The sequence below is a fragment of the Cupressus sempervirens genome, chromosome 6 (assembly GCF_028749045.1).
Source record: "Cupressus sempervirens isolate cs-2001-9-10 chromosome 6, ASM2874904v1, whole genome shotgun sequence".
NCBI lineage: Eukaryota > Viridiplantae > Streptophyta > Pinopsida > Cupressales > Cupressaceae > Cupressus > Cupressus sempervirens.
Window position 1 is genome coordinate 649377328 of NC_143123.1, and position 72089 is coordinate 649449416.

Genomic DNA, 72089 nt, shown 5'->3' on the forward strand with positions numbered 1-72089 from the left:
TTTGACTAGTTCTAAATATGTTGCTATAGTGCCTATTCAACCTTGTCTGTGTATACTAATTTTTTGTAGTGTAAAGTATATAATCAACATCTTTTTGCAGTTCAAATGTTTAGATAGGTTGGGAAATACTCTATCCACATGCATATTCCATAGCAGACTACCTTTTCTCATCTTCAGTAACCTTGGTTTCTTGAGCTTTTTGCTCTGGTCATGATCCTTCAAACTGTTTGGTTATAAAAATATCTTGTGCCAAGATAAGTATTGCAAATCTAAAGGTAGTTTCACAATAACTCATAGCCATTGTTTTTTAATAGGATCATTTGATTTTGATTTTAACTAAATAAATAACCATTTCTAACAGTATTGGTCTAAAGCATGCTAACGGTTGTTTCTTTTCTATCCTATATTTTCAATTTAGAAATGCTTGTTGGTCCTGATGGTGAGCTCCTGATAAGCTGCGTAACTTGGAACCACATTTGATAGAGCATGTTAGCAATGAGATAATGGACCAGGATCCCAATGTTTGGTGGGATGATATTGGTAAATTTAATATGGCTAAACGAATTGATGATAATATTATTCATGTTTATTTCTATGTACCCATTAACATTAATATTTATTTTTCCAAAATTATACTGAAGCTGGGCTAGAGCATGCTGTCCTACGGCCTCTATTGTGACCTGACATCTTTCAAGGTTGTTGCTCTCCAGGCAAAGGGCTCCTCTTATTTGGCCCTCTTGTAAGTCAGTCTGATTTATTCTCTGTTCTTTATATGTTGGAAATTCTTTTTTGTTTACAATAAAGTACATTTAATTTGCTTTTAGGGTACTGGGAAAATGATGATTGGATAAGCTATAGCAGGAGAAGCCAAAGCTACTTTCTTTTATATTTCTACCAATTCATTGATGAGTAAGTGGCTAAGTTCCTAATAAAATCATGCTTTCAAGTTCTTTTATTGTTTTCATTCTTGAATGCAAAAATCCTTGTATAATTTTTTTTCTAGGGAAGCACTTATGCTTAACGGAAGTCTTACATAATAAAGATAACATCAAAAAATATAACAAATGGTTTCTATTTGTGAGAAATTAGACACATATAAGGATTGTATGTGCAGGTGCAATTTCTAAAGCATATACCATGGCAGGAGTTAATGACCAACAAATTTCAATAACAAAAAAAACATTTTCCTATGATTGATTGCTGGAATTAAATATTGATTTAAGGGAAGAGCGCAAATTGAAAGAGGGTATTGGGAATCTATTATCATTTACTTTTTTGTTTTGGGTGACAATACAATACTGCTAGATTAGGGTATTGGGCATCTATTATCATCATATTAGAACATGGCAAATGGTGTGAAATTGCACTTTCCTTAGTCATGGTTGCATACCTACTGCACTCTTTCGTTTGAAAAATGAATAGAAATACCATATCTAGTAGCTTCTCTATGTTGTATTCATTTATTGGTAATGATTCAATGTCATGCCATTTGATGGTAGCTTCTAGAGTTTCATTTAGTTGTAAGGTGTGTCTTACCTTTTCAAGTTTGTATACTCCATTTAGTAGTTTGGTATTAATTGATGATGTCTGGGATCTTCTACCTTCACTGTAGTCTTCATCATCATCCAACTTGTTGTTTGGTATTTTCCATGTTATCCTTTATTTCCATGGTCTTCAGAATGGTTGTGTATTTTATCTATCTAGTTCAAAGACTTTATGCACCTAAGATGGAAGCCATTTAGAACTAATAGTTGGAGAGATCATGTTTCCCCCCGTAAAACTAGAAAATGTCATGAGTTTAAGGTCAAGAAGGAAGAAGTCGTAACATTTTGAGTAGCAAAATATGCTTAAAGCTACATATTTAGTTGTTTCTTTGGTGAAGTTTCTTATTTCAATTCAATTGATTTTGGTTGTCAACCAAATTCCTAACTCCAATGTATATTGTATTTCAGTGCTACATTTTCATAGGGATCTAAGTAAAATGACAGTTGACTACTTTAGTTTTATTGATGTAGCTGAACTACGAGTGCCTTTTGTGTTCTTGACAAATCGTGGGCTTTCAACTTTTGTGAAGCCATTACGGATGCAAATGAACAACTGGTGAGGTGTCAATTTTAAGGCAATTTTTTGTTTCTATAACATACAGTTCAATTGCTAGAAATATTTCATCTAGATTGTTAATTGATAGATTGTTAACTTTTCATGTCATTTACCAATTTGGTTGGGTAGTTCTCCTTGCATTTGTAAATTGTAAATCTTGTTGCAGTCTTTAGCCTAATGACAGTTTGGTATTACATCCAAGGCGATAACATAGTTGACTTAAAACTTTGCATTAAAGAAAACATCAAGGGATAATATTTGAATTGTGGATATTTGTAAATTATGCTGGTTTTAGACATAGTTATAGTTATAGTTATGTATGCGCTCTTATAATGATGTGATTGGGACTGTAAATTTTTTTGTCATATTTATTTGTTTGAAAAATAGATGAAATTATTGGCTTTCATTCCTAATAAATAATTCTTTCCTAATTTTATTCTTCCCTACAAGAACCAAAGTTTAGGCGCACTGTGCCAATTATTGCAAGGGCTTTGCTCTCATAGGAGCCTTTTAAACTACAAAAAACTTGAGTTGTAAAGCATAATTGCTCAGTGGAGACTCAGGATATCATGCACATTTCTTCCTCCTTCCCATTATTTTATATGAAATAAATCATGTGACGAATGAAACAATGGTGTGGAGGTAGAAATGTGCACGATACCCTGACTCTCATGCACCGAGCAATTACGTTTTAGAATCAAGTTTTGTGCAATTTAGAAGGCTCCTATGAGAGAAAAGCTTTTACAATAATTGGGATAGCTCATCAAAATTTCTACATATCTTGGTTTCAATTTCAACGCAAATGCGTAGAAAGGTAAGGTGTTTTGGTCACAATTTCGACACCAAACTAGTCGCCTTTGATGTCGCGTGTATGGCACCAACTTAGAAAAGTAAGGGGTTTTTGTCACAATTTAGACACCAAATTGGTGTAGGTTTACGTCAAAATTTTGACCAGCGGTACCCACAAATGAGGAAATAACAGTTCAAGTTGGACTAGGGAAATCGACGAAATTCGCGTCGGTAAGTCCACCTTTATGAAGTTGAAATTTTGATGCAAAATGTATGTGGCAAAAAATCGACCAAAAAAGACTGACAGCAAGCTTGGTCGCCTTATTGACCTACTCTTGTCAAAATTTCAACCTTTTCGTGTTGAAATTTAGGCCTAAATTTACTAGTGTTGGGACGTGAGACTATCTCCTCAGTGCGGTGGGAGTGGACCATTTAGGTTCCACGCAGTCGGGTGGTAGTGCTTTTTAATCTTACCATTGAGATCCATCCGTAGTCACCATGGTTGGAGCTTCTTGGGATGCTATTTATCATGTTTAGATGATGTTGTTTACTTATGCTTTGTTCTAGTATGTTAGATTTCTTTATGCATATGTTGTAGCATGTTTAGGTGTGACATCCCTATTATGATAGTACCGATGATCTCTTTGGTGGCTTGGGATGTTACACGTGGGGGATGGCTAAGGCCCACAATGGTCTAATGATGCTATTAATGGTTGGGAGGAACCACACATTTAGTTATGTAATGCCCCGCCAAGGGATCCAAAAGAATTAACCTAAAGTTTCACTAAGTTTGCTAAACATTTTTTTTTTTAAAGTAAGAAAGTATGACATACACATCAAACAAATAGTAGCGGAAGCAATAACATGTAATTATTGACAAACATACATTGCAAGTTACATTTCTTAAAGATCCCAAGACGTTGAGTCACGTTTAAATTTAATTAATTCTAAGTCTAACAACTATCACATACATATAAAAGAATAATCAGAAACTCTAATGTCCATAATATACATTTGTTCCGAATGCTCCTTGGCAAATTAATTCGGAATCATCCACTGTACATGTCACAGGGTATGAAAGGCTTAAAAGAATATACATATGTAAAGATCAAGATACAACATCCTCAAATCCATGATACAAAGTACAGTAAAAATATATGAAACTATTCACCATACATGATACATCCATACATCCATAATGATAAAACATCTATCATAAAATCTAACCATCCATCATACTAATCCAAGAACATAGTGTAGGTAAATGCCAATCACGAAATCTCCAACCACGGTGACCACGGAACGGATCTCAATGGTAAGAGTAAAAGCACTACCACCCGACCGCGTGGAACCTAAATGGTCCACTCCCACCACGCTGAGGAGATAGTCTCAGGTCCCAAATAGGATAACAAAAAAAAACTATAATCAAAATACTCTCTAAGTCCAGGAAATCCTATAAGTATGCTAACTCAAGGGTTCCTAAAAAGATCGACATCTAAATCCCAGAGGTACCACAAGACACGTAGGAAACCTAATATGCAAGCGGGAAAGTGTCATCGCAAAAGTCACGTAGAAGTTACCCGAGCAATCCCTTAGGAATCCCAGGTCCCTACTGATCCTACGGCCACTAGTATCCTCTCGTACTGACGAGGCATACTATGGAATGCAAGGTCGTAACCAAGCGTTCTCTCTACCCCATCCTAGTCTGTACTAGCACTCATGGCATGGGAGAGAACATACAATTATCTTATTAGGTTCATTTTCTCTCATTTAGTGTAAATGTTTTCACTTATTAACAACAACTTACAATGGGTTTCTCAAGGTAGCCTCTTAGGGCTCCGACCCCCATTGCAAGCCACTCCCCGACTCTACACATAGATAACCTACCCTAGCTCATGAACTCGTAAATCAAAGAATCATAATAAAACCATCTCAGTCCTATACAAGCAACTGAAAAAACATCATAAAAAAGATAATCCACAAAATTACATCAGTTCTTCATGAGCAACGGATAACATCAAATAGTAATCATGTAATCACGACAGTCCTCTATCAGTAACTGAAGGCATCAATGATAAGTCACAAAATCCAATGGTTCTCTAATGAGCAACCAGAAAGTAATACAAGTATAACTGATCGAGACTCAGAAATGGTTATCAAATATAACTGATCGAGACTCAAAAATGGTTAAGTTAGGTATTCTCAAATACATACACCTCAGCTTCACACAAGGAAACTGGAAAGCAATAACAAACAGTAACCACAATCATGTCATAGAGCATTTCATCACATTACCATGGTCAGGTTAAGAAAGATCGAGACCAATTCATCATGACATCACATTCACAACCCCGAGCCTCTGGTAACAACCTGAATTGGTCAACGCTAAACCAACCCCAAAACATTCAAAGTACAAAGACAACATCAAAGTCTCAGAGATTGGATCTGAAAGTATATTATTTAAGTTAAGGTAAGGTTTATGTTTTAGTTTAATGTCGAATTCAAGTAACAAAGTTTTCACAACTACCCTTTTACGAATAACCCATTTCTATAATAACTTTCATTAAATCAATATCCAAATTTATAATTTAGTCAAATAAAATTCATTATTAATTAACTTAATTAAACTAATTTTAATTAAATTAATCAATATTCATTTGATCTAATTACTAATTTTAATCTAACTAATAATTGTTAATTTATTAATATTTAAGAAAAATTATTAATAAATTAAAATTTACAACTATATCTATGCATTTAATATTTATTTATTAAATATTAAAAAAAAAGTTTAATCTATTATAAAATTGAATATATTATAATTTTATTATTTAAAAATTTTAAATAAATAAAATTTGTTTTAAATAATTTTTAAAAAAATTATAAAAAAAAATAAAATAAAAACGAAAACCAAGTTTTATCTTTTATTTTCTTATTACACACGTTTATAGCCCATCGGCTTTGGCCGCAGGGCCTGCGGCGGCAGGTACTCTGTACCTGCCATCGTAGTACCTGCGACGCAGGTACTGTCGGCCTCCGACAGTGGGGGGCGGGTACGGGGTGATTCCCTCCCCCCCCACTATAATATAAATATATATATTTATATATATATATATATTTATATATATATATATATTTATATATATATATATATATTTATATATATATATATATATTTTTTAGTTTTATTTTATTTAATTTTAATATAAATAAAATAAATCAAGTTTTATTTTTAAAAATTAATTTTGTTTAATTTTCAATAAAAAAATTTCTCCCAAAGGATAAATATATAATATATATATTTTTATTTATTTATTTTTATCTAAAACTTTTCAATTTCAAAAAAAAATCAAAACCCATACTAAATTAAATGTTAATTTCTAAATCGAGAAAATAAGGGTTCTAAAAATTCATCCAGTCTCCATGGATACAGAAATTATTGAAGAGCAATTAATAAAATTCACAATATTGAACAGTTAAAACTTTCATCACAGCGAATTTAGATCTACAAACCCCAGACACGAAGAAGATAGGAAGGGATAATTGCATATTTAATGGATAGTCAAAACACAAGACCCTACCTGATCCTGATGCTATTATGCAATCTCTAGGAACTGTATGCGAATTCGCTCCTATCAATAACCTTCCCCTCCAAGACTTTCTTCGTATCAGCCTTCTGAAATTTGCTTCCAAAAATTGTCTCCCAAAAATTCCCGTCCAAATTCCTCTGTTCCCAAAAATGAACCCCCAAAGTTGTGATAAGCAATTTCTCCTCAAGTCGGGGCACTAATTGTGCGTTTACCCGAGAAGACTCTTTGCACAACTCAGTTAACTCCAAATTAACTTTTATTATCTTTTCTAATTCTTTTGCATTCAACTTTCATGCACATTAAGTTGAATGATTAAATAACTTTATTTAAAATTTCACTTGACTTCTATTCTTAATTAATTTATTACTTTAAATCTTATGTGCACTTTTAAGAAATTAAAATAACATTATTAATTAAATTTTTTTATAATTTAATCTTTTAATTTAATTCTTATATTTAACTCATGTTTAGATCATGCGATCTAGAATTCTTAATAAATTAATATCTTTCAACTTTTTAATTTATTTTAGAACTTAATTGATAACATATTTAATTAATTTAAATAACAATAATATTTAGCATTTATTTAAAAATGAACTCCAAATATATATTATTATTAAATTAAATTAATATTATCCTGTTCTAAATTTATCTTTGAACTTTAATCTCCAACTTTAATTCTTTTATTAAATTAATTAATTAATTAAATATAAAGATATCATAATAATTCTTTATTAAATTAAATCATTAATTAATCTTTTTTTAATTAGACTTAATTAATAGAAAATACACCAAGGACTCATAAAGCAATATACGAAAACCCATCATAGAAAAATACATACCAAATCAAACAAAAGGGTTATAATCACGAAATTACATCATTTGATGCATTCGGAGGGCACTTAACTCAGATACTTGTCCTAATTATCAATTAGGACAATTGGCTAAAGGGTTTAGGATTTGGACTTAAGAGTTTATCTCCCCTCTCTTACCATTGAGACAGTGCGATAGGGTACGCTCATCCTGACAATTCAGGGAAGTCGATACCCGGTACCTGCAACCTGCATAAAATCCACGCATGTACAAACACAATATTCTAAGCTAAACAGGCAATGGCAGGAAGTGGTGCATCGTGTAGATCCCGACTAGCAGGTGACTATGACTCCCTTCCTTAACCATATCAGAAACACCATACATAAATAAAACAACACGCACACCATACACATGCAGTATGGGGTAAGTATCCATAAGAGGCACATGAAATAATAAGCCATCTAACTAATCATCATCGATAACTAAAACCATTGAATAATCATCATACATGCACGAAATATAGAGTACCAAGTAATATCGTCATATAATAAACTGAGTGTAAACATCCTCTGATAATCTCTAAAATAATAATACTACTCATCAAACATAAATTGGCCTAAAAGAGTTTGGCAATCATATCATAAATGTAGCTCGAAAAATGTAAACTAGGGGCAGGCACTACATCCACCCCCCCAAGACTTAGGCTTACTCCTGGGAGCCTATAAAGAAATAGGGATATAAATCCCATAACCTAGATGCATCCTCCCATGTCGCTGAAGAGTCATCAGTAGGGTCCCATTGGACCCTTACCTGCTCTATGGTTCGACCCCTGAGGGTCAACTCCCGCTGCTCCAGAATACGTATTGGCTCCAAAGCCAGCTGCCCGTCCTCTACTTGTAATGCATTCCAATCAAGAATATGTACAACATCAGGAATATACTGTCTAAGTACTGAAACATGAAAAACATCGTGAATGCGAGCAAGGTTGGGCGGTAAAGCAAGACGATAGGCAACTGGACCAATCCTCTCAAGAATATCGAATGGTCCCACAAAGCGAGGTGCTAGCTTCGAGCCCTTTCCATAACGGATCGGACTCTTCCGCGGACGCACTCTCAAGAAAACCTTCTCTCCCACAGCAAACTGCTTATCTAACCTATGTGCATCATCATACTTCTTCTGCCTATCCTGTGCCATTGTCAAGTGCTCTCGGATACACACCACCTATTGCTCCATGTCACGAAGCATCTCTGGGCCCAACAGGATGCGATCCTCAAGGCTATCCCAACTCAAAGGTGTACGACAAGGGCATCCATATAAGGCTTGGAAAGGTGCCATGCCAATAGAACTATGATACCTGTTGTTGTAAGCAAACTCCACAAGGTAGAGATAGTCCTCCCAATGAGTCTGCCTATCCATCACGTACATCCTCAACATATCTTCGAGAACCTGATTCACTCTCTCCGTCTGCCCATCTGTCTCTGGGTGATATGCTGAACTGAAATTCAACTGCGCTCCAAGATCATGCTGTAGTGATGTCCAAAATGCGGAAGTGAAAACATGATCCCTATCAGAAATGATCTTTTGGGGAATACCATGTAGTCTCACAATGTCATGCATGAAGACATTTGCTACTGAAGCTGCAGTGTAGGAAGACCTGATTGGTGCAAAATGTGCCACCTTGGTCAACCGGTCAACAGTGACCATGATAGCATCATGACGACGAAGAGTCATAGGTAATCCTACTATGAAATCCATAGAGATGATGTCCCACTTCCATGAAGGAACGAGATTCGGTTGCAAAAGTCCTGCCAGATGCTGGTGTTGTGCCTTGACTCTCTGACACTCAAGACATCTAGCCACAAAATCAGCAATGTCGCGCTTCATCCCGGACCAATAGAATAAACGTCGCAAATCTGCATGCATCTTCTTGACACTTGGATGTGCCGAGTAAGGTGCACGATGGGCCTCTGATAGGATCAATATGCGAAGCTCATCCAGTAGCGGCACATAGATCCTTCCTGAATGTCTCAAAAGGCCATCTGACTCTAGGACATAGCCTGAAAACTTACTCTCCAAGGATCTCCCTGAATTGATCTCACTGCACACCTCCAAATACCATGAATCAGTGGGGAGTGCCTGAAGTATCTGACATCTCAAATCGACACTAAGAGTCATAGATGATATCACATGTTTCCTGCGACTCAAAGCATCAGCTACAACATTCTCCTTCCCCTGGATATACTTCACCTCAAAGTCATACTCGCACAAAAACTCCATCCAACGCCTTTGCCTAGCATTCAGATTAGGCTGCGTGAATATGTACTGAAGACTACGATGATCGCTATGTAGTTCAAATCTGTGTCCCAACAAGAAATGTCTCCATCTCACTAAAGCATGAACTACTGCTACTAACTCAAGGCCATGTGTAGGATAATTCAACTCATGATCCTTGAGTTTGCGTGACTCATATGTAATCACTCGACCATTCTGCATTAGAACTGCTCCAATACTCTCAAGGGAAGCATCTGTACACACCATGAAATCACCTTCTGGATCAGGTACTGCTAAGATCGGTGCACTGGTCAAAAGCTCTTTGAGTTTCTGAAATGCTTCTACACACTTTTCTGTCCAAAGAAACTTCTTTCCTTTCCTCTGAAGGGAGGTAATAGGGTGTGCTATTCTGGAGAAGTTTTGAACAAATTTGCGATAATACCCAGCTAGACCCATGAAACTACGAATCTCCGACACAGTAGTGGGTGTAGGCCAATCTACTATTGCCTGGATCTTCGCAGGGTCTACAGAGATACCTTCACCTGAAATAACGTGTCCCAAATACTGTATCTCTGATTGAAATAAATCACACTTTGCCGCATTGGCATAAAGTTGATTATCTCTCAAGCACTGCAAAACTAAATTCAAATGTTCCTCATGTTCCTTTTGGGACTTAGAATATATCAGAATATCATCGAGGAACACAAGAACAAATCTATCAAGATAGGAATGGAACACCCCATTCATTAAGCACATGAAAACTGATGGAGCGTTCGTAAGCCCAAAGGGTACCACTGTGAACTCATAATGCCCGTAGCGAGTTCGGAAGGCGGTCTTATGAATATCAGCCTCCTTGATGCGAAGTTGATGGTATCCTGACTTAAGATCAATCTTAGAGAACACTGTAGCCTCCTTGATTTGATCAAATAAATCATCAATCCTTGGTAAAGGATACCTGTTCTTTATTGTCACCTTATTCAGCTGTCTGTAATCAATGCAAAGGCGCAAAGAACCATCCTTCTTCTTCACAAAGAGCACTAGAGCTCCCCATGGTGATACACTAGGTCGAATACTACCCTTGGCCAAAAGTTCCTCTAACTGCAAACGCAACTCGCTTAGCTCTTGAGTGGTCATACGGTAAGGAGCTCTAGAGATAGGTTCCGCTCCTGGAGTGAGCTCGATGCTAAAATCAATGTCTCTCTTCGGAGGCATGCCTGGAATCTCACTCGGAAAGACATCAACATACTCCTGTAAAATAGGGTGATCTAGGGTCTTCCTCGTAGATTCTTCCCCATCTAGCTCATTTACCGTAACGGCAAATACTTGAAATCCCTTACGAAAGCTTCGCTTTAATTGCATAGTAGAGATCATCCGTAGGGATATAGGCCTCGGTATCCCCACAATCTCAACATCCTTCCCTTGGTCATCCTGACACACAATGGTCTTCTTCCTGCAGTCAATACTAGCCCTATGAGAGCCAAGCCAATCCATACCTAAGACCACATCGTAGGAGCCAAGAGGCATAACTCGAAAATCGACTGAAGTCTCAAACCCTCCTATGCTAAGTCCACACTTATGAACTACAAAATCTGTGGAAACTTTAGCGCCTGAGGCTAGTTCCACTTGCCAACCATGATCTTGCTTAACCGACTCCAGCTTACACTTATCAACTAGAGATGGAGAAATGAAAGAATCTGTAGCACCTGAATCAAATAATACAGAGAGAGGTGTACCTCGAATAGCTCCTGTAGTCTCAACTACTGTCCCCTAATGGTCTGCCTGACGATGATCCACCGCTGCAAATACTCTATGAGAACCACCTGCATTTCTGACTGTAGGCTCAGATGCTGCTGGCCTGGGTCCTAAATACTGAGATGCTCGTTGTGGGCAGTATGTTGCAATATGACCAATCTGTCCACACGAATAACATCCCGTGCCTCTGCCAGATCCTCTCCCTATAGGTGGTGCATTCGACCGCTGGTGGCTACCTAATTTGAAAAAGAAAAAGAAATGACTTAACATATACCTAATTTGAAGGGCTTTTCCTCACCCATATACTATATTGTTTATGACAAGATCATTGAATCATCAAATATATGAATTTTTATCACATAATTTAAAATGAATGTAGCAATGAGGGATGTTTGCACAAAAACCTTGAGATGGATTGATGTTGAAAACTGGAAAGAAATCTAATTTTTTTACCGAGTTCTACTTGTTATTAGTAAGTGCTCCAACTTCTCACAAATTCAAAAACTGGTGACTTTGTTATCACATTTGACTAAGTTTTCTGTTAGAACATTGTGCCTTACATTTTATAGAAATTTTGCACAAATTTACAACATGGTCAACATGTACAGAGGCCATTGTAATATGAGTTTTCCATAGTTTACTTAGTTTCATAGATTTTGGGTATGATATTGAATTTAATCATTGCAACAACGTTGCTCATTTATGAATTCAAATAACATATGCAGTTCTGTCTTACCCCAAAAAAAGAATGAATTATGAGCAATAGTGAACCTAAGCCAATGGTCATTTAGGTAGGTGGCCATCTTTAACCCCCATTGTTCTAAGGCAATACTTTTGCATAGCCCACATACACCAAGCTTTTAATAAGCATCTTAAAGCAAGCATTATTCTTGAATGTGTTTTCTGGGACAATGATGCACTGCAAACTGATCCAATTCACAAATCTACATATTATTCTATCATTCTTTACGAACGTTGATTAGAGGCTCTCAACTTTTCCATATTTCATTAAAGACAATAATAATGATGCCAATCTTAACACCATAATGACATCAATCTACATCTGCGACTCCGTGATCACCATTCAATATATAACAATTCAAGATATGTTATGATACCAAATTCCATTCTTTACTTTCAATTACACACTGTACTCCATAACACGAACCCAACCATAAACAAATAATAACATCAACCTCCTATTATCAGGTTCTTCCATAACTATTTACTATTCATTTCCACCACCTTTTCTCATGTTAATCCTTGCTTGAGAGGGCATAAGGAAAGTCACCACCTTTTCATTATCCATAACCCCCAAAACATGTTGATGTTGCCTTTACCTCTCCTCCACGACTACGTCCTCCTTCGCTATCAGGTTTCATCTCTCCAACCCTGAGTCTCTCCTTGTTGTGTTTGACTTCCTCCCATAAACCCAAGCTTCCTTCTTCTTCTCTCTGGGATTGCTACTCTTCTATCACCTTGCCTCAATAACAATCAAGTTCTTCTAACCATGCTTGCAGAATAATGGGTTCCCCTCTTCAAACTTGAGCCCTATGTTGAGTATCTCGTACCTTTCTGCCAGCACGGGCCTGCATACAAGTGACAATAAAATCTGCCACCTTTTACCATCTCCTCTTCTAACATGTCACTTCTCTTCCCTTCACAAAACCTGTACTCTTCTTCTTACATGCATGCCATCGCTTTCTTCTCATAATCGAATACAATCCTAGCCATTGAATCAACTCTCCAAATCTTGGAACCCATAACAAATGACGTCCATGTTCTTTTATCAAAGAATCTAAACTAACTGCATAGTTGAGCTAACAAAATTGATAGTGATGTTTACAACTCAAATACCATTAAATATACATATATACTTCCATTAACAAATCATTTGTAGATTACAAAAGTGTGGCTCTTTGGCTGCCTTTAGAGAACCATTTGGAAAACCTATCTATTCACTCTCTTCTCTACTATTATAGTCCTATCAACTACTATATCTCCTATTACAATATGTGATGTCTATATAAAGACCATCTTAATGGTTATAAACCATTCAGCTACTCGAGTTCCTTTTTGTTCTTATTTGGAATCTTGATTACAAGTATCATGTAATATCTTTTTGAATACAATATAATATGGATTAATAATTCCATCGCAATCCCACGATCTTTTAAATGACTTAATGAATAACACAAGACTAAAATTATATCAAATTCTATGGTGGAGGTGGTGCTCCTACACCATACTATCTAACTTAAAATGTTTCAATGTCCCATGGAAATGTGCTAGTGAGAATCTACAAACAAATTTTTGCCTCTACTGGATCAATGCCTTCGCTACTTCGTCTCTTTCATTGTCAACTGACTCCCATCCATGGAGTTATGTAGTTGCGTGCTTTTCCCATTCAAAGTTCACTCTTCCATTACTCCTTCCAAACTGACTTTTGTCCCTCACTTAGGAGTCCTCTCTTGCCTCTCTCCCCAAGACTCTTGGCGACACACAAGACCATCTCATGGCCTTTGGTAGACCTTCCTATCCACCCACTCATAGTAGAGCAAACCGCACCAAATCTGCAATCACAAACTACATAACAAGAACCAAAACAAAAACCATGCAACACTACCTGGTGTAGATCTCATCTACACGCTCATAATCTTCTAAGCTCTGATACCACTTATGATGTAATGCAAACTGATCCAATCCACAAATTTGCATATTCTTCTATCGTTCTTTATGAACTTTCATTAGAGGCTCTCAACTTTTTCACGTTCCACTGAAGTCAATAATAATGATGCCAATCTTAACACTACAATGACATCAATCTACATCTGTGACTCCATGATCACCATTGAATAAGACTCATCATTCAATATATAACAATTTAAGATACGTTATGATACCAAATTCCATTCTTTATTTTCAATTGCACACCGTAATCCATGACACGAACCCAACCATGAATAAATAATAACATCAACATCATATTATCGGGGTCTTCCATAACTCTTTACAATTCATTTCCACCACCTTTTCTCACATTAATCCTTGCTCAAGAGGGCATAAGGAAAGTCACCACCTTTTCATTATCCATAATCCCCAAAATATGTCATTGTTTCCTTTACCTCTCCTCCACAACTACATCCTCCTTCGTTGTCAGGTTTCATCTCTTCAACCCTGAGTCTCTCCTTGCCGTGTTTAACTTCTTCCCATAAACCTGAGCTTCCTTCTTCTTTGCAGGCTTGCTACCCATTTGTTACCTTGCCTCAATAATAATAGGGTTGTTTTAACCATGATTGTAGCACAGTGGGTTCCCCTCTTCAATCCAAGCCCCATGCTGACTATCTCGTACCTTACTACTAGCATAGACCTGCACACAAGTGACTACAAAATCCACCACCTTTGCTTCTAACATGTCACTTCTCTTCCCTTCACAAAACCCATACCCTTCTTCTTACTCACATGTCATCTCTTTCTTCTCACAACCAAATATAGTCCTAGCCACTCAATCAACTCTCCAGATCTTGGAACTCGTAACAAATGACTTCCATGTTCTTTTATCAAAGAATCTAAATCGACTGCATAGGTGAACTAACAAAATCCATAGGGATGTTTACAACTAAAATACCATTAAATATACATATATACTTCCATTAACAAATCATCTGCATATTACAAAAGTGTGGCTCTCTGGCTATCGCTAGAGAACCATTTGGAAAACCTATCTATTCACTCTCTTCTCTACTATTCTATCCCTATTGACTACTATATCTCCTATTACAATATGCGATGTCTATATAAAGACCATCTTAATAGTTATAAACTGTTCAACTACTTGAGTCCCTTTGTGTTCCTTGTTTGGAATCTTGATGACAAATATCATGTAATATCTTTCTGAATACAATATAACGTAGATTAATAATTCCATCACGATCCCATGATCTTTAAAATGACTTAATGAATAACCCAAGACTTAAATTATATTGAATTCTATGGTGGAGGTGGTGCTTCTACACCAGACAGAGGGAAATTTAGGTTTGGTGGAGCTTAAATATAATAGCAACTAGAAGCTTTCAATTTTGTATATCCTAGTGAATTAGGCCATAAATAATCATATAGAAAATCATTAAGCTTCATGCTTTAGTGTATAATTAATGGTAGAAGTAGACAATATCAAGATTTTTTCCTCAGGATAGGAATGTGAACATACAAATTTGGTTTGTTAGGCACAAGATGCATATAGTTGGACAACACTACACATCAATTAATGGAGCATCCAACTTCTATTTTGTTTAAAGTGGACACAATTCTTGCAGTGATTGTCCTTCCTATCCACATGGAATATCTTCACCATGGGCTTATAGACTGATTTATGGGGGTGATGACCTAAAATAAAGCTGGCTTCTTTAGAACACCTGCAAATTGTTTATGTGAAGAGAATAAAGCACAAGGGTGAAACAATAGTGAGTAAGTTATCGAGGCTTGCACTACACAATTACTACTTGAGAAGGTCTTAAAACATTAAGAACTCTTTGGAAATACCCTTGTTCATTTTTAAAAGGGCACCTCCACGATGACTTGGAATGCTTTGGCATATCTAACAATTCTTTAGATATGCTTGGTAAATTTAGCTAATTTGAGTTTTTGGAATAAAGTTGATCACATGATTTTATAGGTCCGTTATTTGTTGGGTTATTACTGTCACTGTGGATATAACATCTTTATGCACAAACCTTGCTTAGTTCCATTATTTTTTATATTTTGAAAAATGGAAGTACGGTAATGTTGCTTTTAGAATTCAACACATAACACATATAATTGTAATGATACTTACAAATTTAAGAAGACATAGCATGAAAAAGTCACGAAGTAAAATTTATAAAACAATGGCAAGAAATGGTCTTATTGTTCAAGAATGAGATATTTAAGTCCAACACAAGGTGATAGTTGTTAGTCAACAATTTTTACAAAGAAATGAAATTTAAATTTCTCTCACTATCAGTTCTATCAACAACGAATATGCTTATAGGAACAAATCAATGCAAAAATTTGAGGCTGCATAATTGAACATGTGAGTTGAATCTACACATGAGAAACTTTTATCTCATAAGTAGGAGATAATTTCCACAGTAAGTCAAATTGTGATATTGTTGTTAGGATTTAACTATGTGATTTTGAGTCAAACTCATGAGCTTAAGGGGCTTTCTAATGAATGGTTCATAAGGCACAACACTTGGTGAAGGTTTTGCAAATGGGGTTGCAAGTTTTGGGTTTAACAATGGAGGAAACTTTGTAGTTAAGTGTGCTTAGGTTGGAGTAGTACTAAGATGGGTGACCTCCCGAGAAGTCTTGATGCTTCACCCTTGTGAGCATCACCTAGATCTAATGAGTGCTAAGTGTTCCATTTATTCTCATGAGAGATGGATTCATGTTGAGTCACTACTCATGAAACATGGGTCAATGAGTTACACTCAAAATCAAACAATTAAATCTTGTTAGCAATATCACAAGCTTTTATCTACTGAGGAGTACAAGCAATAGAATAGAAATGCAACCTTGCAAAGATAAGATTAGTTGTGTTAGAAAGAAATGTGGAAGTGCATAAACAACACGAACATACATACAGGACGATGGAAGCATGCACAAGTGGATCAAGAAAGCAAAGTAAAGGAGATAAAGAACACCAAAATATTTGGGACATAAAGGAAATAAAAATTACCCCAACAAGGATTTATTAAAATCATTACTTGTACAAGCCATTTCACCAGAAATCTAGTGTTCGCCTTGACACAATAAGAATGCCAAAATCAAAGCCCTTTTGGTGTCGAGTACTACAAGAAGCAAAACAAATCACAAATTCAAGATGAAAAATATGAACAATTGGTCTTAATTTGAAGGGAAAGATAGAAAACTCAAACCTAAGTATAAAACAATGATGCATAGTCCATGAAAAAACAAGGGCCTTTCAAAAATACACTGCTTAGAAGGGCAAGATAAAGCATAGAACAACTTTAGTAATTACGTTGATCTTTAAAGATCTTATACCACAAATAATAAATCTAAATTAAATCACATACCACCAACTATCAACATTTTTAATTTAATGCTAAAATTAAAGTTTTAAAATTTAATTTTCCTCATTACTTTTTTTGACGTAGCTAATAGAAATACAAATAAAAAATACTAGTAGTTGCATGCTTTTGTACATGCAACAATTAAGCCGATAGAAGAATTGTAAGTGTCTCTAATTAAAAAAAAAGAAAAAAAGAAGAAGTTATATTTAGCTCCACAAAATATTTTACTTAGATCTATAGCCAATACCCCATACTTCTAAGTGTAGTCAACCAAATTCTCCATTTCCTAAGCCCAAGATGAAAAAGAGAGGGTGTGTGGCTAAGAAAAATCTCTTATTATTGTATTGTACTTGTTGTAATATATTTATTTAATCTTTTATGTGGATCTACCTTGTCATAATTCAAATCATTCCATTAAACACAAATAAGTCCAAAATAAATAATACATACAAATTATGCATTTTCCCATTCAATTAACCAGACACTAAATCTATTTAAAACTCTATTTAGGCCCATTACAATTATTATTATATGTTTCTTCTAGAACCAACATGCAAAAACTCAAGCTAGGAGTAAAAATTAGAGATTTAAATAAAAGTCAAATTTATGTAACTAAATATTTTATTTTTTAATTTAAATAAAATTTGCACTTAATCACTGTGTATGCAATTTTTTGTCAAAAACAATAGAATTTCAATTTTGCACATTCAAAAATACTCCTCCAAATGTTATTTAATATCTTACATATTAACAAATCTCTTCTTATTAATCCTTATACAAATATAGATTTATTTTTTTGATCCGTAATAGAGATAATTTTATTAATAATATATAAAAAGTATACATCGATTTCTAGGTCCTTCTTCACTGGACCGTCATTTCAAAAAAACATGGATATAAAACATTATGGCATCCATGAGCCTCTTTGTAGGCTAATTACATTCATTTTCATAACAAGAAAATAGCAGATTTAAAGCTTTCATCACAAAATTTAAAGCTTTCATTCATAAATTGTCCTTCGACTGTCATTCAACTAGGCTTTCACAACCATCTCCGGCATCCGACAAGCATCTCCTCCAGTTTGAGACTGTTTCACGCAGCTACATCAGTTTAGCTTCCCAAAACTTGCATGGACCTTGTGCTCGGGTTTTGCATCTTCACAAACAGACAGACCGCATCCAACCTCCTGCAGACTGTGACAACCATCTCAAAATCGGCTCCCCTTCACTTGAGCTTATCGTCACAAAACAACTTCAAAAAAGTAAACTTACTCCATCAAAACTTCCTCTTGCTCCTCACTGAGCATTTTCTTTTAGGGAAATTTCTTGGCACTTCCTTCCTCTGCAGCTCCTCCTTGAAATCCAGAATGGCGCATTTTAAAGCGTTCCACACCTGGCGCCTCTCATTCGTGTAGCCCTCCTAGTCTTTAAAACCTATTGGCCAATTTACGAAAGGCACAATTCCTTTTTTTATGCCCTCCTCTCCCAACTCATAACCTTCACTAAAATCGAATGCCCACCCTAGGTGAGCCCATTCTAGCAGGGATTCCACATTCAAAATTAAATCTTTATCAAAAAGCTCCCGCATCACCCACCCCACCACTTGCTCATGATCCCCAGTCTGTAACCCCCAAGCCATTACCATGGCTGCTATATCCACTTGAAGTTTCCATTTGTGTTTGGCATTTTGAAAAAGCGGCCCCAGCGTTTCTTGGATAGCTTGAATAACTGCTTCAGTTGGACATTTTACCATCTTTTTTATCTTGAAATCTGCAACATATCCGAACAATGCTTTTTGTTGTTTTAAGGTTCGGAAGGTGAAAGAAGGCTCCATCTTGCCTGCTCGCACCTTGAACTTCCCCTAAAACCATAAACAAAAAACTACCTACGCTTCACACTAATAGAAAAAACAACCAACTTGCCATCATTGATAATAAATACTCCCACAAACCTCTTTCCTCTTCTTAATGAAGAGTCCTTCGATCACACGAGTTTGAAAAACTCTTTCTTAAATTTTGGGATTTTCCATGATACTTAAAGATTTTTTTCTTTTCTTTTTTTAAAATTTCCCATCTTTATTGCGGACCTTCCCATCCTTTTTCTGGCCCATTAGTTGGTTAATAAATAGGTCTCTTCTTTTGGGCCTAAATTCATATTCTTCAATTTATTTGAATTTTGAATTATCAACTTTTCATCTTTTAGTGATAAAGCCCATTTAGACAAAAAAATTGCTGCTACATTCCCATCCCTTTTAATATGAGCAATCTTAAACTCTTCAAAATGACTCAATTCTTCTACTATTTGGTTAATAAAACCTTTAAGATGCCAAGTTGTTATCTGCATTTTTGTTATAGCTTGCACCACCAGAAGTGAATCGCCTTCCAAATGAAGTTTTTTAATGCCTTCTCTTCTAGCTAATCTGACAACTAATAAAGCTGCTTTGCATTCAACAGTATTATTTGTTCCTACAGGTAATTTTTTTGCAATTTTTAAAAGAACCAATCCTCTGCAATCTCTTATGATGACCCCAATTCCTGATGATCTCAAGTTGCCATTGGCTGCCCCATCAAAGTTTGCCTTCATCCATCCTTCATTTGGGACTGTCCATTCAACTCTCTTCTCATCCCTTCTTTTCTTTTTGGAAACTAAAGCTCCTGAAGGGGATTTGAATCTAATTCTTGGCCAAGAAGCCTGTAGCTTTCTATCTGCATTTGTATAGGGAATATTCATGGCTTGTCTATTTGTAGCTAAAGTGCTTACTAGCTCCTCAATAGCCAAAATGACCCGATTTAAACATCTCCTCAAAGGCTCTTTTACGCCTCTAAAAATTCTTCTGTTGCATTCCTTCTAGAGTTCCCATAAAATAATAGATGGAGAAACTATCCATATGCTTGAGAGTGTCGATTTTCCTTGCATTCTAGGCCAACTATCCATCACACCTTTAACACAATTGTCCCTTCAACCCTGCCAACCTAATTTGAGTTGCACTATGTCCTAGCATTTTTTTGCATAGTAACATTGAACTAGGAGATGATCAATGCTTTCCTCATTCTTTTCACACAGAGGACATCTAGATGGGCCATTGATTCCAATTCTATTTAATTGTTCTACAGTTAGAATTCTTCCTTTATATGCTAACCATGCAAAAGCTCCCGCTTTAGGGAGGTTTTCTTTGTTCCAGCACAAATCCTTAGAGTTGAAGGTAGCCTCACTTTTCTCTGCCATCATGACATAACCTAGCTTAACTGAGTAGTTTCCAAATATAGATCCACACCAGATTATTTTGTCCTATGTAGTGCTAATCACTATGTCTCTAAGCTTTAAAATATCCTGCATTCGTGAGCACTGTGCCTCTGTTAACTCCAAATCTGACACCTCTTTCCAACTCCAAAACTTTCCCATAGGACCATTTTTCTCTACCATGCAATCAACTACCTGATTACCCCATTTCCTTTTGAAATAGGCTTTAAGATCTACATTTTCCTACTCTAGACCCAAAACCTTATATCTATTCTAGGAGTCCTCCCAAAACTTAGCTTTTAAACCATTACCAATCTGCCATGAAATATGTTTCACTATAGTCTCCCTGCAAGAGAGCAAAAAATTCCAAATTGCTGATCCTTTGGGGGGGTCATGGATTGTTAAAATCCTATGAGTTTCTTCAGAGTCTAGGTATTTTCCTTTCAAAATTCTTACCCAGTATTGCATTGGATGCTCATATATGGACCAAACGAGTTTAGCTCCTAGAGCTGTATTCATCAATTCCCAATTTCTGATGCCAGCTCCTCCTTCCTCTTTTGGTTTACATATTTTATCCCACACTAAAAGGGGTATTTTATCACCATCATTTGAGCCATTCCAGAAAAAATCTCTCATTTTTTGTTCTACAATCCTAATAACCTTTTTGGGGATCCCCAAACACATCATTGAGAAAACAGGCATAACTGAGATGACCGTTTGAAGCATTAGAATTCTGCCCACTGAAGATAGCCATCTCCCCTTCCATCCTTCCATTTTTTTTGGCACTTTTCTATCAAGTTGTCCCAAAACTCAGATTTATTTCTACCTACAAAGAGAGGAATTCCTAGATATTTATTAGGCACCAAACTAGCTCTCATCTGCAATAGCTTGCATATCTTAACTTGCAAAACGTTTGGGGTATTAAAGAAGAAAATCGCTGATTTGTTCCAATTTATATACTGCCCTGAGACTCTGCCATATAATTCTAAAGTTTCCTTCATAACTCTAGCCTCTTCAAGATTTGCTATCCTTGCTAGAAAGGTGTCATCCACAAATTTATGGTGGGTTAAAGCCTCTACTGCCTCCGTTATTTTGATGCCTTTCCAAAACCTTAATGCTTTTTGCTTAAGAATGAGCCTTCTTAGAACTTGTGCCATAATAATGAATAAGAAGGGGGATAAAGGGTCACCTTGCCGTATGCCTTTTTCTTGTTCGAAGAAACCTTGAGGACTACCATTAACAAGCACCGAGAAGCGGGGTGTGAATAAACAACTCTCCACCCATTGTAGCCATTCTTGTGCAAACCCAAACTTTCTGAGAACACTAATAAGAAAACCTCTATCAACTTCATCATAGGCCCTTTTTATGTCTAGTTTCACCATCATATTCTGAGTTTTGGAAGTCCTTATAGAATGAACAATCTCATGTGCCACAACAACACCTTCAAATATGGATCTTCCCAGAAGGAAACCACTCTGTTCTTCTGAGATGATTGAACCCATAACAGTTTTCAGCTTGTTAGCCATTACTTTTGAAATAATTTTATATACAACGTTACACAAAGAAACCAGTCTGAAGTCCTCAAAGGTTGTTGGATTATCTATACAAATATAGATATTAATACAATAATACTTATTTATTTAATTAATTTTCTTAATATATATTTTTATTTTTTTAAAAACTCAAACTCTTTAACCAAAATGAAATTAAAATACTTATATCAAAGTTTTTTAACTCAAGAATCACTTTCATCCCCTTTTAATAAAAACAATATCTATATTATCATAATACTTCTAGTTAAATGTTTTAATTTTATGGTCACTAAAGCTTGCACTTTTGTTTGCAACAAGTTTCTCTTATTCTATGCGAACAAATACATAGCAACTACGGTAAAACCAAAAAGTGGAGAATTTTAAGTTCTTTGTTTTGTAACTAATAATTAACTTAGTTTAACAGGTACTCTCTACATATTTAAACTTTTGTGATTTTAAAACTGGCTATTATATGCCAATATTCATGCTTATTCAAACTAGGAATCCAAGAAAAACTTGATTCATGAATCGAACCCAATATGCGTATGTAGATTTCTAAGCTCCAAATCTAGAACAACCCAAAATTGATAGCACACTTTTGGTTTGTTGGCCTTGAGAAGACAACAGATACATGTGATTAGAATAAATCATCTTTGTCATTCTGCACACAATTTCTTTCTGAATATCCACAATCCTATTAAGTGGGCTTGGTAGAGATTCCTCTCACCCTACATATGCTCCCATACTACTCTTTTTCAATTTGGACCGCTGTCTAGTAATATATCATAGGTCTAAATTTGAAAGAAAACATGCTCACTACCCCTTCAATCTAGAAGCATAATGGTGTATTCAACATTCTACACCGATTCTTCAATCTGGAAGTGGTGACTGGCCTTTATCTATCAGTGACGTGACCCCCCTTAGAATAGTAGGGGCGGTGACCATTTATGGTTCATTTTAGGCCTAGGTGTTTGATAGGGGAGGATAGTGGTAGTTGTAGATAGTGGTCAATCCTTGAAATCAATCCTTCATGTTGAAACAGTTGATGTGGCTCTCCTCATCCAAGATCTCCAGGCACTTCGTGCTAGTGTGGAAGCAGGAAACCCAACTGCCCATTATCGTTCATGACACAATTTAGATGAAATGTAAGTTTGGCCTTTGTCGAGTTTACACACCACATACCACACCACATTCACAAGCACATAAGAGCTTTATTATATTTTTAAAGTTTGTATAGCTTTAAAAAAAAAGAATGGTAAAAATAAGTAACTTGCTAAAATAACATGGAGAAAGAAAGATAGGGAAAGCTTTATTATATTTTTTAAGTTTCTATAGATAAAAGAAAAGTAAAATAAGAATGGTAAAACTAACTTGCTAAAATAACATGGAGAAAGAAAGCCAGTGAGAGGTAACTTGCTAAATACTAAGTAGAAAAAAATTAGGATTTTTCATTGTCGGAAAACAAATTATAAAATCCAAAGCTGCCACATATAAGCCTATTAGTTTAATTATTTGAATTTCTTAATTTACTAAAAATATGAAACTTTAAGAAATAAAACAGTTTACAAAATCTTTAAACCTTATTAGTACAATTGAATTTCTTTTGCATCTAATGATTCCAATAATTAATTACATTACATTTAACGGCACTTCTAAATTCATAATTTTTTTTTTGTAATATAGCTAAAAAATCTTAATAGCCCCACTAAGCTTTCATAACCTTGAAGTAAGCTTAGGTTAAATAGTAAGTCTAGGGTTTAGGCACCGGATCTAAGGATTTTAGGGTTCGCTCTCGGCCTATAGATATCGATCAATATGACAGAAAGAGTTATGCCTTATCTAGGGTTTGTCTCGATATAGGCAGCGGAGAACGCAGCATTTTAACACTGGTATGGCGGAACTTAAATTTTTTTCAATTCTTGCTTCTATAGGTTTGTTTGTTGCTAGATTATATTTTTTCTTTCGGCTTAATCTATCGATTGGACTGAGCGTTCGTCTGCTTGATGTACGATCGCTAGATTGGCCGCCACTGAATCTGTGATTAGGTTACGCGGATCTATTTTTCTGAGACGTTTTCCTATTTATTTTTGTGGTAAATGGCAATATTTATAATTTGTTTGTGGGCATAGTGAGGAATAGATCATCTGAGAGATTTCCTTCATGAGGAAAGTATCCTCCTACTCATTCTGAATGCCCAATATTAGATCTTGTAATTACGATTAAATATTTTCTAGCATACAAATTTTTATGGTTTGAATCTGTATATTTTATTTTTAGTCTTTAAGAGTTTTAAGAATGAATTCGTTGTCTTTAGGATTCTTAAGAATTATTTCGTTGTCTTTAGGATTTCTAAGACAAAAACCTGCGGGCTCTTATAATATGATATCTAGTTTAGGAAGTAATGAGGAATTTTTTGAACTTTTTGGTACTTCTGTGAGTGTTGTAGCCTTATCTTGAAGTCCTTTCTTTGGAAGGCAGGGTTGTGAGGAAAGTACGACGAGATGTCGAAACGCGGTCGGGGAGGAAGTGCAGGAAATAAGTTTCGAATGTCACTGGGTCTTCCAGTGGCAGCCACCATAAACTGCGCGGATAATACAGGTGCCAAAAACCTCTATATCATCAGTGTGAAGGGAATAAAAGGGCGGCTAAATAGGCTTCCTGCAGCCTGTGTGGGTGACATGGTGATGGCCACCGTCAAGAAAGGTAAGCCTGATCTGCGTAAGAAGGTCATGCCGGCCGTCGTCGTTCGCCAGAGAAAGCCATGGAGGCGAAAGGACGGCGTTTACATGTACTTTGAAGACAATGCTGGAGTCATTGTGAATCCAAAAGGAGAAATGAAAGGCTCCGCTATCACAGGACCTATTGGCAAAGAGTGTGCTGATTTGTGGCCTAGGATTGCTAGTGCTGCAAATGCTATTGTATAGGAGTGATCTTTTGGGTTGTTAGATGTTTTGAGAAGAACAGTTGTATGACGGTATTAATGTGATGAAATTTTGAAATATTTTATATATTCTTAATTGTAAAAACAAGAAGGATTTGGATCTTTTTAATACTTTCCACCCAGCCAGGGTTGTTTAAGTATGGATCGCTCTCTCGTTGTTTCTGTATAGAGATTAATGCTGTGTTCTATTACCAAATTTCTCAATTTATTCCTGACGAAATAGATTGTTCATGTTTACAAGAGAAACTGCTAATGTTGTATGATTAATTTTTTATGAATAATTAAATCTGTTCAATGAGGTGGCTTATAAGATAGATTTGCAGAGAGGCACACCAATGCTTAAAAAATTTCACATATGGAGGCTGTTTTGTATTATTTTCTAGAAACCTACTCCAGGGTTTGGGTTTTACCCATTAAATAAAAAATATTTATAATGAGAAATATTTCAAAATGTTTTACCTTTCTTGTATTGAAAAAATGGGTAAAAATACACAAATAACGAGGGTAGCCAACAGACCGTTGTCAAAAATATAATCACTAGAACATTACTATCAGCCAGAGCTACACCAAATATCTATCTCAGGGAAAACCCTTACCAGGAAGTGCTCTCCACTTAAATCCGCAGTAGCACATTTGCAACTCCTGCGATGAGTCCCCAGTAAAAATCTGGACCATGGAAGGGGGGAGCGTGTTGATATATAGAAGTAGCAGGTATTAGGAATTTTGGGATTTCTTTTAATCCACATGAAGGTAGCTCAATACTCACATCCCACTTATGAAACAGGCCCGGTTTTATTGGTTTCCCTCAGCGATCCTTGAGAAGGTGAGTGATATTTAAGGGAAGTACCAATATTTAATTGATAAAGGGGATTTTCTACAGCAAGTCAAATAATGATATTGTTATTAGGATTCACTTTAGATTAAGAACAATATAATTGACAAGGAGATTTTCTACAGCAAGTCAAATTGTGATATTGCTATTAGGATAAAGTGTAGTTTTTTCATTCTAAACTCATTGAGCCATGTTTTATGATAAATGGTTTACACAAAACTCATCTCTCATTTATGGCTCTAATTTCAACTAATGAAATTTTTGCATCACCTTTGATGCTACGCACCTCAAACAACTAGAAACACTTTCCAATTGTCTCAATATCATAAGTTAAGGGATTAGGCAAATGAAAATATTTGCTTTCAAGGGTCGAAGCAACAGTTATTGTATTGGATTTTTCAAGACAATTTTTTTATCGTAAGACTCAATACTCACCCCACTTTATGCTAAAGGATTCCATTTGATTGATAAAGGAATCCCATATCTCAATATCTGTCATAAACAGAACTGAGAGCAGGAATTTATACCAAAGAAATGCGGGAATTTGGGAAGTTCGGATATCATTTGATCGATAAGCACATGACTCACATACGTGTAGACATAATTATAGTTTCCCGTATCAGCAAGATCATCCCGAGTAAGTTGTGCAGGCACAACCAAACTGTCTGTGACTCTACCCGCCTCAAAAAGGTATTCAATAAGGAACACAATAATGATAATAGTGAAATAAAATAAAAGATGTGGTAGTATAATTACGCTCAATTTAACTGGTATAGTTCTTATTTCTGGTTGCTGCCAGGTATCACCTGGAGGTGGTGCTAGCTGGAATGCAAACCCTAGCTGTACCCAGGTCAAGTGCAGAACCTTGATCTGGCTCTTATGTATTTTCCTTGTTTTGTGCTCTTTTTAATCAGAAAATTGTGATATATCCCAGTGAAGTGGCCACCAAGTTGGTCCTCATTCTTGGAGTGGTAAAATCTTGCATTTTATTGACAGATGGGCTAGCTACGAGGTTGTTTGCTGGGCATTCATATTTGTAGATTCATTATACTTGTGAGCATGCCTGAGGTTGTAGCACTGAATCCTACTCGAGAACTCAAGAAAATAATTAATGGTAGATGGGACTAGTTATCCTTTAGGAGCCTGGTAGTTCAGGAATTAAGGATATTATCACATTTGAGAGCGTACCAGGCCTCTTGCTTGCCACTAGAGTGTTGTTTCCAGCAACTACCCCACATCAGGTTCTTATTTGTAAGTGGAAGACACCAAGGACCCCCTCGCTAATCACTAGTTTGCTGTTCCCAGCAACTTCACAATATGCGGTCCTCATTTGAAGTACCACAAAGTGCCTCTACATGCACAGATCCAGGTTAGGACCCCAAATCAGTGCACGGCAGCCACCCCAAGTCTGATTTCATTAGATAGCTATTTTCAGTTGCTTGTTTTTGATGATCAGGTTTGAGGGTTTGTGATTTTGTATCAAACTTTGCCCTCCTTTGAAATATCCAGGAGCACATTTGCGCCCCAATTGATCAGTTACCAAATTAAAGCTAATATCTAGGAGGGATTTGATTTAGTCCATATGAAGCCCATTACTCACATATCTGTCATAAACATGCTTGAGTGGATTTGTCTCTCTGATTGCAGGGACGACTTTTCACTGGGCAGTTGCTGGAGACATAAATTTAAACATCATATCAAGGGACAAGACACCATCTCAATTTTGATCACGTTAGATATCTATTTTCAGTCTGCTTGTTTGGCGATCAGGTTTGAGGGTTTGTGGTTTTGTAATAAAATTTGCTCTCCTTTGAAATCTCCAGGAGCACATTTGCGTTCCTGTAAGGAGTTGCCAAGTTAATTCTGGGCCATGGAAAGGTGTGTTTATATCTAGGAGGGATTTGGTTAAGTCTATACGAAGCCTTTTCACTCGGCAGTTGCCATGCAGCCACAAATTTAGATATCATATCAAGGGGGCAGTGCACTCAGTTTTTTCTCCTAAAACATGCCCCCTTGGTATGATATCTAAATTTGTGGTTGCATTGCCGCTTCAGTTCAAGCAAAAAGTTAATTGGATCTTCCAAGTGATATTTTTTATTCTGCAAGACTCAGCTGTATGCAATGATCTCCTTTGGAGAGTTAAAGCAAAAAGTTAATTGGATCTTTCAAGTGATAATTTTTAAAATAAGATTCAACACACCTGGCTGTATGGTATCTCCTTTTAAGGGTTCAAGCAAAAAGTTAATTGGATCCTCCAAGTGGTAATTTTTTAAATAAGATTCAATACACCTGGCTGTATGGTAAACTTAAGAATCCAGTGAAGAATTGCCAATTCTAATCCTTAGGAATGGGCTACCCAGCCCTGTGATGAACTGCCTATTAAAATCTGGGCCATGAAGAGTAATATATATGCCTAAGACAAACGGGAATCAGGCATATTGGGATCATTTGATTGGTATGAAGCAAGCCCATGACAGACATAGCTGTCTTAAATAGCCTTGAGTGGATTAGTTTTCCTTATCAATCAATGAAGTCTCACCAAGCTGAGGCTCATCTTGAGGAAAGTGCCCAGGAACAACACAATTGTCTCCGACTCTTCCCACCTTAGAAGAATTTTAATTAATGAGAGCCATCTCATATTTATTCCGCTTGAACAGCTTGAATCATTTCCAATTGTTGGTGAATTTGCTGTCATGCAGCCCTACCTAGTCAGATCGGCCGGCAAAGAGGGATATGTTTTTATTAACAACACCAGTTTTATTCATAATAATTATAAAATAAAATCAAATATGCAATATTTAAGTTGCTTCCAAGTTAACTGATATATATATTTGGTTTGCTGGATGGGTATCATCTGGAGGTTTTTCAATGAAATTGGGAGTTTTCTGAAATGGTGCTAGGTGGGAATGCCAACGCCTAGGCCAGGCAGAAAACCTTGATCTGTTTCTCACTAAGTTTACTCATTTTGCTGCTTATTTGATCATAAAATTGTAATACACTCCCAGTAAAGTGTCAGCAGGTAGTCATTGGAATGGTGGGGTCATTTTTTACCTGCAATCTGGCCACTTGGTTGCTTGCCGAGCACTTGTACTGGCAGATTAATGGTTTTTTTGAGGTCTTAGGTTATAGCAAGGGACCTTTAATGGTTGTTTTGAGGTCTTAGGTTATAGCAAGGGACCTTTAATGGTTGTTTTGAGGTCTTAGGTTATAGCAAGGAACCTTTCAATTGCATCTTGCTAGGTTTGATCAGAAAATAGTGATATATCCCAGTGAAGTGTCGTCACCGGTTTGCCATTGGAATGGAAGAGTGATTTTTTTGCCTGGTGGCAGGCCACTTAGTTGCTTGCTGAACACTTGTACTGGCAGATTAATGGTAGTTTTGAGGTGGTCAGAGGTTATAGCAACTAACTGTTCAATTGCATCTTTGCTATTCTAGATCAGAAAATTGTCAAATATCCCAGTGAAGTGTCGCCAGGATGCAATTGGAAATGTGGAGTCCTGCAGTTTTTTGCCGGGCAGCTATCCACTAGGTCGCTTGCTGAGCACTCGTACTGGCAGATTAATGGTTGTTCTGAGAAGGTCGGAGGTTATAGCACCAAACCCTTCGATTACAACTTGCTAGGTTTGAATTGGGTGGTGAGATATGGAATCAAGGTGTTGTGTGTCTTGGGAAATTGTTTTGCAGGTCAAAGAAACATTCCTCATAGCACGAAGGTTGAAGTAATACAGGTCTGCTTTTTCCTTAATGCTTTCGATCGGTTTGGTAGAGAGGTCAAAGAGTGTCATGACAGTTTTTTTGGTAGACTTTGTCTTGAGGATGTCACATATGGTGTTTATCATAAGTAATGGTCAAGACAAGATCTAACGTTCCTGATATGTCATTGGCAAGTTTTCCATGATGATCATTTATTGAGATTTCACCATTTGTATTGATGAATATTAGACAATATGGATATATGCACGAAAAAGCCTATCCCAATGATCAAGACTTTGAATGGGCTAATTTGGGAACTGCAATCTCTAATAAGAAAGTTTTCATTGGGAACTGCAATTTCTAATAAATTACAATCCTATTTGGAAAACACGTACCAATCAAGCAGTGCAATTACAATCTTTTGAAAACAACATGGTATCAGAAGGATGCACAACTTGAAGAGCCTATATAAAGTTGAATTGTACATTTCCTTGAGGCTTCAAATTAACAATCGTACCTGAATGACATTCCACTCGAGGTGAAGGATTTTCTAGTAAGAAGCCAAAATAAGCCAATATTGCATATATTTATCATACCTATTTTAGTGCAGGACAGGTTAATCTCCGGAAAAAATGCACTAAAGACAAAACAAAGTCAAAACATGTTTTTTTTTCCAGATTGATGAAAAGTAGTGATTTTTTTCTGATTTTTTTGTTGTTTTTGACTACAAACTATTTAAACTATGTAGATCGTGAAGATCAAATGCTGAAATTTTTGGAAAAATTTACGATGTTTTTGATTTGTGAAAATTGATCAACTATAGAATTTGTAGGAAAGATAACCGCATCCTTTTAGTGCAGCATACATTTTTTTTTATTTTTTTAAAGGGGTAAACGCTTTTGACTTGGAGCTATGAACCAGTGAGGCTACAAACGGGGGACCTCATCCCCATGAGATTTGAACCTTGATGGCAAGAATAACAATGCAACAACTTATCTATCACAACATGCCACTATTGGCAGCATACATTCCTTTTAGTCCAGAATACATTCTTCAAATATATCCTAGTACTGTCAGTTTGTATTCAGAACTTTCTAACACAAACTGGAATTTTTGTCTTATCCTGGAAGCAAACACAATAAAACTGTCGTGGCTGATAACATGGTATGCAACCTGACACAGAATTAGGCCTGGAATTTGACGGTCGCCCCTGCCTGTCATGTGATTTTTTAATGAGAGAGATCCTTCTCGAGGTACCTGTTATCATTTTTTACACCCCGCCAAGATTCAAATTTCAAATGTTTACCCGCCAACGGCTAGTGTGCAACATTAATATTATTTTAAATACCCGATCAAACATTATAATATGTTTTGCGGCCCGCAAGTCTTCCATCGTCAGATCTAAAGAATATCTACGGTTGGCGCTATCTCGCCATGGGAAGTTGCACGATGGATACGTTAGCGACATAGCGCCCTTCCGCCGCGTGTCTGGTGGGTCCCAAGTGTGCCCCGTCAGATATCAGCGAGGATTCGTCAGACAGTTGGCACGTGGCCAGTTTCTATTGGCTATGCACTGAGAAGTCAGATCTATCTTGCTCGCCGTTAGATTAGTTCAGATCAACGATGGGCGCTATCTCGCTATGGAGAACTGCGAGAATTTTAACCATAGCGACATAGCACCTCAGTGACGCGTGGCATGTGGGTCCATTTTCGTCTTGTGGGCTGCAGGATGAACAGGTGTCTTGTCTTCTGTGGCAGTTGTCAGATGGGTCAAAATACGGTGGCTTTCTTTTCATTGGTCCATTCGGCCAGCTCGAGACGCAGTTGTACAATTTGTGGACCACCGTAGATCTAAGGCAGATCTATGGTAGGTGCTATCTCGCTATGGAGAACTGCAAGAATTTTAACCATAGCGACATAGCGCCCTTTTGCGACGTGGACTAGGGGGCCAGGTCTTGCCAAGGTATGTGTGCCAAGGATTGCCAGGTGTCATTCGAGTGTGGTGCAGTTGCCGAGATGGCGCTAGGTATGATGGGCCCGAGTAGGAACAAGCGTAGTATTACGACGAGTCTTCACGATCGTCAGATTTCAGGAAGATCGATGGTTGGCGTTATCGCGCTATTGAAAGTTGCACGCTATATACCATAGCGACATAGCGCCTCAGTGACACATGTCAGATGGGCTCGTGTTATCTCGTGAACCTCAAGGATGATGCCAGGTTGTGCTAGGTAGATACTAGGTGTGCTGACATCATTTCACGGGTCTAGAAGTTGAAGAGCAAAGCACAGAATACGACGAGTCTCCACGATCGTCAGATTAAGAAAGATCAACGATGGGCGCTATCTCGCTATGGAGAACTGCGAGAATTTTAACCATAGCGACATAGCGCCTTGGTGACACGTGTCTCGCAGGCTCGGTCAACGTTGACAGTTAACGGCTAGCAGTTAGTGTAACCGTCGGAGCTGGAGTTGGAGGAGTTGGCGCGGTTAGTGATGAAAGAGATGGTCAACTATGTAGGACTTTCGCGAGGTGGCAAAATAAAAAGAGGCTGTTGGTCCACGTGGTCCGTCCTGCTTACAGAAACAGGTTGACTCGCTGACTCTGCTGATTCACAACCCAGAAAATGAAGGTAATCGGTTTTGTTGCGCGATCTGATCTTCATGATCAATTCCAACTACCATGAAATGAATGCAGAACGAGAAGAACACTCCACCACCCATCTTTTGATCCATCTACCGGGTCAGAGCGCAGTTATGGCGCCATTTCTGTCTTCTCAGGGCCCTGTTCCAAATCATTGTGTCTGGATCCGCATCCAGATCAGATTTCCCATTGATTGTTCTCTGCAGAACTTAATGGTAGGTAGCTGCGAAGTCACTTCAGCTGGAAGAGATCTCAGTTATGCTTGAACTATAAAGGCAACTTTTGTAGATTTTATTGAGGTTGGACTTTTCTTTGGCTTTTCTCTGCCGTTGCTCTGCAATTCCAGTGTAAATTCCCCTGTGCCTCTGAACTGTATGATTCTTTATTTTATCTCCTTCAACCATTGGTATGAAAGTGCAAGAACTCTTTGCCTTCGCCATTGTTTTGTGAAAGTCTGTAATCTGCATAATTGTATCTCTGTTGGCTTGTGAATGGTATATAAGTGAATCTCTCTTTCCTTGTGACATTCATCTTGATCATCTTGATCTGCATGTAGTTATTTGATTAAAGCAAGTCTGAATGTGTATATCCTTAGTTTCATTCGGGTTCAATAGTGCATATATGGGCAGAGATTGGTCTGAACACTCTATTTTGGTGCATCGCCTCTTTAGATTTAGGCTAGGTAGATTTGTTTCATGCTCTCCTTCTCCCTTTTCCCCTCCAAGAGTAGTCAGGTGCACCCTGATAGTAAGAGGAAGCCTGCCTTCTCTGGAGACTCAACCTCACAGTTCAAGTCCCATAGCTTGGAGGTTGTTTCCATGTTTCACTAGGTTGTCCTCATGCATAGGCTCTGGACAAGGGTGCAAACCTAAGTGACAACAGTACCTATTTTCATAATCCCATAATTTTCATCATTGCATATTTATGTGAGTCTAAGAGGCATGAGGAAATGATTCGAGACTCTTGATCTACCTCATTTTAACTTCCATTTCCTCTCACTTTCACGATTTCAATTATAATTATACGTAGTCTACTTTTATTTTGTTTTTCTGACATGTAAATGAATGTCAATTTTTTTTCAAAATAGAAAATGTTTACATTGAAGATTGCTGCCACTGTAGAAAGCCTCTCGGCTTAACAAGAAATCAGTTGAACGATATAACAAAATGTACAAAATCTGAAAGAATTCTCTGGTCATCAAGGGAATTCATCAAGGGAATTCTGAGAAGTAAACAAAAATAGAGCAATAGGCATCAACAAGATACTTAAAAAAAAAAAAAAACACCTAGATGAATTTATTTAGGTCAGAGCATTTGTCTGTGACTATCTCCAGACTCTAGCTATATTCTCCTCCCTCCTATACCCATTGGAGATATTTTTCCTACAAAAAAACAAGGGGGAAAAGAATCCTAATTACGTGGAGGTGACCAAGACACGAACCGAATGAATAGGAATGACGCGGAGTACATCGCTGCCACCGTGACAAGATGAAGGGAATAAATAAGATATACATTAAACGAAGGGTGTTTAGGTTTCAAACTATAAACACCACCACATTACGGACAACAATATGCGTATCACATTTACCTACTGCGTGACAGGGAAAGGAGGAGTCAGTGATTTTTTCTCTGGTGACTGGGTTGCATGGTATGTGATCCATTTTTTGAGATGTCACTGTGCGATGTTAGGGCGCGATATGAAACATGAAATAAGGATGGATTACAAGGCACAAAGGGAAATCTTACGTGGCAAAGGGGATATTCGTACACAATGGGGGTATATAGTGGAAATCATAACATCTTTACTTGGCATCCATGTATGTATAAATATATTACAATAGTGTTTATTTTTTAATGAATATATTATATTGTTTTGATTAAGAACATTAATAATTAATAAGATTATAATAGGAATTTATAATTACATTGAAGGCATCTTTTTTCTGAGGTCTCAAAACATCATTTTGAAAATGATTGAAGTAATCTCAATCGTTAATTTCAAAACATGAAAATAGGCATGTTAAATATGCAACTCGTGACAAGTGTAGTGTTTTGAAATATTTTATTACATTTGTTGTTGAGTAATATTAAGAATAGGAAAGTCCAATTTGAAATTCTTTTCTCACTGCATGACAAGTGTAGTCCTGGAAGTCCTTTCCATTTTTTTTTTTTTTGGTATGGTACGTGTTTGATCTGCATCTCTTATAGTCTATAAAGGTATTTGGAAAGTTGTGTGCTTTGAAAATTGTTTGTGCTTTGAAATATGATTGGTTTTTTGGTTTCGGATTTTAGTTAAGTTGAAATCTGTTTTTAATATACTTATATTTATATATGCTCGGCTCATTCGATAGTGAGTTTGGTTTTGCATCCTTATATCTGCTTTGTAGATTATATTTTATCAGTCTCTTATCCTATGTACATTATTGGGTGCTATGCTCCGCTGAATTGAGTCTCTTTTATTACATTTATTATTTAGCTGTACAACCTCTGGTTTGTGATGAAGTTGAGAGAATTGGCAAGGGTAATAATGCGATGAGATTGTGGAAGCAGAGGCAGAGGTGGATTTGAGATCGAGAATGACAATGAGAACATTGAGAATGATGTACAAGCAAGGGCAAAATGACAAGGAGGAGATGCTTTGCATCCACCTGCTCGCCTCTAACACAAACTCTGCGCTCTGAATATTGGCCAACCAATACTACAGAGGTGAACCGAACAATCAACGTACTAATCATCCCTAACACGACCTTCAGCCATGGCCATTTTCTGCTCGATTCTTCTCCCAATCCAGCCAGTGAGCAGAAAAAATCCTCTCGCTTCTCAAACATAATCCACTCTGGATTTATAAAAAAAAAACACTGTGACAGTATTTTATGTATATTGAAAAATGAGTTGAAAATTGGATTAATTTTTCCCATTCATTCCAAGGAGTGAATAAGCATGTGTTTTAGTTTGATTAAAATGAATTATGGAAGATTTGTGTGTGTATGTAAGGGGGTGTGTGAGTGTGTAGATTGAATTTAGATTTGTGGAAGTGATTATTGTATAATCAATTATTAATTATAAAATTAAATATGATGTTGAGGGATTTGGGTCTAAAAATAACAATAATGAATAAGTTAATGTTGTATTCAAGTTCTTATCTTGGGCTAGCAAGAAGTATCATTTGTCTATAGCTTGTCTCAAAACAATGAATCAATTTTGCACTAGGTTGATCTTGCATATCTAGCTATAGTGGATGATCTAGATATTGTAAGTGGCTCTTCAATTCTATCTAGGTAAATAAATATTTTGGTAAGTTTACCCTTCATATATTCTAGTGATTTGTTAATTCAAACCTATGTAGAACCTATGGTAGCTAAGTATACAATTTAATCTTGTATACATTATTGATATATTAGTTGTTAATAAATTTTTAAATATTATTAGCCTAATTGAAAATGATAAGATGTGGTCTATGGGGAGCAACGTTAATGATCAAAGATATCTTTAAAATTTGCCAATATTACCAATGATGTAATACATGTCCTGTGTTTATCTTCCCTAGCTAAGAGGGAGTGTTGATGTTTTGGCATCTGTGGTGGCTTTAGTGTAATTATATTAATGAATAGACATGTCTCTTCTCTTGGTTTATTCCTCATACAAATACAAGAAGATGCTGCTATTTGGAAAACACATACCAATCAGGTAGTGCAATTACATTTGCAACAATCCTCTAAAAACAACTGAAATCATGGAAAAGAAGGCCGTTGAGCCATTAAAAGTTTTAGGCCTTACATAATAGACGCTAGAATAATAACTTATGGACTACATGCAACATTGAAAGGGATTTTTGTGTAACAAAAGTTACTAAAATATTTCTCCTAATCCTAATTGATCAAGAGGAACTTTAATATAATAAAATAAATAAAATAGATATGAACATGAGAGTACATAAGAACAATCTACACGAATCAGATTTTTACGTTAAAAACCCAAGATGAGAAAATCATAGAGAACACTAATATTTAATTACGAAACATTGATTAATGTAATTTTTGCAAAGGGTGGTTCATTGGTAAGTAGATGGGTGTAGGCGGGTTTACTCAATAGAAAAAGAATTAACTCTCGAGAGAAGAGTAATGAAAGAATATAACATTGAAATAATTGTCACCAACTAGAATATTGAGAAAACCTTACAGTTTGTTGCCTTTGGTCACACACTTTTGCATGCTTAACAATGTCAAGGTTTTTCCTTTTAGGTTCACATTCTTCCACACACATGGACATTGAACACAATCATCTTTTCCTTGCAACATTCCATTCCTTCATAATCTAAGTTGACTAAACACAATTTGAATTAGGTCACCACATAATATTCTCGTAGTAGAAAGGAATGAAACGTACAACACATAAACTCCTTGCAAACAAAAGAATGTTACCCATATACCATAATATTTGGAGCCAGAAAAGGAATTTACATGTTGCAATGCATACTATTTTTGCAAGCACATTACACAATTTTTAGATTTGACAAGACCCAAAAGAGTGAACCTCATTATGTTACAATATGAATGGGATCATGATAAACACAATCGAAGATATATCATTACAATAAATGTGCACTAATCCAAATCACCAAAGTGTCAAAATAGAACCTCATTCAATTAACCAAGGCATGTTGACATCAATGAAAACCATTAACAACAACATTACATTCACAACAATATCTCCATTTGTCATTGATGGTAACATTCAACAACGACAAAGTAAACAACTCAATATTAGTATCAATGCGTCTTTTCTCTCCCTATTTGACATCAAAGATAGAGAGAAAAACTCCCTTTGACAAGCTTATCCTGCTTCCCCTAAGAGGAAGCCACCAAACATTAATCTAGAAAAAAATGATCATATATTGGCCCTTCTCCTAATTTAGGTCTAGACTATGGGGTACATTGGTTGAGGGTGGTGCTATATCTTCTTTCAACCTCCCACCTTTATGAATTCCACTCTAACTCATGAGTATACCTCTTCTATGGTGTGCTTTATTGATAGGGATGTTCCTTCATCACTATTTCAGATGAACCTCTAGATGATAATGTTGACTCTTCTCTTCCCCATGAAAAAGATAATATAATGATTAATACTTTTTCTTTGCAACATGTGAAGCTTGATGTTTCTTCTTCTCCCAATACATACCCTCCACTTAGGGATATTTTAGAGCAAGAGGAATACATTATCAACTACCCTTGACTAATGCACACCCTGCTACATATTATGGTAGATTACAAAGAGGCATAACTTCCAACATCTGATACAGATACTTTGCAATACCTTTGCATATTAGTTTTGAGAAGATATTTTGTAATGCCCACCCGTAGTTTTCTTTTTGGTTCTAATTGCCAAACTCTTTTAGGCCTATTTCATGCATTTGTTAGTTTTAGAGATTTGATTTATAGTTATATGATATTATTTCATGACTTGGATTATAGATATATTAGTGATGATTACTTAGTTGAGTATTTTTCACGTGTTATTTAATGATTATGATTGCTTGCACATTAATGATGTTTCAAATGATTTGTAGTTAACAAGTGTATTTTTTTTATAACAATGTCAGATGATGTATTTAATGTTAGTTATTTTATATTCATAGTGATGCATTGTTATATCTGAGCATTCGATAATTGTACTTGTGGTCTATTATGATACTTACCCTATACTTGCATGTGTATGGTGTGCTTGTCTATTTTACTTTTATGTTTGACAGGTCTAATGTGGTTAAGGGAGGGAGTCGTAGTCATCTGCTAGTCGGGTTCTACATGATGCACCACTCCCTACCATTGTCTGTTTAGTTTATATATATATATATATATATATATGCACATGCACATGTTCATCTTTTATGTAGGATGCAAGTACTGGGCATTGACTTCCTTGAATTGCCAGGATGAGGGGTGCTCTATCACAATAACTCAATGGTAAGAATGAGAAGATAATGATTAGGTCCAATCCCAACCGTAGCTTAAATACATGTCCTGCAAGGGGGACTTGTAACTGACTGTCTACCATTTTTAAACCCTTGAGTCTTTTTGTGCGTATGTGGTTTAATGCTCACTTTGGTTGGTTTTCCTCATGCATTTCATGTGATTTGACTTTGTGATTTGTTTGGTAGAATGCTTATTATGATTTTTGGATTAGTTATTGATTTTGGAATCATTAAGTGTTATTTAATTAGAGGGGGAAAAATATTAAATAAGACAATATTTAATTGTAGGAATAATTTGAATATTTGGCTAAATTAAGAGATTCAACTTAAAGTCCTAATTTAGAAAATTAAAATAAAAGAATTAAACATTAAACATTAAACATTATATATTGTTAGTGTGATTATTTAATTAATATGGATTTAAATTGGGTTGCATTTAAATAATGCACTTTAGTTATGTTTATTGATTAAATAATTGTTAGTTTTGAAAGATGTTGCAAATGTGTTGGTATCGCCTTTTATGGTATGTGTGTTCCAAAAGACAACTCTTTCTCATCTTTATATTAGGCATAAGTTATGAGGAGACATGTCCCTTCAATGGATGTGTCTATTTGTTAATTTGATAATTTATATAATAATGAATTATATATATATATATATATATATATATATATATGGTGCAAGGAGAGTTGAACAACTAGGGCCAAAGGCACACCTAACTATCCAACCGCCTCACTGAGTACACACAATGAAAAAAAACACAGAGAACAACACTAAGGAGAGATAATAAGATAAGATAATATTATTAATGTCCAACAAAAGATCACAATGAGGGTCTATGGGACTAGAAGCTTACATCAAGAAAATAGCAGACAAATGGAGCACCAAACGGTGAATGCAAAAGAACAAGCACGACAGAAGAAGAAGAAAGTAGGAGACATCATGGAAAAGATTAGGTATCTGTCCTTGTAGGGAAAAAGTCCAACAATGACTGATTAGTGTGGCTACCAGAGGCCTTGTGATAAAGTTGAGTGCTACGAGAGGAGTGTCGCTAGCATAGAGGTCCCCTGTAGGGTCTCACAGATTTGGAATGACCCATATTAGGGAAACTGTCACACCCCAAACTAGAGTTAAGGGCAAGAAGAAGGTCATAATAAGCTGTGTCTGGGCCTAACTCCTGAGAAATGAAAGCTGCAAAGTTTGATCACGAAGCTACAAGGACTCACAGAGGTAGAATGCAATGCAATGTTGATTGGTGTACTTAAAAAAATCTGAGAGGGATCTGCAATCTCTAAATAGATAGTAAAATCTCCCTCTAATCTCGTAGTATATGGGGCATCTAAAAAGAAAATGAGTCTCAAATTCTGCCTCAGCTAAAGTACAAAGTGTGCACACTAAATCCTCTATAGCAATATGGTGATCGATCTAGATCCGGAGCCTGTGCGAGCCCACCCTAAAGGAGCCAAGGGAGATACGTAGGGCGTGTGTCCAGTATCTGAGAGAACAACAGTTTATTGATTCATCAAGTTATCAGCATACATGTCCAGCTATAAGGCCTTTTGGGTTACAACCAAATACAAAATATAACTTCAAATTTGCAACAACTACTCTGGACTATCTAAGTCCTTCTTCCTCCTAAATTCTCTCTTTTCATTCTGCCCTAGACTAAACCAAATACCTCTACTTATACTTGCCAAAATGACTTACAAAAGATTCTAGAACATTACATAAAGAAAGGTGAACCTCAAAATGGTTAACACTCATCCCTAGACAAGATCTTATCATTAAATTCATGATCTAAACTAAATACAAGAGTCAGCTCCAACTAAGAACCAAAACATAGACAAACTTGATTAGAGAAGGACTCGAGCATTAGCAACAAAAGGTTCACTTGACACATGAAGGATCACTCAATCATCACATAACAACTCGGCTCACATTGTAGGACTCGGTCAACACTGAAAAGTTCGGTAGACACTAAAGTCATTCGGTTGACACTGCACAACTCGGTTAACAAAGAAGAAACTTGGTTGATACAAAAAACTTAGTTAACACAGAAACAACTCCGCTAACATTGGAGAGCTCAGTCAACATAGCTGGAACTCGGTTAGACTGTCAGAATGAGCAAAAGTGCAGGATTGCAAGGAAACCCAGGATGCTCCTACATCAGACAACCAGGGTTGAAAGCAATGATTCTCTTGAATCATGCAAGTGTCACAACCTGAGCTGAATCCAACTCAGATTGAGAAATCCACGTAGCATCTTCAATTGGTCTATTCTTCCACTTCACCAAATACTCATAGCAATATTTTCCTCTTGTGCTCTATACAACCTCTTCAATTTGTTTCTTAGGATAATCATCTGATACAAAAAATTCATCACCTAACTCATGCTACTTATGCAAATCAGAAATATTGAATATAGAAGATATATCCATGTCATTAGGTAACTCAACTTCATAAGCATTTTTCCTCAAAGTCTTACAAGGTCCAAACTTCCTCATCTTTAGCTTCCTGTATGTTCCAATAGAAAATCTACCTTTCTTCAAATGAACCATCACCTCATCACCAACTTGAAAAACATGATGTCTTCTAGACTTATCAACATTCTCCTTATACTTTTAATTACTTTATTTCAATCTCAACTTCACTTGCTTATGCAAAGGCTCCATAAAACCAACAATTTCTTCTCCTTCAACAATTCTCTTTTGTTCGTTAGCAACATCCCTCAAATCTGATATTCCTCTAGGCTACATTCTAGTAACAATCTCAAAAGGTGTTTTTCCTGTACTCCTATTCACAAAATTATTATATGCAAACTCAACTTGTGCCAATACCAGCTTCCAATTATTTGGTTTGTCTCCAACTAAGCATCTTAACAAATTACCCAAGCTTCTATTCACAACTTCTGTCTGTCCATCTGTTTGCAGATGGAATGTAGAACTAAATCTCAACTTAGTACACATCTTCTTCCACAAAGTCCTCCAAAAATAACCAACAAACTTACTGTTTCTATTAGAAATTGTTGGTGTAAATAAGTATTTACTTATTACACTTACTTAAGTTTACTTAGGTTAATGCATTATTTAATTATTTTGCATTATTTTATTATTTATTTAGGTGAGACACTTAGGAGTTTGTGTACTCTCATGAGTTACGCAACTCTAATTATGCACATGTGTCTGCAACACAGGAGTTTACTTCATTCACTGAGTTGTGATGTTGACAACACAATTATCCACACTCCTTATTTAGCACATGTTGTCTACACCACTAATTTGCGTGCTACACCACTGTAGGCTTATCCTCACATCATCACACTTAATTCCGTGTTTAATGGAGGATAACCCATATCTGGTAGACATGTGCTTGGTTGTATGACTTATCATTTTGCTAACTTCTATGCATTCTAGAAGCTCTCTTGAGGCCTTTATATATAGGCACTCCTTGTGTACTCTCAAGGTTGGCATATTGAATGAATATCGTCATTCTGATCATACTCTCTCTATTTTGGTCTACTGTGTGCTTGTGTTTGAGTTCTTTGGTCTTGGGTGAATTCTGGCCAAAGCCAAATTCTTACATGATATCAGAGCTCTGAGGGAGATTCTCTACACATAGCCATTCGAGATTGTTCATTCTTCAACACCTCGACACGAATCCAGAGGATCCACAAAAATTGGGAGCGTCTAGAGCCAGATCTGACCTCACCGTTGTATCTAAAGCGTCGATTCGGTGAAGATCAACTATAAATTTGCCTATGCTGGGTGAAAATTGATCATGAAGCAATTTTTTTTTGCAAATCGAAACTTAGAGTTCTCGATTTGCAATTTGGGTATGGTCATTTTATTGATCTGATTATTTAATTTTTCAGATCTGAGTTATTTTTCTTCTCTACATTTTATTTCCAAATTCGGTATGTAGAGAATTTTTTTTTTAGTCGAACCGGGTAGTGACACCCTGGCTTGGCTCTGTAATTTTGGTGGATTATTTGTTATTATTATCACAGAGAATTAACATTTTATATCAGGCGGGCTTATTATTCTTCTGTGGGTATTTAATGCAAATTTGCACAAGGCTGTACTGTAGAATTTCTGGCCATTAAACCAGACTGGGCCTCATCCACATCCACCAGCGAGCTTTGGCCGGAGGCCCAAGCCTAACATCCGACGAGGGCCTCTCTTTGTTTTAACCCCGCGAGGGTTTTCATTTTAAATTGCGCTTGAAGCGCTTTCCCACTATATGTGGGATTAATCCACATATAATCTGACGCGCAGTTGAAAATTTTTGGCAGGAGAGTTTTATGACGACTGTAAAAATCATATTCTGGCATTCATAGATACCTCTACGCAATACATCCCTCCAGCGATTGCTATTAAAATCTAGTGACGAATAGTCTACCAGTGGCAGCGTCTCAACAGTCCGACGATGACTGTTTAGAATAATGTGGTAGTGCGTTCATATTTTAGCGACCCTGCAAATGCCACGCAGCTTTTTGTGATAAGGTTCACACCTGCAGGTACCCGATACACGCGACATTATTATACCAGTCCATGTTGTACACAGTTGAACGCCACGCCTGCATATTCGACAACTATCATCACACGCCGATGACATGTTGGTGCACAATCGACAAATTACTCTGTGACACGTGGCATTACCACACGATAATTTAATCTAGTTAGTGCAACACGATGTCCACTCAGCCACTATGTGGAGCCCACATCACTTCAAACGCTTTGTACGGGCACATCTGGAGTCAAAAATAGGTTCTATTTTTTTTGAAAGTGCGTTATTTTTCATCTACTTTTCAGATCTGCTATCAGATTGTTGGGTTGTGTGGACAAAAGTGTCACTTTTAGCAATAGGGCCTTTCTTTGCTTTGTATTGCTTCAGAATTGTAGCACATTGTAAAGTTCCAAATTTGTAATATATTAAGAGGTTGTAAAAAACAAAATTAGAAGTCCACGAAGGCCAAAATTGGCAAGTGGCCCATTGTAATCGCACTACTGATAAAGTGCCCAAAGCATCTATTTTGAGGGGGTTTCTTGATTTAGTGAAAAGGGGGGGTGTTCTTGGTGTTGTGTTCTCTCTTTTTTGCACTTTTCTTTCATTTTCTACATTATGGGCAACTTTAAGTTTCCTAAATTAACTCCTCATAACTATGCCACGTGGTCAATCAAAATGTGGTATCACTTAATACATAATGAAGTTTCACAAAATGTAGATGGTACTCTTCCTAAACCAGCAGCTGATAAAGTTTCAGATAGTGATATTTCAGCTTGGGTAGCAATGGATAGGAAAGCCCTAGGTGATATATGTTTGGGGGTAGATGATAAGATCATGTATCAAATTAAGAAGTGTACTTCATCCAAGGAAGCTTGGGATACTCTCAAAAACCTTTATGGTAAAGTGTCTGAAGAGGATGTGTTCAAAATTGAAGATGAGCTTGTCCCTTTAGATCTTAAGTCATATGATTCAATACATGATTTCATCATCAAAGTGAATGAACTAAGGACAAAGCTTACTGATTGTGGGAGTTCTATCAGAGATGGCAGATTGATCTATCTCATACATAACAAGTTGCCATCAGAGTATTCCACATTTGTATCTTCTTTTAACACCTCAAAGATTACCTTAGGGTCTGCCTATAAGAAAGTCACTTTTGATGAATATGCTAAATTGTTGGATGATGAAGAAAAGAAGTTGAAATCAATGGGGATTCTCAAATCACCTCAGTCTAAAGCATTGGTGGCCAATAATGAGGGTTCTCAAAAGGAATGGATATTTGACTCAAGTGCCTCATATCATATGGGTTCTTCAAAGGAGGATTTTTCTTCAATGAAGCAATCCAATGTACCGCACATCTTCATAGGAGATGATAGCAAAATGGAAGTTGAAGGAAAAGGAAACTTTGAGATGGAAAATGGAGAGTTTCAAAATTTTCTCTATGTTCCAAACCTAAGTTCAAATCTTCTTTCAATCTACCAAATCACTCACCTCGGAGATGGACATCGAGTTGAGTTCCTTCCAGACTCAGTAAAGGTGCACAGTCTTAAAGATGATTCCTTGGTTGTAGTGGGGAAAGTGAATCATAACAAGAGGTTGTACTCTATCTCTCATTTTGTGCCTAAGTCTCCTTCAAAGGCCTTGTTATCACAATCCAATTCAAAAATGCAATTATGGCATGAGCGTTATGGTCATCTTGATGTCCGCTACCTACAACAACTTTGCACAAACCAAATGGTCAAAGGTCGACCTCAAATCAACTTTTCTAAGGGTGAATGTTCAACATAGTGGATATGCATCCAGAGGGGAAGTTACAGAGAGGGAAGTCTTCAAGAGCACTAGGTGTTCTAAAGATGGTTCACATGGTATTAGTAGGTCCTTTTGCATTCAGCCAGGGTCGCTACATATTAACTTTTGTTGATGACTTCTCAAGCTTCACTTGGGTCTACTTTCTGCATACTAAGAATGAAGTGTTGAACAAGTTTCTAGACTTCAAGACTCATGTAGAATGGAAATCCAAAAGAGCCCTCAAAGTTCTCCAAATGGATAATGGAAGTATGTATGTGAATAGAAGACTTAAGGACTTTTGCAGACTCGAGGGCATTAATCTTTAGACTCTACCGGCATTCTATCCACATAAGACAGATGTTGTAGCTTTGAGGATCCGAACTCTTAAGTCTATGGCAAGTTGCATGATACAATCCAAGTCTCTAGATCTATCATTAGAAGTCAAAGCAATCTCTAGTGCCACTCACATTCTTAATCATTCTTCTCATCCAACCTTAGATGGCAAAACTCTTTTTGAGGCATGGTGTAGTAGAAAACCTATTGTGACACACTTCAGAGTCTTTAGTTGTCCTGCATGGGTAAACATAAATTCCAAGGGATGCAAGGCACAGTCACCTCGGCCTTGTACCTTCATTAGTTATGAAGACAGTGTGAAGGCATACAGGCTTCTAGATCTAGAGACACATCAGATATTTGTGGAGAAGGATGTATACTTTGAGGAAAGTTCACCATGTCTACTCCTCTCTGCACATCATACAGTGTAGAAACTGATAGTGACACCAGTGATAGTGCTTCAATAGATTTAGACACGTGGGGTTCTATCGATAGTTGCAGTGAGAGGTCACTACCTTAGTTCAATCCGCATGCATACATAGCCACAGTGATAGGTCTAGCACAACATGATACTACCAATCTTCCAGATATAGGTTCAGTGACAGATTTGGGGGATAGTATTGATGATCTTCCTCTTCTTCTTGATACATAAGTACTTTCTTCAATTGTCACAAGGGCTCCATCAGACTCTCTTGTTCATTCTCTACATGATCGATCCTCATAGGTTGAAGTGATTGTGGATACTTATGATCAGTAGTTGCAGTAGGGTTCTTCATCAATTGTAGAGACATATATTTCTTTGGGATAGGTTCTTTAGCCAATTGAGCAAGTTTCAAAGACATCACTTATCCATGGGATTCTTTCCACACCTAGCAGAAGCGTCTCATTTGTACCTTTGGCATTGTTTCTTCCTAAGGGGAGGAACACCATTATGCAATCTTGGATTAGCTTCTTCATCGAAGCAGTCACTGTTCAACATTCTTCTTTGGCGACATTCTTCTTTGGCGAGAGGGGGGGGGGGGGGGTGGGGGGGAGCCTATCTTGTCTCTCTTCCTCTTCTCATCATTCTCTTATGTATATACTAGATGTATGTCGTAATGGGGGGGTCTTGATTACTCCATCCATCCATGCATCCCTATTTATCTCTCTTTTTGGGGGAGGGTTTTACCCATGAGGTTTTCCCTCTTTCCCCACTTTATGAGAGATTGCATATCATTATGTACATGGGTACCTAACATGGCCTAGTAGTCGGAACCCATTATACATTGCATCCTAGATTTCATAAGCTTAAGGGCATTCCCCTAAGTTGCACTTAAGGGGGGGGGGGGGTGTTGGTGTAAATAAGTATTTACTTATTACATTTACTTAAGTTTACTTAGGTTAATGCATTATTTAATTGTTTTGCATTATTTTATTATTTATTTAGGTGACACACTTAGGAGTTTGTGTACTCTCATGAGTTACACAACTCTAATTATGCACATGGTGTCTACAACACAAGAGTCCACTTCATTCACTGAGTTGTCATGTTAACAACATAGTTATCCACACTCCTAATTTAGCACATGTTGTCTACACCATTGATTTGCATGCTACACCATTGTAGACTTATCTTCACATCATTGCACTTAATTCTGTGCTTAATGGAGGATAACCCATATCTAGTGGACATGTGCTTGGTTGTATGACTTATCATGTTGCTTACTTCTATGCATTCTAGAAGCTCTCCTAAGGCCTTTATATACAAACACTCCTTGTGTACTCTCAAGGCTGGCATATTGAATGAATATTGTCATTTTGATCATACTCTCTCTATTTTGGTCTACTGTGTGCTTGTGTTTGAGTTCCTTGGTCTTGGGTGAATTCTGGCCTAAGCCAAATTCTTACAGAAATAATACTCCTTTGTAATCCACACAATCTAACAATTTGTTTGAAGAAAATCTTAGCAACATGCTAAGCATTTGATGTCTTCTTACATGGTATAAAATGAGCCATCTTAGAAAATCTATCTACAACAACAAATATGGAATCATACCCCTTTATTGTCTTAGGTAATCCAAGAACAAAATCTATACTGATGTCACTCCAAGGTTTCTCAGGAACAAAAATAGGTGTATACAAACCAATATTTTGACTTACTCCTTTTGCAACTTGACAAACTCCACAACTCCTTACAAACTTCTGAACATCCTTATTATACATTTGTGCCCAATAGTATTTATCCTTTAGCAAACTCAATGTCTTATCAATTCCAAAATATCCAGCCAATCCACCACAATGTTTTTCCTTAATCAAATTAACTCTCATAACAATTCTTGGTATTTACAACTGAATTCTTCTGAATAACATACCCTTTTGAATGAAATAATCATCATACTTACTCATGTGATCTGATCTAGATTTGGTGCTTTGCACTCTGTCCATGCCTAAAAAAAATCAGGCTCAGTATCATACAACATTTTCATCTCATCAAAACCTAAAACTTCAACCTTCATCTCGGTCAACAAAGAATGTCTTCTACCCAATGCATCAATGACTCAGCTAGTAACTCCACTTTTATGCTTAATCACAAATGTGAAACTCTGCAAGTGCTCAACCCACTTCATATGTCTTTGATTCAATTTATGTTGACTTCCCTAGTACTGTAAAGCTTTATGATTAGTATGCAACACAAACACCTTGGAATCAAATAATGTCACCACTTCTTAAGGCCTTGAACAATAGCATAGAACTCCTAATCATATACATAATACTACCTTTTAGCATCATTCAACTTCTCATTAAAGAAAACAACAGGTTTACCTTCTTGACTCAACACAACTCCTATTGCATTGCCACTTGCAACACATTCAACTTGAAATATCTTATTGAAATCAGGAAAAACCAATACAGGTAACTCAACAACCTTTTGTTTCAAAGTCTCAAAACTCTTATCACCTCAATGTGTCCACTTGAAATCCTTATTATCTCCTCCCATTGTCTCAGTCATAACATTATGAATACAACTGAAATTCTTGATAAACTTCCTCTAAAAACTAGCCAAACCATGAAATGATCTTACCTCATCCACATTCTCAGGTGTAGGCCATTCCAAAATTTCCTTAACCTTCTTAGGACCCATTCTCAAACCATTAACTAAAATCACAAATCCCAAATACACAATCTTCTCTTGCATAAAGGAACACTTTTTCAAGTTAATCATCAACTGTTCCTCTTTCAATCTATGCAATACTTGTCTAACATGCTCAAGATGTTCTTCCTTAGTCTTACTGAATATCATAATATCATCCAAATAAACAATCACAAACTTACCCAAAAATCTCTTGAGAACTTCATTCATCAACCTCATGAAAGTACTAGGTGCATTAGTCAAACCAAAAGACATTACCAACCATTCATACAAATCATCTTTTATCTTGAGAAAAATCTTCCACTCATCACCTTCTCTGATTCTAATTTGATGATAACCACTCTTCAAATCAATCTTGGTAACGTATTTTTCTCCGCTCAAACAATCCATTATGTCATCCATCATTAGCATATGAAACCTATATTTCATTGTGATCTTATTAATAGCTCTGGAATTTATACACATTATCCATTCTCCATTCTTCTTAGGTGCTAATACAGAAGGTACAACACATGGACTCAAACTTTCTTTGATCAAACCTTTCTGCAACAACTCATGCACTTGTCTGTTAAGTTCTTCATTCTTTGTAAGTGTCAATCTATATGGTGCTTTATTTGACAAACTAGCTCCAAGAATTAAGTGCATACAATGACTTGTACTTCGTACTAGTGGTAAACCATAAGGTGTATCTTATGCAACAATATCTTTATACCCATTTAATAAATTTGCAATTTCCACTGGCACTCGATCAATACTACTAGTTTATGTTGTCACTCGGTCGCCACTGGCTTTTGTCACTCAGTCACTACTGACTAGCACTCGGTTATTAATGACTGACACTCAGTTACCACTATTTTTTGTCACTCGGTTGCTACTGGTACAACTCAGTCTCCTATGAATTATGGAAAAATAGACATGATTTCTTTTCATTTCCTTTTCAAATTGCTTTCCATTAACAATGCAAATTCTCATAGTAGTAAAATTAACCTAATGTAGACTTGCAATCAAAGGCAACAATACTTGCTTTCTGCCATTCGCCCAAAGAGTATATTGATTCAATCTTCTATCATGCATAACATATCTATCATATTGCCAAGGTCTACCCAAAAAAATATGACAACAATCCATAGGCATAATATCACACAAAACTTCATCAAAATAATGTCCAATCTTGAACTTCACAATACATTGTTCACTTACCAATATCTTATGCTCATCTTTGATTCATGAAACATGATAGGGTTTAGGATGCTTCAACCTCTGCAACTGCAACTTTGTAACTAGTTCTTCTGATGCCAAATTTGTTAAACTTCCATTGTCAATGATCACCTTGCAGCATTTTCCATCCATCTTACATTTGGTCTCAAAAATAATTCTCCTTAGAACAGGTTTCTCATCACTTCCCTTATTACACAAAGTTCTTCTTACCATCATATTTTCTCCAGACTTAGGTGAACCCTCGATGTCTCCTAGAATCACAATATTTCTGTTACCTTGTTCATTATCACCAGAGGATCTACACTCAAAAGATCTATGCCCTTCTTTGCCACATCTGAAACAATTAATACGAAAACCACCTCTAGAATAAGAATTACCTCTTCTTCGATAAGAAGTAGTACCTCCTCGGTAAGAATTACCAGCTTTCCACTTAGTCTTGCCTTTTTCATCATTTTTTCATTAAAAATTTCCCTTATCTTGCACAATATTATTAGATCTGCCACCTTCTCCATAAGATCTACCTCTACCTCTCTGGAATCTACCAACTCTACCTCTTTGTCTTAGTTCATTCTTCTTTGTCAAGATCTCCTCATCTTTCAAGGAACATTGATATGCTTCCTCTACACTTTCCAATTTTACAAAATTTATTTCATCTTGAATTATAGATCTCAATCCATTTAGATATCTTGCAAATTTCTCCACATCATCATCCACATGTCTAGATTTGATGTCCAATCTCTAGAATTCCTTAGCATATTCCTTCACATTCATGTCCCTTTGTCTTAAATTTTATATTTTCCTCAACAAAGTAAATTGGTAATCAACATGAAGGAACTTATTCTTCCCCTTGTTCACCATTTTTAGCCAAGTCTTGATCTTCTCATTTTCTCTCCTTTATCTATCAGTTTATAAATGCTCCCACCATAGTGAGGCATGGCCTTTCAACTTGGTAACTGTAATTTTCACCTTCCTATTATCATGAGTGTTTTCAAACTTAAGGAACTTCTCTATATTAGAGATCCAATCCAACACAACATTGGTATCGAAATTTCCATCATAAGGAACAATTTCCATAGTAGGCTTTGAATGTGCCCTAGCCAATATTCTCAACAATATTTCCTCATCTTGATCTTCTTCAGGTCCTAGATTAGGGTTTGGTGCTATAGCTTCATCATCACTCACATCATCAAGATGTGCTACTCTCCTTTGGCTTGTCTCCACAACATCTAATCTGGCTGCAATTTGTCTCAATGTATCTAATATGGCATTGCCAACATTTCCTCCACCTTGAACCATCTTTATAGTTAGGTTCCTACAAGATCATAACCCTATGCAAGTTATATGTCGAATCTTTAGATTTACCACCCTACAACCACATTCAATTAGGGTTCCACACGATCCAATCTCCATAAGGATGAACCTCAAGCTTTGATGCTGCTTGTGTAAGGAGAGTTGAACAACTAGGGGAAAATGTACACCAAACTATCCAACCACCTATAGTGCCTGCCCCTAGTTTGCATTTCTGTTATCATTGTCAAATTCTTTTAGGTTGATTTTATGCATTGATTAGTTTAGAGATATTGGATTTACAATATTATGAGATTATTTCATGTCTTGAATTACAAATGTACTGGTTATTATTGCTTAGTTGATTTCATTCATGTGTTGTTAATGGTATTTTGATGATCCTAGTTAGTAAATGTGGTTTCTTTCATAAAAATGTTAACATGATGTCTTTAATGATGATTATGTTGTATTGATAGAGATGCATTATTATATGTACGCATTTGATCTTAGATTTGTGAGTTTTATACTTACCCCATACTTGCATGTGTATGGTGCGCGTGTTTATTTTATCTTTCTATCTGACGTGTTTGATGTGGTTAAGGGAGGGATTCGTAGTCACCTGCTAGTTGGGATCTACACGATGAACCACTCCCCGCCATTGTCTGTTTAGTTTAGATATATTATATACACGTACATGCTCGTCTTTTATGTAGGATGCAGGTACCAGGCATCGACTTCCCTGAATTGCTAGGATGAGCGTGCCCTATTACAAATACTCAAATGGTGAGAATGGAAAGATAATGATCAGGTCCAATCCTAGCCATAAGCCTATAATGCTTGTCCTGCAAGGAGGACTCGTAACAGACTGTCTACCTTTTTTAAAACCCGTGTGTATTTTTGTGCGTATGTTGTTTTGTGAGTCTTTGATGAATTTTCTGTTAATTAAGTCTAATTAAAAGATTAAATTAATGATTTAATTTAATGGAAATTATTAGGACTTTTTAATATTTAATTATATTTAATTAATTGAGAAATTAATTAAATATAAAGAATTGAATTGAAGATAAAAGTTTTAAGATTAAATTTAGAACGAGATAATATTTATTTAATTTAATAATAATATATTTAGAGTTCATTTTTAAATAAATGCTAAATATTATTGTTATTTAAGTTAATAAATATTTATCAAATTAAAACATTCAAAAATAAATTAAAAAGTGAAAAGATATTAAATTATAAAAATGATTTAAGTTCGCATGAATGAGTTTTAAATATAAGAGATTAATTTAAAAGATAAAATATGTGAACTTGATTAAGATATTTTACTATAGTGCGCATGAGATTAAAGTTATAAATTTATTAAAGTAAAGTAAAGTGGAAAGTTAAATAAAGTAATTTAACAATTCACTTAAAGTGCATGAAGGAATAATAAAAGAATATTTTAATTTAAAAAGGAAATTAATTGTGCATGAATGAATTAATTAAATAAGAGAGAATTAAATATTGGAGATAAAAGTTAAAGTTTAAATTTAGAACGTGATTATATTAATTTAATTTAATAATAATATATTTAGAGTGCATTTTTAAATAAATGCTAAATATTATTGTTATTTAAGTTAATAAATATTTTATCAATTAAGTTTCTAAAAATGAAATTAAAAGTGAAAAGATATTTAATTATCATAAAGATTATAGTTCGCATGAATTATGCATGAGTTGAAAATAAAAGAAATTAATTGAAAAGATTAAACATGTGAAATTAATAAAGATATTTTAATCGCATTAAGTGCGCATGAGATTTATAAGTTATAAATTGATTAAAATAGAAGTTGAGTGGAAATTAAATAAAGAGATTTAATAATCCATTTAACGTGCATGAAAATATGAAAGATAAGATAAATAAAGGTTGATTTTAGAGTTAACAAAAGGGATCAAGAGACCTCTCAGGTAAACGCACAATTAATGTCCCGATTGTAGGAAGAGAACTCCTTATCAAAATTTGAGGGTTCATTTTTCAAGAGAGATTTTTGGAGACAAGTTTTGAGACACAGGTTTCAAGGAACACACTTTTGGAAAGGGGAACAAAGAAATCTTTGGAAGCTTTGAAGGGTTTGGATTAGCAAGGGTTTCACTAGATTGTTAGCATCAGACCAAGGTAGGGTTTGTGAACCATTGTAGAAATATTTTCGTATCTCTGTCTTCTTCATGCTTGTTGAAAATTGATTTCTCAAATTCCGTTGTATGAATCTTGCCACCCTTCGTTCTACATCTTTTGCTTTTCGATTCCATCTGTGAATTCGGATTGAAAAACTATCTAAATAACCTTGTTCTGCAATTGAAAGAAATTGGTAATAAATCGGGATCTGGGCTTTTGAATTAAATTGGAATTTAGAAATTTAAATTTAGAAAGGGTTTGTTTGTGGAAATGAAAATCTTATATTGAAAATGCAAAGGGTTCGATTTATTTATTTATCTTCCTATCAGGCTAATATCGTAAACGTTCTTAAAATATATATATATATATGGGAATTATTTAATAAAGTTTATATAATCATAAATCAAACTCTTTATATTAAAAAAAAAAAGTCTTACGAAACTTTCTAATAAAAATAAATTTTAAAAATATATATATTATATATGTGGGGGGGGGGGGGGGGGGGGTGGTTTGACCACCCCACCACCTTCTTGTTCGCCGTGCGTGCGCAGGCTGACTGCTGCATGCGGCAGCAAACAAGCCTGCAGTCATGCAGGCAGCCGCACGACTTTGCCATTATGGCCGACGGCTTTCAAAAAGCCTTCCAGCAATTTTTAAATCGCTCAAACCAATCTTTTTTGTATTTTAATATATATTTTAAAGTTTAAGTAATATTCTTTAATTAATATTTATTATTTAAGAAATATTATATGTTATGTTTTAGTTTATAAAATAATAATGAATTATTATTATTAATTTAAATTATGTTTTAAATGATATTATTATCATTATTATGTTTTAATAAATTATTAATTAATCACCAAATTTAAATTATGGTAATATTTAATTTAAAGTCTTAATCAGTGATGAAATTAGAATTAATGTGAATGTCTTATATTTTAATTAATTTAATTAAATATAATTTAATTAGAATTAATTAATAATGGAATTTGTCCAATTAAGTTTTAGATTTATTTAATTATTATAATATTGATTATAATAAAGAAAAAGAGAGTCATAGATTATATCTTTGAGAGAAACAACAAGTATTAATTTAATAATTTAAATAAATTATTCTTGGATTGTTTATAGGAAATTGACTTAAAACAGTAAGGGTAAATTTAGAGTTAGAGTGGGTTAACTTGTAAGGGTGAATTCTGAAACATTTTACTTGAAAACGTATGTTGAACTGAAACTATAACCTTACATTTAACTCAACTATATGCTTTCAAATCAAATCAACTGTGACACTATGATGTTTTCTATGTACCGTCTATCCTTTGTGAATTTTCGAGTTGATTAGATGTTGACTAGTCTAGGATGTACACCAGAGGTTTTGTGAGTTTTCTTGGATACTATTTATGGGACTAGTTGTTGTGATGTGTTTTGTGATTCATATTGGAGATTATATCTATGAGGTTTATCTTGTGGAGAAATTATGTGTACTTGGGTGGGAGAACCATCTTGTTATTAGATTGCTTGTTAAGGAACCGAGTTTGATCTTTATGAATGTTGTGGTATGGGACACAACTGTGTTTTTATGTGCTTAGGAGAGGTTGTCTAGGTATGTGACTTGGGAGTGGCTTGCATAGGGGTCCGGGACCCAAAGTGGTCAGTACCAGGGTAACCTAATACAAGTTATGTAATAAGTGATAATCTAGTAATTAAAACTTTTGGGGGGAAACACACTAAAAATATAAGTTAGAGATTTTTGATCTAACCATGCCTTGAGTGCTTGTATAGACTAAGGATGGGAATGAGATGAGTGCCTCGTCTTCTTGAGAGGGCTTTCTAGTTTCCATATGTGTGATGTTGAGGGTCTGAGGTTCAGAGTAACTAGTCCAGGGTAACTCAATGCTTGAGGGTCCGGGATCTCTAAAGAGATCAGTCCAGGGTAACTCAAGCAACCATGTGATGACACTCCCTAGTATGTAGCCTGAGTCTCCTCTGTAGATTATGTGTACCTCTGGTGGTGTATTTATTGTTGGATGTGTTTATTGTGGTTATTACTTTCATTGAGGATGATTGGTGATTCATGGATGATGTACTTTTGACATGTGGCATTTGACTTGATGTGATTGTCTTTTGTTGACTTTATCTTATGATCTTGGTATTCGGTTTATACTTGGTTTGTGAATGATGTTTGGTTATGAAGTGTCGATATTGGATTGAGTGTTCTTACTTTTGGATTATTTTATCTTCTTGAGTAGCATGTGTTACATTTGAGGTAGTTTTGGCTATTAGGGGTACCTTGCCTAGGAATGTTTTATGTTTGATAACCGTTTGTGGATCGTTCATTATCTTCCCTGCACGGTGGGAGTGGAAGCCTGACTAGGTAACCACGTGGTCGGGAGGTAGTGTCTTCTTACCATTTGGGTCCCTTTTCACATTGTCAGCTGTTAGATGTTCATTGCAGAAGATGTACCTTTATCATTCTTATTTCTTATCTCAGAGACTTCTTTTCTGATGATGTATATATGTTATCATGTATTCTGATGTATTGTATCTTTTCTCACATACCTTGCGACATGTGCAGTGGATGTTATTGATTGGATGTACTTTCATTGTATTGTTTATACTTATGCATTTGCTTATGCGATTATGTATCTGTTATTCCTTTATGATCTTGAGACATTGTACTTGGAACTTAAACTAATTAATTTAAAATTATTAAATGTGACTCAACATAACAGAACTCTTGAGGAATTGAAATTGTATCTATATTTGCATATGTGTATTTGATGTGTATGTTCATAATTGCTTCCGTATTAATGTTATCTTGATGTTGTTTAAACTTCAAAAAAAAATAGTTCAGTAAACATTGTAACATGTTAAGTTTATTTCTCTTGGGTTCCCAGCGGGGCATTACACCACCTTGTTGAGTACACACAAATAAAGAAAAAAATAGAGAACAACACCAAGGATAGAGAGAACAACACTATATTGATTCATAAATTATCAACATACATGCCCAATTGTAAGGCCTTTTGGGTTACGACTAGATACAAAATATAACTTCAAATTTGCAACAACTACTCTAGACTCTCTAAGTCCTTCTTCCTCCTAAATTCCCTCTTCTCATTCTTCCCTAGACTAAACCAAATATCTCTACTTATACTTACCAAAATAGCTTATAAAATATTCTAGAACATTACATAAAGAAAGGTTGACCTCAAAATGATCAACATTCATCCCTAGTCAAGATCCTATCATTAAATTCATGATCTAAAATAAATACAAGAGTCAACTCTAGCTAAGAACCAAAACACAAATAAACTTGGTCAAAGAAGGACCCAAGAATCAACAAAAAAAGGTTCACTTGATGCATGAAGGATCACTCGGTTATCACAAAACAACTCAGATAACATTGGAGGACTTGGTCAACACTAAAAATCTCGGTAGACACTGAAGTCATTTGGTTGACATTGCACAATTGGGTTAGCAAAGAAGAAACTCAGTTGATACAGAAAGCTCAGTTAACATAGAAACAACTTGGCTAACACTGGAGAGCTCAGACAACATAGCTGGAACTGATTAGACTGCCAGAATGAACAAAAGTACATGATTGCAAGGAAACCTAGGATGCTCCTGCATCGATATCATAACTTATATCTCACATATATAAATTATATCACATAGTTACATATATTGTTAGGTTTATCCTATTGAAGCTATTAAACATCAATTCTCCCTCTTAGCTAGGGAGGATAAACATAAGACATATATTACACCATTGGTAATATTAGGAAAGACACATCAAGGAAATATTTGATCATAAGACTTCCATTATATGATATCATATGAGCATTGGCCTATCAGAATATCAATACATTATATTCACCAAATACTCTTTTGATATCATATTATGTAACATGAGTATTGGCCTATCAGAACATCAATCAAATGATATTCACCAAGTACTCTGAGTATTGGCATATCAAAACATTAAATAAATGATATTCACCAAGTACTCAATGTAGTAATGGCCTATCAAAATATTAACTAAATACCTATCACATACCTATACAAATAACTTATAGACAATCGACTTAATGACATCTAACACTTAGTTGTTGATATACAAGATAAAGCCTTCCGTGATCTATTTCAAGATTTACACAAAATGTATATCATGATTTAAGTTATTATAAGATTTTCATCTTTGAATTACTTCTACAAATACAAGTGATGATCATTTGGAAGTAGTCACTTCCTCATGATGTACACAAGGGGCAAACCCATACACACATTAAATCAAAAGTTTGCATGAAGTCACCATTGATACTATCATGTGGTGTTGTCATGAAATCCACCTTGAGCCACATCAAAGAATAAGGTTTTCACCTCAAACTTGTCTCTCATAGACAAGAATGTATTACAAGGGATTGCACTTGGAACTCCTTCACAAAGAAACACTACCCTTTTGACCTCCTTGTCAAGGTCATGAATAAAGTGACAAAACTAGTCTGATACCAAATTTTCATCCTTCTCATATTCTAGCAGAAAGTCATGACATTCTTTAATTCAAAAGTAACGTGATAGCACAAGGCCTTCCAATCTACATACATGAAACTTTATCCCATGAATCATAGTCCTTTAAGTGCTATAGTTTTTTTTAGAGTAATAAATTATTTACTTATTAATTAAATCATATTGATTTAATTATTAAGTCACTTATTATCTCTAGTTTAATTAAGCTAAACTTTGGGCATATAATAATTAATTAATTCCTTTATTAATTATTATCATGCAACCTAGATTAGTTACCTGTTAGGGTTTTGATATCCTTTTATAAGGGTTGATCTCTTTGTAATTATTCATTCACTTTTGATAATAGCAATATCTCTTTTTTCTCATCAAGAATGTCTCATATGTGGATCTGAGAATTCCAACATCCATAGCTTTTGATTCTCTCTTTCTGTGACAGGTGTTTATGTACAGGTGATTCTTGAGAGCTATGGGGTTAATCTTTCATCAACTTTAATAGTTATTAATCATTTGAGAATCCATCTCGACATGGTCTACTCCCTCTTAATCAATATGATAAAGATTCTTGAAAGTTGATTGAAACATATCCTCTATCTTCTCCCTCTCTTTTTCCATGGTTGGTTCTAATGAAATATTAGGCTCCCTCTTGATATAGTATGATAGTCATAATCTCAATCATTAAAGATATTCAATTCAAGAGCTTCACTTTATCTAACATGAACATTAGATGACTAATGAATCCTAGATAAAAAATTCTTTGGAGTTACTATCACAAGATTGAATCCTGCACAATATTTGGTAGCATGCCCAATGTATCGGTCTTCTCTTCCTACAAGAAAATTCCTAGAGACAAAGCAAACAATCAAGGTAAATAGATTTTATAACATGTATAGAAATACAAATTAAAGAGAGACTACAATTGTTGAAAAGAGATTATTTTTAAGTGAAGAACTTGTAATGGAACAATCATTATTTTGTTAATGATGTCAAACATGCTACTTGCTGGCGAGACAATTGCTTTTTGGTTTGAGCACTATCATTTAGTTGATTGATGAAGAGGATTTGAAAAGAGGAGATAACAAGAGCACCTAGAGAAAGGTTGAGATTTTTGGTGTATGAAAGAAGCACTAAGACCATGTAAGACATTGATACTATAGTGTATTTTTTATCTACTTAAAGTCTGATATGACAGATTACTCAAGTTAAGACTAAAAGAAGCTAAGCCTTGTCGAGCAGTCAGTGCAAGCCAAGGAGAAATCACTAGAAGTTGAGTGAAAATAAATGGGTGCAGAGTGAAGAAGAAAAATAGTACAAGCTAAGTGAATGTTAGTATGCATTGAGAAAAGTTTAGTTGATGCCGAGCATCCATAAACTTTAGTGTTTTCTGAGTGAACTAGTGTTGGCCAAGTGACATAACAATATAGATTTTGAGTGACAACAATCAATGTTAAATCAAAGATCTGACAAATTTGAGCCAACTAATTTAATTTATTGAACTATGTGAAGTGTGTGGAAGATAACTATGATGAGTTGGTGGCATAGAATTCAAGGTAAACCATTTTGAGGCGAATTCAAAGAATATTGTAGAATAACTTTCTAGAGGAACAAAATGGAAAAGTGGGTAGATCCATTGAATCTTACCTAACCCTAAAATGGATGATTGTGGTTAAGCGAAAAAAGATCTAAATTCTCTATTTATAGAGATAACTAGTCAGAAGCAAAGGTCTTCATGTGCAAAAACCTAAGGAAGATAAGGAGTCTAGGGTATTGCTTCATCTAGTGTCCCAGAAGAGGTTGTAGTTGACATACAAAAAAGGAGGACTAAAACATAGTTATGTAATCTACAAGTGAGTTCTAAGTTTTTATCAGATCAAGTCCTATTGCGACTTTCTAATAACTATAGGTCTATGTGGATAAAATCCTTTGGATTAAGGTTGACCTAACAGTCATTTATAGATCCTTTAATTGGGTGACATTCTAATGGAATTGTCTAAAGTCCACTAACAAGGCTCACTTTTAATAAGGTGATTGAAATCCTTTAACCAAGTGACATTTAATAGTGTGTATTGTAACCTTTAACAGGGTTGGCCTTTCACAGGGCATCACTTCAGAAGAGTGAGAATTAGTAGCATGTTACTGGTGGCTTTTCCCAAATTGGGTTTCCATGTAAAATCCTTGTGCCAAATTGTGTGACTATTCTTATGGTATTTCATGTTTACATTTATGCAAATTTATTTTGACCTAGGACAATAACCTATAAAGTTAAAGTATTGTATGATCTAATGGATGCAAACATGTTGAGGTTTTATGGATATGGATCAGATTAGCACTAATTTTTTATATTTGTACATCTGGACCTTGGATAATTGATTCACCCCCCTCTTAGTTATTCTAAATAATTCTAACAATGAGTATATAAATGTAACACTGAAGGATAATAAATACTTATATGCACGTCAAGACCTTTGATTGTCCTCGTCATCACTGATATGTTCATCTTATAACTTTATCTAAATTATTGATGTAATTATATTATTAGTAGTAAGGTATTCAAATTGTCCTCCCCGAATCATGATACTATTTCTCCTTCTTGTACTGGGTAAGGGCTATTCACTCATTTAAATATCATTTGTTCCAATGGACCCCATTGACAACTTTCATAAGGAAACTTATTATATTGTGAGTTTTCTTCGATTTGTTTGGTTCAGTCATCTCTTATATATTCACTAAACTTTACTTTGAATATTATCCTTAAAAAATTCTTTATTTTCTATTATATGAAGCTTTTACTAATATATCCATCAAGCATGATAGATTTGGTACTATAATATCAACATTGATATTGTATAAAGTTTCCAATTAAATAGTCTCTTGGAATAATCATTTTCCTAAGATCTCTGATTTCCACAAGAAAATATTATGCCTTTGCCACTGAAGATTACTCAAAACAATCTTCACTTGGATTTTTGGTACGCTCATTCATGATATCTAAGTTTCTACTCTTTCGAGATTTCATCTATCTCATTTATCTATAAGTTTTCGATCCTCCTTCAAATACTCTAATGACAATTCAAACTTACCTCAGAGGCTAGTAGATACATAATGAAGGCCACAATTCATAGGAATATTCAAAGTGGCATATTTGAAGTAATCCCTTATAATCCATCATTAAGTGTTGGTCCAATCAACTTCTCAAACAATCAATTCAGTGGCCGAGTTCCACAAACATTGGGCTTACTTATTACTCTTACAGACTTGGATCTCTTTATCATTAATTTATCTGGCCCCATACCAAGTTACCTTGGTGACATGGAAATACTACTCTATCTAAATATTTCTGATAACCATCTCTCTTATAACAATATTAGCTAGTAGTGTCATTGGGAAATCTGATTTGTGTATCTTAGAATGCCCAAAATCATCGGTTCAATCTTCCAACATTCTCTCTAAAAAATCCAAGTTCCTTATTACTACTGGATAGTTTTCTTTCAGAGCTCTTGTTCTAAAGACCATAGATTACTTACAAGGATGAGAATACATGGTAGAGGGATCTATTCCATGAGAGAGAATTTTCTACCCTTCTCATATTGTGTAGATTATGGGCATTGATGTTAGTGCATCATGCAATAATCACTTGCCTTATATTTGGTGTTCATACTACGTCACTAGTGTTCGAACTACTTATTTGATGGTGTGGAATTTTTTCAAACTTTGATCTGTCACAAGTTTTCAAGGACATCGATACTCAACCTTGTCTTTATGTTTGTTTGCCCATATATTATCTTTGATTTGATTTAGCTGCATGGTTGATGTGTTTGGAACTATGCAAAATTGACAAATCTAAGGACTGAACAAGGCTCGGGTTGGAGAGGAGGGTTACACTTGAATTTAATAGAGACATTATGTGAACACCTTGATCATAATGTGATTACAATCTTATTTAAATCTATATCTGCTCAGAATTATTCTACGACATGCCTATTGTGTGTGAAAAATGTGAACAAATAGCAAACACACTTCTATGAATCCTTACACTTAAAATCCTTCAAAATAACACCATGAAAACACAAGATCTCAAGAATCAACTCATAGCTTCCTATAATCAATGTGCAAAGACCTTCAAAGGTTTGAAGTGGTGGCTCTCATATGAACATCAATCTTGGTCTTTGCAAGTACATCCAATGAATGAAAGGTTCAAAATGATCATAAACAGGGATAACTTTAAGAAACCCCCTCCAATTCGTGGTGAATCCAACATTACTTTTGGGGAAAAATATTAATTTCTCTTGGAAATTTTTTTTTCAATGTCACAAAAAGTTTAATGTTAGATTGCATATTCTTCGACCATTACGAAATTTCATAAAATCGAGGTGATTTTTCCCCTTTTGATACAAAGGGTATATATTGCATATGGCAATTTTTCCCATTCATTGGAAAAAATATATATTGCATTAGGTGCTTTTTTCTATTTGTTGGAAAAAATATATATTGCATTAGGCAATTTTTCTTGTTTATTGGAAAAAATATATATTTGATTAGGTGATTTTTCCTTTCTATTGAAAAAACTTATATAATGCGTTGGTGAATGTGGTTGGATGACATGTATGTGGAAGGTCTTATTGTATTTATGGCATGGTGGAATCTGTTTGAAAAATCATTCTTTAAATTGAAGACATCCTACTTAGTGGTTTCCATTATCAGAAAAGTAGTTGGTTGCCAAAAATGGGACTGCTTGTGGAAGAGGGATCGTCGAATGAAAATCCAAGCCCTATTGTCAACCCAGATTTGTCTATGGAGGAGGATGGGGAACAAAGTGATCTTACTACTGGGCTTATTGCAACTTTGCAAGTTTTCTTTGCTAATATCAGACTACCATTAAAGAGCTCAAAAAGGAGATGGAAAAGGCAGACCTCTGAGTGATGTTTGTTGAAATGGGTCTTGGCCCTACTAATTTTGAAGATCAAATTGCAAATGCAGTGGAACAACAAAACTGGGACTTCAACGCGTTTGGGATGTTTTGAAAGATAAAAGAAGTGTTACACAAAGAATTGTCAATTTAGTTAGGGTTTATTTTTTAAAACATATTATCGAAAGTGTATGATTTTGAAATGTAATGGTTTGAAGCTTTGTCACTTCCCTTTTTGAGGGAAACCACAACTATTATTGGTATACTATACTCTCTCTCTCTCTCTCTCTATATATATATATATATATATACATGAAGATGAAATGTAAAGAAGATGCAAAGATTAATGCAAAGTAAAACCCTTTTTGTTGACATTTGATATTTCAGTGGGCATGGTTTTTTTTGGGCTTCAGTTATTTTACAATAATCATAAATTTACTTTCTAAATTTGTGTGAATCATAATTTCACTTTCTAGTAAGTACTTATTGGTTAGTAGTAGTACATAATACATACTACACATACCACATGCAACCAGGAATTGATGTATGTAGTAATAGATTTTTGGAAAATATTTCTAATATCATTTCATATCTCCAACATACATGTGTAACAAGTAACATCCATTTATAGAATATCATCTATCAGATGATAATATATCAATGGTTGAAGGTTTATTTTGGGCCAAAGATTTGGAATGAAGCCTCAACCTTGTTTAAGTCTCCAAAATGGTGACATGTTTCCTTCCAACCTATAGCACTTGTAGTGGATAGTACACACATGTCTTTGTTGTTGAGATAATGTGTGTTGTGCACATTGCATAATATTGTTATATTGTATTATTTTATTTTATTATGTAATTTTGAACTTAGATGGATGTGCAACATGTAAAGATTCTCATGGGATATTCTTGATGAGTTGTATTGTAACATTGTGATAATATTTCATGTAATTATTTAATATTGGAGAAAATGAATTAAATTTTCAATATTAAATGTGGGGTCAGTGGGTTAGGTAGCACATGGTTTTAGCACATGGTTTATGTAATACCACTTGGTGGTTTTGTGGGATTCCTACTATATAAGCAACCACAAGGGTAGTTGTTGGTGTGACAAGACAAAAGGTAAAAATGGAAAGAGTCGAGCAGGACAAGGCTTGATAGGTTAGCCAAGGAAGCATTTGTGAAGGTTGAAAGTATGACATGGGATGTGTGAGTTCATGCTTGTTCACATGGATTTCTTATTTGTGGCTATGGCTTTGAAGGCTTCCATGATTGTATTGCAATGGTATTTTTACTAAATAATACATGGTGATGGATGCTTTTCCCTCAATGAGGGTTTTCCAGGGTATATTTTGTGTCATATTTTGTGGTTATATTGCCTATTCTCTTGCATGTGGATTTTAATTGCTCATTTATTTCAGATCTATTATGGCTTCTATGGAAACAATTATATTCTTTGTTGCAAGTTTCTTTACCAGTTTTATCAGAGCCAAGTTTTATTGTTGTGATCCTAGATTGAATCCATGGGAATGCATGAGAGGATAAAAGAAAGGGTAAGATATATGAGTTGTTTATTGCAGATTTGAGGGTTTTGGATTTTCTATTATGATGGGACGTTGAAATAATTTGGGCATGTGAAATTGTTGGACAAAAGAGGTTTTTTGAATGTTTCATTTAAATGAGGGGTTTAGGGGGAACTTGTAGAAACAACCTCTTGGATAAAAACAGACCTCACCATTGGATCCGGGTCAATGTTTCCATAAATTTTGATATATGATATACCCTAGTTTGGCCATGTTCAGAGGAAATGAAAGAGTTTTTTAGTTTTAGCTCATGATGGCCATCAAATTTAATCCTATCAGAATTTTCGGCACAAAAAAAAATCACAGTGAAAATGGTAAAAATATTGTCTTAATAAAATGACCATAATTTTCTCTCAGGATATTGGATTTCAGACTTCTTATAGGTGTTGGAAAGCTAATTCAGAATACTACAACTTAGTGTAGGATTGGTTTTGTGATATTGACATTTTGTCAGGTTTTAAGAGCCCAAAAGTTAGATGTTGTTTATTTTGAGCATAAATTAGGGTATAACTTGAGCACACAAAGTCAGATTTTGGACTTCAAGTAGTCAATGGAAAGCTCTTGGAGAGCTCTACACATTGGTTCAAATTTGGTGCAGGTTTAGCATGGTTTATTTGGTGATATATTGATCTGAACAATTTATGGTATATATTGACTATGGTAGCATTGTGAGTTTATGGAATTGTATATTTTGGAGATTTGGAATTGATGTCATTGTATACTTAGTTCATATTTCATATTGGTCTCATGATGATATTATTATCAATGTTTAATTTAGATATGTATGATGACATGTTGGGTTGACAGGTTGTGTAGTATTTTAAGCAGTCTTTCATTATTGATACATATTTAGATTGGTGGCTTGTATTTGAGTTGTCTATGCCTTAAGTCACATGATTTGATAATTTTTCTTCATATAGAAGGGATGAGATGTTGTTACTAGGTATAGTCATGGTGGAGGATTGTGGTTGACTATTTTATGCTAATAGGTTGGACATATTGAGAGTTAGATGCTTAGTTCATTGATGTGATCATAGTGCCATGGATTTTGGCATGACATGATTGGATATACAAGTACATATTTGATGTTCATTGGCTTGGATTTATGATTTCTTTATGGTGATATATCTTCTTGGTTGGGGATTTTGGTTATTTGGTTTCTTTTGAAGAGCTCATGACGTGAACTTTGAGTTTTTTGATGGTTTGATGCCTTGGTTGATTTTCATGGTTAGAGGATGGTTTTTCATCATGATGTCATAAATATCTTGGATACACGATTTAGTGGGAGCTTGTGACACTGATGAGGTGATATTACATGATAAGTTCCTGGTTTAGTTTCTTTCTTCTTGGTTTGGAGATCTTGTTTTCACTTAGTTTTGATACTTTTTTTGTGTGAAGATGGTTAGATCTTGAGGAATCATGGGGTTCTTGGTTATCCTCATGGTGTGTGGAGATGGTTCTTCATGGTATGTGAAGATTTTTTTCTTCATGGTATGTGGAGATGGTTGCATCTTAAGGACTCACAAAGTTTTTGGTAAAGATGTGGTTTATGATTTTATTTGACATGTTATCCTTGGTGTTAGGATGGTTTCATTTTTATGTCATTGTATACTCTTTATACGCATTTAGAGTTTTGACATGTTATAGTGTGTTCATATGGAGCATGTTATCTCTTTGGTTGAGATGGTTAGATTATGTTGTCATGTTTATGTTCTTGAGGCCATGGTTGGAACTTTGATATTGATCTTGGTTTAGTTTCTTGGTATTGAGTACATTGATCATAAGTTGGATACTTCATGATATTACTATGTTGCATTTGGAGTTGACATGGATTGATTGGTTATAGGTGCTCATGGATACTTATAGACCATGGTGTTGCTGATTTCTCTTGGATTAGAGATTTATTTGTTGGGATAGTTGATGGTTTCAACAGGAGAGTCCGAGGGGCATTCACCTAATATGGACTTGAGAGGAGATTGTTCTTAGATGCGTCTTGGTTGGAGATTGGGATATCTTGATAAGAATTCTCATTCATCACTCTTGGTCTACTCAAAAATTTGTTACTTGAGAGGTATAGCCCATTGTTTCTCTCAGGTGTGTTATATTTATGCTTGTCTTTCATGGATATGAATCTTGAGCTATGGTACTTGATTTAGTTTTGGAGGGTTCATTTGAGAGATGGTTTAGTATTGGTTATCTATATTTGCATATGTTGTTATGGTGGTTAAGTTTGGGAGATGGCTTTATATTGGGCATATTACTTAGATTAGGAATAGTTTATGAGTTTGATCTTCTTGTGAGAGACTTACATCCATGATTAGTTATATGGTATGATTTGGGTGTTGTTGAGGCTTCTTGGTTGGCATTTTATGGAGGAGATCATACTTGCACAATTTACATCTAGAGGTGTGTGTAGAAGGACATGATATAGGCTATGATTTTCATGGTTTCTCTTTGGTCTTGGTTATCTTCCTAGATGTTCAATTTTGCTTACATTGGATTTGAGATTGATTAGAGATTGTGATCATTGGTTTGTACTCATGTATGTCATGTGAGAGATGACATGGTTATTCCTTTATCTCTTTCCTCTATTGGTTGTGGAGAGCTTGGGAGACTAGTGTTGGAGATTTTTTATGAGACTTGTTCTTGCAGGTTATTGGTTTATGTGTTGTGGATGTCCTTGAGACTACATGTATTCATTTCTTTGAGATATTGTGAGTGGATTGGTTATAGATTTGATATTATCTTTTGCAGTGGGAGCTTCTTGGTATATATGTCGTAGGTATTGCTCTTGAGGCTTGTGATTGTAGGTTACAAATTAGATATGTTGATGATGTGATATTCACTTGGTATGCCTTTCGAGGTATGGATAGTTGGTTGGGTTTGGCACTTGCTGTGGGTGACATTTCAGCTATGGATATTTTGACAACTACAAATACATGTGATTACCTTTGGATTAAGTTTTTGTGTTTGTCATTTTAGTTGGTATAGGATTTTATGATTTTATGATCTTTTAATGCGACAGGTTGGGTGGCTATCTCTTTGGATGGCTTCTATATATGTCCAGTGGTAGTGGTATAATAAGAGGTGGCTTCATTCATGTTTGAGAGGCTAAATACTTTGATTTTTTTGTGGGTACTAGGATGGAGCACATGGTGTAATTTGATCTATGATGGTGGATGTGCTAGGAGAGATTGTTCCTTGTTCATTTATGTGGCTATAGATTGACCCTATTCAATGTATACAAGTGAAAGACTATTGAGATAATGGGTGTTGTACACATTGCATAATATTATTATATTATATTATATTATTTTATTATGTAATGTTGCACCTAGATGTATGTGCAACATGTAAAGATTCCCATGGCATATTCTTGATGAGTTGTATTGTAACATTGTGATAATATTTCATGTAATTATTTAATATTGGAAAAAAATAATTAAATTTTCAATATTAAATGTTGGGTCAGTGGATTAGGTAGCACATGGTTTTAGCACATGGTTTATGTAATATCACTTGGTGCTTTTGTAGGATGTGCTACTATATATAAGCAGCCATAAGGGTAGTTGTTGGTGTGACAAGATAAAAGACAAAAAAGGAAAGATTCAAGCGCGACAAGGCTTGACAAGTTAGCCAATGCAACATTTCTGAAGGTTGAAAGCATGGCATGGGATGTGTGGATTCACACTTGTTCACATGGATTTCTTGTTTGTGGCTATGGATTTGAAGGCTTCCATGGTTGTATTGCAATAGTATTTTTGTTAAATAATACATGGTGATGGATTCTTTTGGAGGGTTTCCCAGGGTATATCTTATGTCACTTTTGTGTGGGTATGTTGTTTATTCTCTTGCATGTGGATTTTAATTGCTCATTTATTTCATATCTATTATGGCTTATGTGGAAACGGTTATATTCTTTATTGCAAGTTTCCTTACGTTTTTCACTATTAGTGGCATTCCCTCTTCCATCGACTTCACATGCATAACAAATTTTTTGGCTAAACTTGCATTTATGTTGAAGATTTGTAAAGATTTAATAATTTTAAAGAAATGAACTGGAAGCCAAATGGACAAATATGTAGGGAGTCAGGACCATTTCTCAGCCACTCAGCTTATTTATAGGCAATTAAGTTGCTTCTTTTGTTATTGCTCATCTTTGGTAGTCAATAGTCTTGTAATAGGTATATACATTTAGTGCTCATTCAATTCTGGTCTAGTTTACTTGGTGGTAGTTTGGTAGAGTGGTCAACCTTGCTCTCTAGTCAAGACGACCACTCCAATTTGCCTGACATGTAAATTGGAAGAGGAACAAAAGGCCTTTATAGGTGAATTCCCTAATGAAAGCCTCTTGTCAATTTGCAATGAGGTTGTTCTTGCTACAACTACTGCTATGAACTTCATTATTCATGCTGTGAAAATGGTTCTGGGGCATCAGTTTTTGGAGAATGAGAATAGGTACCATGTCAACACTGACATTACATCCCATTTTCTATCCTCTCTACTTGACCTCGAAGAAGCGAGGGTCGATATTTTGCAGCTCCTGAGGAAGAATTTTAAAGCATAATACTTGGGTGATGACATTGATATTGTTGCTCATGTAGAATAAGGGGTGGGAATCTCTTGGGTAGGTGAAATCCATAAGCTTTTGAAACCTAGCTAGAATGTGGCCCTACAACCATTTCTATTAGGCTTGACTGCTGGGCAGTTGAAGCACCATAAGAAATGGGCACAAATTGGCTTGGATTTTCTCCAAAAATGGTATAACCTAGATGAAGTGGCACATGAAAACATGTGGCTAGAAGAATTCACAACCTTAGTCTGGTCTTGTGCTTTCTACAATGACTAGTATAGTAGTACTAGGGTTTTCCCTTGAAGTCTAGTTTCACTTTCCATTTTATTTCATCAAATTACAATCATTGTACATGCCTTTAGAGTCTCTAGACTCTACTTCAGATTGTAGTTTTCACATGACAATGAATATCAATAAAATTTCAAGAGTTCCACATAAAATTGTATTTTATTGTTATGCTTACTTATGCAATATTTTTTCATTTTCCAATTTTTCTATTCAATTGTTAAGAAACAAAATATAAAATTTAATATTGAATTAAAATGAGCTTATTGAGGTTTCACATTTAACAATCAATTTAATCGATAGTTACTTTTACAATCAGATTTAACTCTCCATTGGATAGGCTTATTTTACAATTAAATTTAAAGTATCATTGAAAAACTATTTCATTTTAAAAATTAGAAATATTCTAATATATTTAAGAACTATGTTACTATTATTATAAAGTTAAAAGGTCATGCCGTGATGACCATTGGATGAACAAAGATCAACAACTTCAAATGATTTTTGGGCCAAATTCAACAAAAGTCGACTAGCTTTTCTAAAAGCCCCAGAAAGAAGACACATGGCAAACATGATCAAGTGTGAAATCACTATGCACATAGTAGCACTGTTTGATCAAGTTAGATCAATGAACATAGATACGTTTTGGGCTAATGTGGGGCACAGTCAACCAGTTTTATAAATGCAACCATAAAAAAGACACGTGTTATCTCTAGTCTATAATAACTAATAAATATGCTATATAAGAACACTCAATTATTCATATTGTAATCACTTTTTAATTAAAACTTTAAGTATGCTATATAAATTAGAATAATTTAACTATACTATATTTTTTCCTTAAAGTTAATTATATTTTAAGCATCTTCGAAAGAATAAAATAAGATATTTTTTAAAAATATAAGTGGTTTAGTTTGAAATTCAATGCACATTGCACAAATGCACAAGTGTTAATAGAATCTTGTTTTTATTATAATATAATAATAATTAATATTATAATTATAATTTAATATGATAATGCAAGTGTTAATCTAATAAAGGGGATACCACCATTACCATTGGATGAGCAAGGATCAACGCCTCGAGATGTATTTAAGGTCTTGGGCAACACTCAACTAATTTTCCCAAATCACTCTAGAGAGAAGACACGTGGCATACGTGTAATACCAGTGACTATTTGATAACCATTTTGACATGGATAGTGGATATCATACAGACACATGAGATAGGGAATCAAGACGACCATCGTTCGATCAACTTCAATCAACAAGTCTTAGGCCGATTTTGGCAACAGTTGACTTGTATTCACGTATTTTTTGGGAAGAGGACATGTGGTATACTTTAACTAATATCTATTACAATATCCACATCCTTTACAATAGTATACATTGTTCGATCAACAACGATCGAATGGCCCTAGTCGTATTTCGAGCCGATTTCGGCTGGAGTAGTCTTGCTTTCTCAAATGCTATGGAAAGAAGACATGTGCCATACATGAATCAGTTTAGAAAGAAGACACATGGTATTGATGTAGACCATGGTGTGGTAATAGGACATGTAAAGATCGACGAATAACACTATTGGAGCATCAAAGATCAATGGCTCAAGATTTATTTCGGGTTGAATTTGGCTACCTTCAATTTTGTTTCAAAATTTCCCCTAAAAAGAAATCTTCAGAAAGGAATCTTCATAAATTAGTGATAACTATTAGAGTTAATCCTGAATTATATTGAAATGTCATACATTTATGGTTTCATGAATAATTATAATAACAAACTGTCCACTGTACAATGTACATTAGAATTAATATCAAACACATGCTCGAGTAATTTGCTTTTGTACATATCGTAAGGTTTAGTTTTCATTATTCAAACATGGATTTCTATTGTGTACACAAATTACCAATCCAAGGACCAAGATTCTGTAAAAGCAGTGGAGTTGTGAGCATTAGACACCTAGTCTTCTTTGACAACTCATAACATCACAGAAAATAGTTATCAATTATAGTTTCAACTTTTCGGTAAGAACTAAGATTCTGATTCCTGAACACCTTTATTACTAATAATTTAGTAACTAGTATTGGCTAAAAAATTCAAGGTTTAGTTTCCAATTTATTGTGCATTGTAAGCCTAAATTGTTTACTTTTTAGTGGCAAGGTAACTTGAAAAGTTAAAAATTACAAATACAATTTAGGGTTTAAATGTTATTCATGTCTATAAATTGTAATTTGTGTTTGTGTATAGTTCTGTAAAATTTTCAACGATGATGAAAACATAAAAAAGGAGTGGCATTGGTAGTGGAATTACAACCCAAAAGAAAATATAGGGGATCAAGAAACTAGTTTTTGACATGCACAAACTTGTTAAAATGCCAGGTTTTACTGATGAATCCATGATATTATGGATCCTATTATCTATGGAAGGAGTATTAAGGAAATTAGATATGCAATTGAAGATAAGTGGAATGATGCACAAAAAGAATCAAAATATATTAAATCAAACACCATGATAGGGACCATTGTAAACAAAGTTGCAATGTGGACTGGTGGAATTGCTCACTTGAGATTCCGTCAAGTATTCCCTTGTGTAGAATTTGTAATAGTTTGTGCTGAAAACTATGATGAAAATAGAAAGACAATTATGAATTGAAACACACAGGAGGTAATTTTGTCTATTATGTAGAGTGAATTTGGTAGACTATTGGACCTAGGGTTTGAAGAATAAAACCCAACCCACATTGACCTGGAAAAATTGGTAGAAACATATGACAAGTTAGGTTCAAATTAAAAAATTGTTATATCAAAGGGTTAGCAGATGCATTCAATCTACCTCGTGATCATAAAAGTACTTATGAATTGGATATTTTTTCACAGTGGGTTTAGGATACTGTATCTTAGCTATCAATGTGTTTAGGTTTGGAAAGTAATGAGATAGTTGGTGCCAACTTTTTGGAAATTATTTTCAATGTTCATTTTCTAAAACAACCCACAAGATATAATTATATTGGGCACATTGTACATCACATGAACAAACAATTGTTAATGATTAAAAAAGGGGCATACCTACTTGTTGACATATCTGTCAAGTTTTTTATTAGTGACATACACTTATTCAATTTGTAAGTATCTACCAAGCTTATTGTATAGTTAATAGTGTTAACCAAGCATTTCAGTTGTCACTGAGTTCTACAGTTTCTATCGAGTCCTTTGGACAAATTCCAGTGTATGTCGAGAAGTTACAGTTAGTGTGAAGATCAACAATGTAAACATAGCATCTTAGTGTGTGTTGAGTTTACCAATGCAAATCGAGCTGTGTAGTAGTTATTGAGTTCATAGTTAATGTGATGCGAGTCCAATGTTAACTGAGCTACTCAGTGTTAACCAAGTGACTCAATTTATACTGAGCTCAAGGTGATAGTGTTTACCGAGCTATGTATTGGTAGACAAGTGATTCTATTTATATGATGAGTTTCACAGTATTCACCGAGTCACTAGTGCAAACTAAGTTCAAGACTTCTTGGAAGTGGTCAATATGGACCAAGCTAAAACCTCAAGACATACCTCCTCT

At 35.3% G+C, this 72089-nt stretch overlaps 1 protein-coding gene and 1 non-coding gene across 4 annotated transcripts; both read left to right on the top strand.

Annotated features, from left to right (window-relative positions):
- The first annotated feature begins 23874 nt into the window (after window positions 1–23874).
- LOC149553886 (large ribosomal subunit protein uL14) lies at window positions 23875–25241 on the top strand. 3 transcript variants are annotated; one of them, XM_089789233.1, is made up of 2 exons: window positions 23875–24049; window positions 24635–25241. In XM_089789233.1, exon 2 carries the CDS (start codon window positions 24662–24664, stop codon window positions 25082–25084), a length of 423 nt encoding a protein of 140 aa, XP_089645359.1. In that variant the 5' UTR covers window positions 23875–24049; window positions 24635–24661; the 3' UTR covers window positions 25085–25241. The 3 variants fall into 3 exon arrangements, with proteins under 3 accessions (XP_089645359.1, XP_089645358.1, XP_089645360.1); XM_089789232.1 differs by having other exon boundaries at window positions 23878–24049; window positions 24639–25241; XM_089789234.1 differs by lacking the exon at window positions 23875–24049 and adding an exon at window positions 24074–24205 and having other exon boundaries at window positions 24639–25241.
- LOC149553887 (small nucleolar RNA Z105) lies at window positions 24281–24350 on the top strand. Its single transcript, XR_016353503.1, has one exon. It is a non-coding gene; the product is annotated as a small nucleolar RNA Z105 (small nucleolar RNA).
- Window positions 25242–72089: the final 46848 nt, after the last annotated feature.

What these genes read in the sequence shown, in the direction of transcription:
- LOC149553886 (XM_089789233.1), top strand. Translation starts at nt 24,662, where the DNA reads ATGTCGAAACGCGGTCGGGGAGGAAGTGCAGGAAATAAGTTTCGAATG.